The sequence below is a fragment of the Salvelinus alpinus genome, chromosome 7, assembly GCF_045679555.1.
Source record: "Salvelinus alpinus chromosome 7, SLU_Salpinus.1, whole genome shotgun sequence".
Taxonomy (NCBI): domain Eukaryota; kingdom Metazoa; phylum Chordata; class Actinopteri; order Salmoniformes; family Salmonidae; genus Salvelinus; species Salvelinus alpinus.
Window position 1 is genome coordinate 33909619 of NC_092092.1, and position 67904 is coordinate 33977522.

Sequence of the window (67904 nt, forward strand, 5' to 3'; positions counted from 1 at the left end):
TGTCATTGTATGCTGTAGCGTTAAGAATTCCCTTCATTGGAACTAAGGGGCCTAGCCTGAACCATGAAAAACAGCCCCAGACCATTATTACTCTTCCACCAAACTTTACAGTTGGCACTACGCATTGGGGCAGGTAGCATTCTCCTGGCATCCGCCAAACCCATATTCGTCCGTTGGACTGCCAGATGGTGAAATGTGATTCATCACTCCAGAGAACGGGTTTCTACTGTTCCAGAGTCCAATGGCAGCGAGCTTTACACCACTCCAGTATGGAATTGTGTATGGTGATCTTAGGCTTGTGTGCGGCTGCTCGGCCATGGAAACCCATTTCATGAAGCTCCCCACGATCAGTTCTTGTGCTGACATTGCTTCCAGAGGCAGTTTGGAACTCAGTAGTGAGTGTTGCAACCGAGGACATATGATTTTTACACGCTACATGCTTTTTTAGGTAGGCTGAACTAATTTCATACTTCCATAAAAATGTTTAACCAGTACCGGTTACATTCAGATGAGTCCCATGACACTTGTGGGGTCGCAGAGAACAATGGAGAACACCATCATGTTCATGAGAATCTCCCCTTTCCACAGTGAGGTCACATTAGTTTGTAGCCCAAACAGTTAGAACGCTACAAACAGCAGTTGGCACATCAACGGAACCGATTTCAGACAAGTTCCCTGACACTTGTGGGGATCGTAGAGCAAAATGGAGACGACCATCATGTTTGTGAGAGTCTCCCCTTTCCATAGAGTGGTCAATAGTTTTTAGGTAAAACCGTTTGGACGCTACAGACCTTTTCGTGAGAAGATGTCTCATGGACTGACAAACACATCTCTAGCTCTGCCACCTTTCACTGACGCGGAAGTGTGACATAGGCGGATGAGGTGGATTGAGACCACTCCAATGCAAAAAATGAGATATCTCTAGCTTAAATTGACTAATTTTTATGGTAATTTTTTTATTATGTTACTTAGATTCACTCACCAGCATCAATCAACACTAAGGGGGTTAAGGAGACAAAATCTTATTTTCTTGTTGCCGCGACTACAAACACACACACCAGGGTCCTGTAGAGGCTCCTTTCTGTACTGGTTTAGTTCAGCTTTAGTTCAACTTAGAGAAAAGAGAGAGGAAGTGGAGATAGCAAAGTTAGAAAGAGAGGGAGGGGGATCTAGCAACAAGTTTGCATGTGGGAGAGGGAGAGAGAGAGAGAGAAGAAGATAAAGATGAAGCTATTATTCTCACATACAGCATTTTTGTTGTTGTGCACCCTCCTCCCTCCTGGTGATTGGCTGAGGGATAAACAAGACTCTTGGCCGGACCATGTCTGTGTGTGTATGCTCATATGTGTGTGGGTGTGTGCATGTGTGCGTGAGACTGAATAGTGTATTGTAGGAGGCCAGCGGGTCCACCCGGCTCCCATACAGAGACAACAGTTACTCACAGACTGTGCCAGGCAGCTTGAATACACACACACACACACACACACACACACACACACACACACACACACACACACACACACACACACACACACACACACACACACACACACACACACACACACACACACACACACACACACACACACACACACACACACACACAATGACAATCTTCATCGTTCCACTTGTCCACTTGGACTCAGATGAATACACAATAACACAGGGCTGCTACAGTGACTGCATCTAAATAAGTTTTGTTATTAGTTTTTTTTCTCACCACAATAAATTCATTCAGAATTCCTCTGACCTACGACAGATGGCTGTACTGTCTAGGCCTACATACACATTTGTGTGTGTGCAGGTGGATGTGTTTAACTATACTTAGACCAGAAGTCCCCACAAGAATAGTAAACAAACAAAAATTTGACCAACTGGGGACATTTTGTTAGTCCCCACAAATTCTAATGCTATTTCTAGGGGGGTTAGGATTAAGGTTAGAATTGTGTTAGGGTTAAAATTAGGTTTAGGGTTGGGGTTAGGAGCTAGGGTTAGTTTTAGGGTTAAGAGCTAGGGTTAGGTTTAGGCTTAAATTTAGGGTTAGGTTTTCGGGTTAAGTTTAGGGTTAAGGTTAGGGTAAGGGTTAGGGTTAGGAAAAATAGGATTTTGAATGGGACTGAATTGTTTGTCCCCACAAGGTTAATTATACAAATCAAATAACATTTTATTGGTAACATACACCTATTTAACAGATGTTATTGCGGGTGTAGCGAAATGCTTGTGTTCCTAGCTCCAACAGTGCAGTAGTATCTAACAATTAACAACAATGCACAAATCTAAAAGTAAAATAATGAAATTAAGAAATATATAAATACTAGGATGAGCAATGTTGCATTGGCATTGACTAAATACAGTAGAATAGAATACAGTATATACATATCAGATGAGTAAAGCAGTATGTAAACATTATCAAAGTGACTAGTGTTCCATTATTAAAGTGGCCAATGATTCCATGTCTATGTATATAGGGCAGCAAGATAGAAGACTGTATGTGTGTGTTGTCTCGTCAAAGCAAAACAGAGAAAGAGTAAACCAAGACCTGACAACTCACAGACACTAAAGTCTAATCAAAGAGAGTACTGGTGGTCTCAACAGTCTGGTCACAGATGAAAGGGGAATGAAAGGGAAGATGAAAGGGGTTACCCAGCTAACAATTCCACGGAGAGAGAATGTTTTTGCGATGTTACCCGTAATGTTCTGCTGATGTTTGAGTGTCCAGTTTCCGTTAGTTAGGGGAACATTTTATCAACTGTATGTTAGCAAAAATCTCCTGAGAGAACCTATTTAGCATGTTTTGGTGTTGGAGTTCTAACTAGCAAGCTAGCACACAGTGTCGCTAACTAGCTAGTTAGCAAGCACACGGTGTCGCTCCCGCCTCCCACCTGATGTACTAGCAACCGGTAAACAGTGTCCTTCGCCCCCGCAGGTCGGGCACTGTTTTGCCAGAGTTTTGTAAACGAATGTGAGGGCACGTGTTCGGCGCGGAGCAAAGGGCACTGCCTAACTCAGATAATACTTTTATTTCCCTTTTAACCTCACACAAACATGAGGATGACATGCTCGAGGGGGGGGGGTGTTCATGAAGGAACCAATGTGATGCTCGACGGGGCTGCAGGAACGCCCACTTGTAGAATTGCCCCAAATGATGTGCTGCAGTTGCACACTATCACGCAGATACAGTAAGAGGGACAGTCATTCCAAGATGGCGTAGCAGTCGGACGTGTGTTTTGTCTTGTCCCGTGTAAATAATCGTTTTCCTCGTTTTTTCCGTTTATATTTTAATCTCACTTTCCATCTACGGACTGAATATACTCTCCTGCAACCCCCAACACCCAATGTGGTACGGATCTGCTATTTTTATACTTTAGAACCGGAACCCCCATCAGAAGCTAGCCAGCTAACTAACTACTAGCTAGTTATCAGTTAGTCACTGCTAGTGGTCTTTACCGTTAACTCGGACACCAGCCAGCCTCAGCTTGGTCAATACATGCCAGTCTGCACAGCGCGATATCAACCCAGAGAATATCGGACTGCTTTTTCTCTACCAAATCTCCAGATTACTACCGCAAGCTCTGGACCTTTACACCGGATCAGATAGCTAGCTGCAATCTGAGTGGCTACTCCTGGCTAACGTCTCTGTCCCGAAGCAAGCAACAGTTAGCCTTGAGCTAGCCTCGAGCTAGGCCAATCTCCCGGCTAGCCGAAGAGGTCCTCCGGCTAATTCTTGTGCTACAATACATATTTTGCCAATTGGCCTGGACCTTTTTTGCCGACACAGAGCCCTGCCAATCCATCACAACTGGTCTAAATCAGCTACAAGCTAATTTAGCCATTTTTTGCCGCTACTAGCAGCTTTTACCTTCTGCACAGACACCAGCCCTGTTATTAGCCTGGATATTACTCACCAATTTACCAGCATCGGACTGTCTCTCGACAACAACGCCGGATTCCTGCCGTAATCCCTGAGCCACTACTTCTGATCCTCACAGCTAGCTTGCAGCTAGCGCAGCTAGCGCCACTGCCACGAAGCTAGCACCAGTTAGCAAACACAATTCTACAATTCACAACCTCTCTTTCGCCATCGCCATCCGGCTTGGATTCTCTGTCGACACGACCACGTCTGGTCTGCAGACGAATACCCCACCCGCTGTGCCCTCAACCGGCCTCCATCTGAGCAGACCCCCTCCGTCTGAGCAGACCACCCCCCGGGCTACTAACTTTAAACGCCGCGTGCTAGCTTAGTGGAGGCCTCCCTGCTCCATCTACGGCTGCCCCCTGGACACTATGATCACTTGGCTACATAGCTGATGCCTGCTTGACTGTCCATTAATTCACGGTACTCCATTCTGTTTATTTGTGTTTTATCTGTCGGCTCTGTGCTTTAACTCAGGATCTGTGTGTAGTTAATCCGACCCTCTCTGCCTAGTCGTCGCCATTTTTACCTGTTGTTGCTGTGTTAGACTAGCACCCTGTTATTGCTGCTGTTATCTTACCTGTTGTTTTAGCTAGCTCTCCCAATCAAGACCTGCAATCACTTTATGCCTTATTGTATGTCTCTCTCAAATATCAATATGCCTTGCATACTGTTGTTCAGGCTAGTTATCATTATCATTGTTTTGGTTTGCAATGGACCCCGTAGTTCCACTCTCCGTACCTCTGATACCTCCTTTGTCCCACCCCCCACACATGCGGTGACCTCACCCATTGAGACCAGCATATCCAGAGATACAACCTCTCTTATCATCACCCAGTGCCTGGGCTTGCCTCCGCTGTACCCGTGCCCCACCATACCCCTGTCTGCACATTATGCCCAGAATCTATTCTACCACGCCCATAAATCTGCTCCTTTTATTCTTTGTCCCCAACGCTCTAGGCGACCAGTTTTGATAGCCTTTAGCCGCACCCTCATCCTACTACTCCTCTGTTCCTCGGGTGATGTGGAGGTAAACCCAGGCCCTGCATGTCCCCAGTCACCCTCATTTGTTGACTTCTGTGATCGAAAAAGCCTTGGCCTCATGCATGTCAACATCAGAAGCCTCCTCCCTAAGTTTGCCTTACTCACCGCTTTAGCACACTCTGCCAACCCTGATGTCCTTGCCGTGTCCGAATCCTGGCTTAGGAAGGCCACCAAAAATTCTGGGATTTCCATACCCAACTATAACACTTTCCGTCAAGATAGAACTGCCAAAGGGGGAGGAGTTACAATCTACTGCAGAGATAGCCTGCAAAGTTCTGTCATACTTTCCAGGTCTATGCCCAAACAGTTCGAACTTCTAATTTTAAAAATTAATCTCTCCAGAAATAAGTCTCTCACTGTTGCCGCCTGCTACCGACCCCCCTCAGCTCCCAGCTGTGCCCTGGACACCATCTGTGAATTGATCGCTCCCCATCTAGCTTCAGAGTTTGTTCTGTTAGGTGACCTAAACTGGGATATGCTTAACACCCCGGCAGTCCTACAATCCAAGCTTGATGCCCTCAATCTCACACAAATCATCAAGGAACCCACCAGGTACAACCCTAAATCCGTAAACATGGGCACCCTAATAGACATTATCCTGACCAACCTGCCCTCCAAATACACCTCTGCTGTCTTCAATCAAGATCTCAGCGATCACTGCCTCATTGCCTGTATCCGCCACGGGTCCGCGGTCAAACGACCACCCCTCATCACTGTCAAACGCTCCCTAAAACACTTCTGCGAGCAGGCCTTTCTAATCGACCTGGCCCGGGTACCCTGGAAGGATATTGACCTCATCCCGTCAGTTGAGGATGCCTGGTCATTCTTTAAAAGTTACTTCCTCACCATATTAGACAAGCATGCTCCGTTCAAAAAATGCAGAACCAAGAACAGATATAGCCCTTGGTTCACTCCAGACCTGACTGCCCTCGACCAGCACAAAAACATCCTGTGGCGAACTGCAATAGCATCGAAGAGCCCCCGCGATATGCAACTGTTCAGGGAAGTCAGGAACCAATACACGCAGTCAGTCAGGAAAGCAAAGGCCAGCTTTTTCAAGCAGAAATTTGCATCCTGTAGCTCTAACTCCAAAAAGTTCTGGGATACTGTAAAGTCCATGGAAAACAAGAGCACCTCCTCCCAGCTGCCCACTGCACTGAGGCTAGGTAACACGGTCACCACTGATAAGTCCGTGATAATCGAAAACTTCAACAAACATTTCTCAATGGCTGGCCATGCCTTCCTCCTGGCGACTCCAACCTTGGCCAACAGCCCCGCCCCCCCCGCTGCTACTCGCCCAAGCCTCCCCAGCTTCTCCTTTACCCATATCCAGATAGCAGATGTTCTGAAAGAGCTGGAAAACCTGGACCCATACAAATCAGCTGGGCTTGACAATCTGGACCCCCTATTTCTGAAACTGTCCGCCGCCATTGTCGCACCCCCTATTACCAGCCTGTTCAACCTCTCCTTCGTATCATCTGAGATCCCCAAGGATTGGAAAGCTGCCGCGGTCATCCCCCTCTTCAAAGGGGGAGACACCCTGGACCCAAACTGTTACAGACCTATATCCATCCTGCCCTGCCTATCTAAGGTCTTCGAAAGCCAAGTCAACAAACAGATCACTGACCATCTCGAATCCCACCGTACCTTCTCCGCTGTGCAATCCGGTTTCCGAGCCGGTCACGGGTGCACCTCAGCCACGCTCAAGGTACTAAACGATATCATAACCGCCATCGATAAAAGACATTACTGTGCAGCCGTCTTCATCGACCTGGCCAAGGCTTTCGACTCTGTCAATCACCATATTCTTATCGGCAGACTCAGTAGCCTCGGTTTTTCTAATGACTGCCTTGCCTGGTTCACCAACTACTTTGCAGACAGAGTTCAGTGTGTCAAATCGGAGGGCATGTTGTCCGGTCCTCTGGCAGTCTCTATGGGGGTACCACAGGGTTCAATTCTCGGGCCGACTCTTTTCTCTGTATACATCAATGATGTTGCTCTTGCTGCGGGCGATTCCCTGATCCACCTCTACGCAGACGACACCATTCTATATACTTCCGGCCCTTCCTTGGACACTGTGCTATCTAACCTCCAAACGAGCTTCAATGCCATACAACACTCCTTCCGTGGCCTCCAACTGCTCTTAAACGCTAGTAAAACCAAATGCATGCTTTTCAACCGTTCGCTGCCTGCACCCGCACGCCCGACTAGCATCACCACCCTGGACGGTTCCGACCTAGAATATGTGGACATCTATAAGTACCTAGGTGTCTGGCTAGACTGCAAACTCTCCTTCCAGACTCATATCAAACATCTACAATCCAAAATCAAATCAAGAATCGGCTTTCTATTCCGCAACAAAGCCTCCTTCACTCACGCCGCCAAACTTACCCTAGTAAAACTGACTATCCTACCGATCCTCGACTTCGGCGATGTCATCTACAAAATAGCTTCCAATACTCTACTCAGCAAACTGGATGCAGTTTATCACAGTGCCATTCGTTTTGTTACTAAAGCACCTTATACGACCCACCACTGCGACCTGTATGCCCTAGTCGGCTGGCCCTCGCTACATGTTCGTCGTCAGACCCACTGGCTCCAGGTCATCTACAAGGCTATGCTAGGTAAAGTGCCGCCTTATCTCAGTTCACTGGTCACGATGGCTACACCCACCCGCAGCACGCGCTCCAGCAGGTGTATCTCACTGATCATCCCTAAAGCCAAAACCTCATTTGGACGCCTTTCCTTCCAGTTCTCTGCTGCCTGCGACTGGAACGAATTGCAAAAATCTCTGAAGTTGGAGACTTTTATCTCCCTCAACAACTTTAAAAATCTGCTATCCGAGCAGCTAACCGATCGCTGCAGCTGTACATAGTCCATCTGTAAACTACCCACCCAATTTACCTACCTCACCCCCCATACTGCTTTTATTTATTTACTTTTCTGCTCTTTTGCACACCAGTATCTCTTCTTGCACATGATCATCTGATGATTTATCACTCCAGTGTTAATCTGCTAAATTGTAATTATTCGATTTATTGCCTACCTCATGCCTTTTGCACACATTGTATATAGATTCTCTTTTTTTTCTACCATGTTATTGACTTGTTTATTGTTTACTCCATGTGTAACTCTGTGTTGTCTGTTCACACTGCTATGCTTTATCTTGGCCAGGTCGCAGTTGCAAATGAGAACTTGTTCTCAACTAGCCTACCTGGTTAAATAAAGGTGAAATAAAAAAAATAAAAAATAAAAATATGCCTACCATTTATTAAGATATCATTGTTTAGTTTCTTTGCCATTCATGGGCTGAATTTGCTTGGAAAGTAATCTAATTCTGTCACCATCAATTGACTAAGCTATTCACTTTCTGTCCAAAAGAAGATGTTTAAACCCAGACAGCTTTTAGGGAAACACTTGTGACCTTCTCTCACTGGGTTAAGCCACGGAAGAAGAGTTCTCAGCCGTTAAAGCTTACATTTTTCTGCATCGGTAGGCCTACTCTGACTGGGGTGGAAATGTAGGCCTAACTAAAGCTCTGGTCTGTCCAAGAAGTGAGTGTAAACGCTAGATATGTTCTCTGCTATCCACTTTGTTTCAATTATTATTTTTGTATAGCGAAGGGTCACTTGTTTTTTTTTCAATTGTTCAGGGAGGGTTTAGGTCAAATATATTTTGTTCAAACAGGTCTGATTTTCACCATGTAACCCTTATTATAAATAACGTTCACTTCCTAATGAGACTCTCAGGGGAACGTTCTCTAAAGTTGTAAGAACTGTTGTTGTTAGCTGGGTTGTTATACTCTTTGGTCTGGTCTTTTGGTAACAGATGAGCGCTTTAATGTTACTTTGCTGCCATCTAGTGCAATGTATCGTTATTTTAAGTGACCCTTTGATGTCGTGAATTGTCACACTCGCAAATGTATTTTAATATTTTGCTTATAGCCCCGTATCAAATGCAACCATAGCTCAATTTCACCCGTTTTACGTTGAGTAATTCCCCTAAATGCAGTGCCAAAGATGTGTATAACGTTGCTTAACTTTCAGGTCTGCTTACGTAATCGCCTGTCAGTGGTCGCTTTACGGTAGATCGTGGCGGTCAGAGAAGCATGATGAAAAGACTAACCCAACTATAATTTACAAAAAGCTGATCATTTCAATATCTAACTACCTACAGTAAGACAGTGTACAACACTATTGAAAGGTAAACATATAACTGCGTTTTAGATACTAGGAAATATCGCCAACGTTATTGCTTTTGGCTTGCATCATCACGTTTGGTCAGCTAGGCTAATGTTAGCTATTTAGCTAGCTAACCCAACCAGCATCTCCAGTCCGAAGTGTTCGCCGGGTGAGTCTCCAGATCGTCACCATACATGGACAATAACGCCCCTGGGTCGGGAGGGAAAGGCGGCCTCGGGAGTCTCTTTGGAGGCAGCGAATACTCCAACACAGAGCTCGCCGGAGTCCCATGTAAGTGCCCCTGCCAATTGATGTTGCTACGTTGGTGGTAGCTAGCATACTAACTAACGTTAGCTAGACATGGCCAACACTGGCCGTCGTTGACATCAACTGAGTTGCTGTATTTTCTACATAGTGACTGGAATGAGCCCCCTGTCGCCTTATCTTAATGTTGACCCCCGCTACCTCGTACAGGTAAGAGATGCTAGCTAGCTAGCTACCTAGCTAGTTAGTAGAAGTTGACCTCACTCAATGAATGGATATGTAGAATTGATTTGTGACATTCCCACTATCAAGTCGACTAAGATAATAGATGTTAACCTGTGTGTGTGTGTGTGTGTGTGTGTGTTTTCCAGGACACAGATGAGTTCATCCTGCCAACAGGGGCCAGTAAAACTAGAGGGAGGTTTGAACTGGCCTTCTTCACCATCGGTGGCAGCTGTATCACAGGTGAGACATTCCCTCCCTCTTTCCCTCAGTTTCTCTGTTTCACCTGCGCATCTCTTCTCTCTATGAACATAACTCCCCTTCTCCCATATTAAGTGTCTGCTGGTTCTGTATCTGAGTCTCTCCCTCTCTTTCCCCCTCCAATTCTAGGAGCTGCGTTTGGGACAGTGAATGGTCTGAGGATGGGGTTGAAGGAGACCAGAGAAATGGGCTGGACTAAACCTCGTAACGTCCAGTAAGCACCACTGTGTTCCTCTAGTAGTCTGTGGCTTTAGTGTTATCACGTTGGAAACCGGTTTTATTCATGCTAATATAAATGTTCTATGGCAGGGGTATTCAACTCTAACCCAATGAGGTCCGGAGCCTGCTGGTTTTCTTTTTTACTTGATAATTAATTGCACCCACCTGGTGTCCCAGGTCCCTGATTAGAGAGGACCAATGAAAAAACACAGTGGAACTGGCTTCAAGGGCCAGAGTTACGTTTGAGGGTTCTGTGGTAGGGTGCTCTATATACTGCTCTCACTTATCTGACCTCTGACCTTGCCCTCAGGATTCTCAACATGGTGACCAGACAAGGTGCATCCTGGGCCAACACTCTGGGCTCTGTTGGTGAGCACTTCTTCTCCTCTCTTCCTCCTAATCTCTTCTTCACCCTGGCTAACCCATGGACCTGGTGTTTGGGTGTTTTGTCCCTAGTATGTCTATATTAACCATGGGGTGTGCATGTGTGTTTACAGCGTTATTGTACAGTATATTTGGCGTGGCCATAGAGAAGGCTAGAGGAGCAGAGGATGACATCAACACTATGGCTGCTGGGACTCTCACAGGCATGCTGTTCAAATCCACAGGTGTGTGGCCTGTCTGTGGTTAGTCTATGGTTGTGTCGCGTGTGGGGCAAGAGTGCAACATGTAGTGCCCTAGAAACCCCATCTGTCTCATTCAAAACTTGTGTGTGTTTCAGGAGGGCTGAAGGGAGTGGCTCGTGGTGGTCTGGTGGGGTTGGCCATGTCTGGTGCCTACGCTCTCTACAGTAACTGGGACCATATCAGAGGCGGCTCCTCTTCTTCAAATCTCTACTGAACACATCCCTAGCTATTGCGTTTCATCCAAAATTCCACCCTATTCCTTACTTGGTGTACTACTTTTGGCCAGAGTCTCAGGGAATAGGTTACCAATATTCAAACACTCCCACAAATATCACCAGCCCCTCCCCTTGTTCACTTCCTGACTTGAGAGGGTTCTGGGGTATTGGAGGCATGACTGAGACATCATTAAACCATGGACTAAATGACCTCCAAGAAACAGCCCTCTCTACACACAACTGCCCTTGCTGCCCCCCCCAGCCCTGTCCTTCTGGGTTACCTCCCTTCTCACCCACACAGATCTGAAAAGGCCTCACGCTATTTCCAAGGGGTTTATGTGTTATTGTATTGGGAACTGTTTTTAGAAATGTATCTTTTGTTATATTATTGAATGCTACGTCTAGTAGCCTGGAAGAGGGAAAAGAGTCATGTAAAAGTATGTCCATGTTAAGAGTATATGCTAAGTAAATGGATACTGGGGCCCTGTTGTAATCATTTTTACATGCCTCCTCCCTCCCTGTGAAGTAATCACTGATCTGACATGACTGGAGTGAAGAAAACAATTCAGTGGAAATCGGTTTACAGCTATCCACTCATGTCTGGTCAGTGATAACTTCAAGGAGGGGAAGGGTGGATGTATCTGAACATGTCGGCTGGTGTTACTGACTGGTTATTTTACGAGGTTGCCCACTTGTTAGCCCCCTGAGGTAAAGCCAAATGGTTAGTACAGGGAGTGAATGCAAGGTTACTCATCTAAGCATGGTTCATTGAACCACCTCTGCAACACTGGTCTAAGACCCAACCAGAGAGCTGCTGGAAGCCATGATTGTAGTCCTCTGCTTTCATGTGACTGTGGGTTGTAGTCCTTCAGATACAGAACAAGACTTCTCATGAAGCTGAAGAGCAAAGAGACATTCATCCCAGCACACACCCTACCAAGGCCTTACAATCAATACTGTTGTAATGTATTTATTCATAGTGGGTACTATTTTCCTGTTAAGAGTTGGAGTCGATGCTGGCCTTTCTAAAAGTTACTTCCAAACAATACTGGAAGTGTCTGTATCTCTTTGTGTCCTTGCCTGTTAAGCCCACTGTAAGAACAATACAACAAACATTCAAAATGAGAATATGTTGCCTTGGGTCTTTGTCAGTTGTGCTCATGCTGTTTGTGTGGTGAAAGCCTGTAGGTGGGGTTAGGGGTGGGATATGCTATTGTGACTGACTGGGTTTGAACCCAGATTGTGTGCCCGCTACACTATTGGTATCAGTCAGTAAGCTAAACTAACAACAGTAGTGTTCTACAGTATATTCGAAAGAAGAGGTTCACAATGTTCTGCTTTTTCTGCCAACTTCATTGGCTGACAGACTGCATGATGGGAGTTATAGTCAGGAAAGAGTACAACCAGGAAGTGGAACATTGGTTGGGGATGCGGTGGAGGTCAAGGTGTCATACGTGCCATACAAATTGCAGATACTGTATGTTCCTTTGCATAGAGTAGAGTACTTTCAGAGACACAAATCCTGAATAACACAGAATTTAACACAGATTACAGCATCGTGACAGGTGGCTTGATTTAATGAAATGCTGATGATCAGTACAATGTTGATTGTAAAATGTCTATATTCAAATTTTGTCTGATGTCACTAGTGACTCACAGGTTATGGACACAGAGGAGAGGGGGTGTGGCCTGAGGCAATATGGTATCTCGCACAAAAAATAAATGCTATAGTTTTGGGGGCGTGGAGGGGTTGTGTGTGGTCTAGTGCATGAAGATGTCTCTGATGCGCGTAGCCTCGATCCAAGGGATGTAATTGGCGGTGCGGGTGAACACGCTGGGCTTGTTCTCCACGGTGCAGCCAATGGGGCCAAAGCTCACCACACCGTGCACCTCCCACCTGTCGCGCCCCAACTGGCACAGCAGAGGACCGCCCGAGTCACCCTAAGAGGAGAGGGGGGTATAAAACATTGTTAGATCACATTCCTATGTTAATACTAATGCTGTGTTTATAACATCTCGTAAATGTGTAAATACCAGCATGCAACTAGGAAAAATCTATTTAAACGCCCCTCCAATTGGTAATATCTAGTGGGGAAATCATCTATGATCTCTGAGCTCTGGCTTCTCCCACATGCTGAACTCTGCAGTTAAATGCAACAAACCATTATTATTATTATTTTTTAAAGATCTATTCATGTATTTTTAACACTATAATTTATTTTACGAGCATGATAGCTGTACTTTTAGTTTATGGTTGACGCAGCTTGTTTGACATTAGCCAATCGGCGTACTCAGTACAAGTATGTAATTCTTCCTCCACCCTTTCTCATTCGGTCTTTCCCACTCCTCCCTCTATCCCACCCTTCCTCAGTCCCCTCCTTCCCTACCCTCCCTTTCTCTACCTGGCAGGCAGCAGGTGGTCCTTCTGTGTCTCTGAAGCCGGCACAGATCATGGAGTCCCTGACGCGGTCTCCCCAGAACTTCTTCTGACGGCAGGTCTTGATGTCGATGATGGGCAGACGGGCCTGGTTCAGAGCCTCAGCCAGAGACACGTTCTCCTTCCCACCTGATACACAGACAGGGACACACCACAGGATTACCTTTAGGCAACATACTTGTTTCATGCCTATTGAACGCACCCCTTGTCAATGCTCTTTTGTCTACAATCTTAGTTCTAACATAAGTGGTCATAGGGAGAATCTCAATTGCATACTCCTCGCGTCCTCACTCCACACCTTTTTTTCAAAACCCATTGGATGAGAAAGCCAGAGGTCCCTCCCCTCTGATCGTCTCCTCCAATGGGTTTTAAAAAGGAGGCGAGAGGATACGAGGAGTATGCAATGAGATTCTCCCAGTGTCTCCATTCAGCCTCCCCCTCCTTACCCTGTGTGCCTCCCCAGCCTCCTCTCCTCCCCCTTTCATCCCCCCTTAACCTGAGTGTCTACCCAGCCAACCGCACCTTTCTCCCCCTCTCCTCTCAGTCCTCATCTCTAGTTTCATCCAACCTCCTCCCCCTTAATCATCCCTCCTTACCCCGAGTGTCTCCCCAGCCGGTCACCCAGCAGTATTGTCCTGGCTTCAGGCTGATCTGTTTGCGCGGCAGGCATGCATAGCGTATGTGGTTGGTGGGCACGATGTCGGTGGCAGCCTTGACCAGGGCGATATCGTAATCCAACTCGCTGTGCATGGGGTAACGGAAGTGCTCGTGACGATATATCCTCTTCACCGGGATAGCCTTCTCGGGTGTTTCGGAACGTTTCAGCTGGTGCTTCCCCAGGACAATCCTCCAACTCCCAGCATCCTCGGCTTTACCCCTGAGACACACAGCATGGTGGGTAACTGAGTTCACGCAGGGTTCAGAATGTAACTATCTGTCACATTACACACAGGTAGTCTACTAGTCCTTTTTGGTGGTTTCTCAAGATGTATTGTCTCTTTCTAGTCTAAACATAGTTATGGTGAATGGGTTAGACCGTGGTCCTTTTGAGACAAGTGTTTCATTTTTAGCTCAATCCAATAATGTTGTGTGCTACCACTCACGGAATGGCAAGTCTTACTTCTGGAAGCAGTGAGCAGCAGTGAGGACCCAGTTCTTGTGGATGAGAGTTCCTCCACAGACATGGATGTAGTGCTTACTGCCTCTGGGACGAACCTGAGACACACAGAACACACACATTTGCCATCAACCCACAGGCAAGACCTTCCACTTAAAGTAACTGTCCAGTCTTTTCAGATTTATATGAAATATGCACTACATTTAATTGCAATATGAGTGAAATAGTTTTCCTTCCAATTAAAAAAAAATTAAGTATATAAAATGCAGCTCTTCTGTGTTGGTATGGTGTATGCGTACCTCAACAATAGAATGGTGTGAGCATATGAATACCAGTGGCGGTCGGTGCGTAAATTTCGGTGTTCCTCAAGGTTCCGTTTTAGGACCACTATTGTTTTCACTATATACACTGCTCAAAAAAATAAAGGGAACACTAAAATAACACATCCTAGATCTGAATGAATGAAATATTCTTATTAAATACTTTTTTCTTTACATAGTTGAATGTGCTGACAACAAAATCACACAAAAATTATCAATGGAAATCAAATTTATCAACCCATGGAGGTCTGGATTTGGAGTCACACTCAAAATTAAAGTGGAAAACCACACTACAGGCTGATCCAACTTTGATGTAATGTCCTTAAAACAAGTCAAAATGAGGCTCAGTAGTGTGTGTGGCCTCCACGTGCCTGTATGACCTCCCTACAACGCCTGGGCATGCTCCTGATGAGGTGGCGGATGGAAACGGGCGGGCCAGTCCATAGCATCAATGCCTTCCTCTTGCAGGAACTGCTGACACACTCCAGCCACATGAGGTCTATCATTGTCTTGCATTAGGAGGAACCCAGGGCCAACCGCACCAGCATATGGTCTCACAAGGGGTCTGAGGATCTCATCTCGGTACCTAATGGCAGTCAGGCTACCTCTGGCGAGCACATGGAGGGCTGTGCGGCCCCCAAAGAAATGCCACCCCACACCATGACTGACCCACCGCCAAACCGGTCATGCTGGAGGATGTTGCAGGCAGCAGAACGTTCTCTACGGCGTCTCCAGACTCTGTCACGTCTGATGTACTGGCCTGTCTCCTGGTAGCGCCTCCATGCTCTGGACACTACGCTGACAGACACAGCAAACCTTCTTGCCACAGCTCGCATTGATGTGCCATCCTGGATGAGCTGCACTACCTGAGCCACTTGTGTGGGTTGTAGACTCCGTCTCATGCTACCACTAGAGTGAAAGCACCGCCAGCATTCAAAAGTGACCAAAACATCAGCCAGGAAGCATAGGAACTGAGAAGTGGTCTGTGGTCACCACCTGCAGAACCACTCCTTTATTGGGGGTGTCTTGCTAATTGCCTATAATTTCCACCTGTTGTCTATTCCATTTGCACAACAGCATGTGAAATTTATTGTCAATCAGTGTTGCTTCCTAAGTGGACAGTTTGATTTCACAGAAGTGTGATTGACTTGGAGTTACATTGTGTTGTTTAAGTGTTCCCTTTATTTTTTTGAGCAGTGTATAATACCTCTTGGGGATGTCATTCGAAAACATAATGTTAACTTTTACTGCTATGCGGATGACACACAGCTGTACATTTCAATGAAACATGGTGAAGCCCCAAAATTGCCCTCGCTAGAAGCCTGTGTTTCAGACATAAGGAAGTGGATGGCTGCAAACTTTCTACTTTTAAACTTGGACAAAACAGAGACGCTTGTTCTAGGTCCCAAGAAACAAAGAGATCTTCTGTTGAATCTGACAATTAATCTTGATGGTTGTACAGTCATCTCAAATAAAACTGTGAAGGACCTCAGCGTCATTCTGGACCCTGATCTCTCTTTTGACGAACATATCAAGACTGTTTCAAGGACAGCTTTTTCCATCTACGTAACATTGCAAAAATCTGAAACTTTCTGTCCAAAAATGATGCAGAAAAATTTATCCATGCTTTTGTTACTTCTAGGTTAGACTACTGCAATGCTCTACTTTCCAGCTACCCGGATAAAGCACTAAATAAACTTCAGTTAGTGCTAAATACGGCTGCTAGAATCCTGAATCCTGACTAGAACCAAAAAATTGGATCATATTACTCCAGTGCTAGCCTCCCAACACTGGCTTCCTGTTAAGGCAAGGGCTGATTCCAAGGTTTTACTGCTAACCTACAAAGCATTACATGGGCTTGCTCCTACCTATCTTTCCGATTTGGTCCTGCCGTACATACCTACACGTACGCTACGGTCACAAGACGCAGGCCTCCTAATTGTCCCTAAAATTTCTAAGCAAACAGCTGGGCTTTCTCCTATAGAGCTCCATTTTTATAGAATGGTCTGCCTACCCATGTGAGAGACGCAGACTCGGTCTCAACCTTTAAGTCTTTACTGAAGACTCATCTCTCCAGTAGGTCATATGATTGAGTGTAGTCTGGCCCAGGAGTGTGAAGGTGAACGGAAAGGCTCTGGAGCAACGAACCGCCCTTGCTGTCTCTGCCTGGCCGGTTCCCCTCTCTCCACTGGGAGTCTCTGCCTCTAACCCTATTACAGGGGCTGAGTCACTGGCTTACTGGTGCTCTTCCATGCCGTCCCTAGGAGGGGTGCGTCACTTGAGTGGGTTGAGTCGCTGCCGTGATGTTCCTGTTTGGGTTGGCGCCCCCCCTTGGGTTGTGCCGTGGTGGAGATCTTTGTGGGCTATACTCAGCCTTGTCTCAGGATGGTAAGTTGGTGGATGAAGGTATCCCTCTAGTGGTGTGGGGGCTGTGCTTTGGCAAAGTGGGTGGGGTTATATCCGGCCTGTTTGGCCCTGTCCGGGGGTATCATCGGATGGGGCCACAGTGTCTCCTGACCCCTTCTGTCTCAGCCTCCAGTATTTGTGCTGCAGTAGTTTGTGTCGGGGGGCTAGGGTCAGTCTGTTATATCTGGAGTACTTCTCCTGTCTTATCCGGTGTCCTGTGTGAATTTAAGTATGCTCTCTCTAATTCTCTCTCGGAGGACCATGCCTCAGGACTACCTGGCATGATGACTCCTTGCTGTCCCCAGTCCACCTGGCCGTGCTGCTGCTCCAGTTTAAACTGTTCTGCCTGCGGCTATGGAACACTGACCTGTTCACCGGACGTGCTACCTGTCCCAGACCTGCTGTTTTCAACTCTCTAGAGACAGCAGGAGCGGTAGAGATACTCTCAATGATCGGCTATGAAAAGCCAACTGACATTTACTCCTGAGGTGCTGACTTGTTGCACCCTCGACAACTACTGTGATTATTATTATTTGACCATGCTGGTCATTTATGAACATTTTAACATCTTGGCCATGTTCTGTTATAATCTCCACCCGGCACAGCCAGAAGAGGACTGGCCACCCCTCATAGCCTGGTTCCTCTCTAGGTTTCTTCCTAGGTTTTGGCCTTTCTAGGGAGTTTTTCCTAGCCACCGTGCTTCTACACCTGCATTGCTTGCTGTTTGGGGTTTTAGGCTGGGTTTCTGTACAGCACTTTGAGATAACAGCTGATGTAAGAAGGGCTATATAAATACATTTGATTTGATTTGATGGGTGCTTGTTTATGACACCTCGAGCACTCTACTGAGCCCTTCTCCTGAATCCAAGTGTTTGACACTGGGGAGGGGGCCAGTACCTTTATTATCAAACAGTATTAATGAACAAGCAACATACATTTTTCATCCTATGGTCATCCTACTTTGATCTGGTTTCATCTAAATATAATAACATTTGATGAAAAACATGATTTTGACTGTGCGGGACCTTTAAGTCAAATTTTCACTGAGTCCCCCATTGGCATCAATGCATAACTAAGTGAAAATTCAACATCCTGACGTTAGCAAGTAGATAAGTATGTTCATGGATTGATTGGTTTATTGATTACCTGTAGGGAGACCTGCCATGGCCAGGAGTGAGGTCTGGCCTCGTTTCCAGAGACGATCCGTTCAGCCATGTTAGGTTTATAGTGGGCCGTGCCACAGTCCTTAGGCCAGTCTATAGGAAATAAAATACACAGGAACTGTCAGTACAGTCAGACAAATACTGATCCTAGATCAGCCACGCCACAGTCTGCGAGTCAGTTTAAGAATCATCAGTCAGTTACAAAGATCAGATCTGAACAATTAGAATGATAAACATATATTTTTTTACTTCATTTTAGTTATTGGCCCAAGTAGGATTGGTTGAGGTCAGATGAAATGTGATGGAAAGGCAAAGGGGTGGCGAAACAAGTAGATTGAGAAAGCAGTGTAGTCGCTGTTAAAGGGATAATCCACACGCAGAAATATAAATCATGAAACTCCTGTCAATTTGGTGAAAGCCTATGTTCTATCAGGGAGTAAAATAACAATATCCCCATGATTTAATTTCTAAGTGGTCAATCTGTGGTATCAGGAAATAGCTATATACACTGCTCAAAAAAATAAAGGGAACACTTAAACAACACAATGTAACTCCAAGTCAATCACACTTCTGTGAAATCAAACTGTCCACTTAGGAAGCAACACTGATTGACAATAAATTTCACATGCTGTTGTGCAAATGGAATAGACAAAAGGTGGAAATTATAGGCAATTAGCAAGACACCCCCAATAAAGGAGGGATTCTGCAGGTGGTGACCACAGACCACTTCTCAGTTCCTATGCTTCCTGGCTGATGTTTTGGTCACTTTTGAATGCTGGCGGTGCTCTCACTCTAGTGGTAGCATGAGACGGAGTCTACAACCCACACAAGTGGCTCAGGTAGTGCAGCTCATCCAGGATGGCACATCAATGCGAGCTGTGGCAAGAAGGTTTGCTGTGTCTGTCAGCGTAGTGTCCAGAGCATGGAGGCGCTACCAGGAGACAGGCCAGTACATCAGGAGATGTGGAGGAGGCCGTAGGAGGGCAACAACCCAGCAGCATGACCGCTACCTCCGCCTTTGTGCAAGGAGGAGCACTGCCAGAGCCCTGCAAATGACCTCCAGCAGGCCACAAATGTGCATGTGTCTGCTCAAATGGTCAGAAACAGACTCCATGAGGGTGGTATGAGGGCCCGACGTCCACAGGTGGGGGTTGTGCTTACAGCCCAACACCGTGCAGGACGTTTGGCATTTGCCAGAGAACACCAAGATTGGCAAATTCGCCACTGGCGCCCTGTGCTCTTCACAGATGAAAGCAGGTTCACACTGAGCACATGAGCACATGTGACAGACGTGACACAGTCTGGAGACGCCGTGGAGAACGTTCTGCTGCCTGCAACATCCTCCAGCATGACCGGTTTGGCGGTGGGTCAGTCATGGTGTGCGGTGGCATTTCTTTGTGGGGCCGCACAGCCCTCCATGTGCTCGCCAGAGGTAGCCTGACTGCCATTAGGTACCGAGATGAGATCCTCAGAGCCCTTGTGAGACCATATGCTGACACATGCACATTTGTGGCCTGCTGGAGGTCATTTGCAGGGCTCTGGCAGTGCTCCTCCTTGCACAAAGGCGGAGGTAGCGGTCCTGCTGCTGGGTTGGTGCCCTCCTACGGCCTCCTCCACATCTCCTGATGTACTGGCCTGTCTCCTGGTAGCGCCTCCATGCTCTGGACACTACGCTGACAGACACAGCAAACCTTCTTGCCACAGCTCGCATTGATGTGCCATCCTGGATGAGCTGCACTACCTGAGCCACTTGTGTGGGTTGTAGACTCCGTCTCATGCTACCACTAGAGTGAGAGCACCGCCAGCATTCAAAAGTGACCAAAACATCAGCCAGGAAGCATAGGAACTGAGAAGTGGTCTGTGGTCACCACCTGCAGAATCCCTCCTTTATTGGGGGTGTCTTTGTAACGGATGTGAAATGGCTAGCTAGTTAGCGGGTACGCGCTAATAGCATTTCAATCGGTTACGTCACTTGCTCTGAGACCTGAAGTAGGGTTTCCCCTTGCTCTGCAAGGGCCGCGGCCTTTGTGGCGCGATGGGTAACGATGCTTCGTGGGCGACCGTTGTTGATGTGTGCAGAGGGTCCCTGGTTCGCGCCCGTGTCGGGGCGAGGGGACCCCGTAAAGTTATACTGTTACATTGATGCTGTTGACCCGGATCACTGGTTGCTGCGGAAAAGGAGGAGGTTGAAAGGGGGGTGAGTGTAACGGATGTGAAATGGCTAGCTAGTTAGCGGGTACGCGCTAATAGCATTTCAATCGGTTACGTCACTTGCTCTGAGACCTGAAGTAGGGTTTCCCCTTGCTCTGCAAGGGCCGCGGCCTTTGTGGAGCGATGGGTAACGATGCTTCGTGGGCGACCGTTGTTGATGTGTGCAGAGGGTCCCTGGTTCGCGCCCGTGTCGGGGCGAGGGGACGGTTTAAAGTTATACTGTTACATCTTGCTAATTGCCTATAATTTCCACCTTTTGTCTATTCCATTTGCACAACAGCATGTGAAATTTATTGTCAATCAGTGTTGCTTCCTAAGTGGACAGTTTGATTTCACAGAAGTGTGATTGACTTGGAGTTACATTGTGTTGTTTAAGTGTTCCCTTTATTTTTTTGAGCAGTGTAGTTCTGTCACTGGAGATAGGGGATAAGACACTATCACATATCATAACCCTTTCAAAACAAATACCCGCATTCCAGATCGCCAAATCAGACAATAGATGGTATGGGCATACTTGTCTAGAACACATCCATCCGTCTATATCATCATAACAACGTGTATATTTTATACCAGTGCACCGTCAGATTAATGGCCTTTCTTCATTGAACTATCGTGCCACAATGCGGTTTAGTCCTCTCTTCTCCCTGCTAAAGGACTCGCAGGCTCCTTGCACGTTGCCTTAGCAACCACATTGACTCAAAGTCGTTAGCTAGAAACGCGATCAACATGGTGAGATTCTAACTACAACTAGCTAACTACTTAACATGCTGATATTGACTTTGGCATTAGTGTGTGTAGGCAGGTACGTTTTCTAACTAACTAACTAACTAGCTATCTAGCTAGCCAGCGAGCCTGTCCGTAGAGCATTGCATTGTGGGTTTTGAAGTCGACTTTTCACATGTTGCTTCCTACCTAAAATTCACAATATATATCGTTATAACATAGTTTCCTTATTTGACAATGTAAATCATAAGAATTTGTGGTTTTGAGTGGATTATTCCTTTAAGATGAGTGTGTGTATTCGTGTGCTGGTGCCCATGTGTATCAGTGGAGGCTGGTGGAAGGAGCTATAGGAGGACGGGCTCGTTGTAATGGCTGGAATGGAATAAATGGAATGGTATCAAACACATCAAACATATGAAAACCCCGATTGACTCTATTCCATTCATTCCATTCCACCCATTACAATGAGCCCATCCTCCTAAAGCTCCTCCCACCAACCCCCACTGATGTGTACGTGTGTATCTGGCTCACCCAGGTGCAGGACTTTGTGCTGGGCCTGTCTGCCAGGGGTCAGGGTGTATGTGGCGGCAGGCAGAGGCGACACACACAGCAGCAGCAGCAGAGATAGGAGCAGAGATCCTGGAACATCAACCATCTTCAGCAGAATCACTGCCTCGCGCACACAGCACACTATTTATATAGCACTGGACAAACACATAAACACACGCTCACATACAGGCATCCAATCACCTGCACATACTCAGGCATATACATACACGCACACTCATTCGCAAACTAATATGCGCGCATGTACCTACGTATGAACACACACACATTTCCCCCAGGCACAAAGATGACTACAAAGCCCCAGTGCTGGATTGTTCTCTTGCAGCCAGGGGCTTCTACAGCAATGGATAGTGGCTTCTGGGGGGCCCATCAGCACTTTCAACACACCCACATTCCCACACACACACACACATTCATACATGCGCATGCATGAACACATACACACGGGCACAACACACTCCCTTGGCCGCAAACATAGGACAAACATGTAGGAAAAAAACAACCTCTCTACTTTACTCGCTACTCACCCCATCAGCCCATCTCCTGATTCTGTGTCACGTGACCCGGTGACCTGTACCCTCCAAACCCAACCCCCATACACACACACAATTCGCCACTCTACCCATTCATGTCTACAAACTATTACACCCCATTACCTGTAAATAATTTCCATCACCAGGCTTACTTCTACTTATCTAAACATCTACCTAACTCTAAATATTCTCCAGTTAACCTCTATAACTTATCCAAACCTCCCTAGGGCTGTGGATGGATGAAGTGATCCTATAAAGTATAAGTATGGCTTGCACCTAGGCCCAGGACTGTACCACTTTCACCATACAGGGGGCGTGAAAGAGAGAGAGCTTTGTTACTCTACATAACAAATACAACTACCGTGTTTGTTCGTTAACAGTGAGATATGACAACAGTAGAAGCAACTAGTGAGGTGTGGTTTCAGGCTTTTACTACGATGAATGACAGGGAATGTGCCTGCTCATCTGAACGGTAGCAGTATACAGGGCCTGAATGAACTGAACATACAGACTTACTCACACCACCATGGTTCACCAAGTTTACAAACACTCTGTGTGTGTATGTGAGTGTTTGTGTGTTTTTTTTGAGAGAGTGAGTGAGTGAGTGAGTGCCTATGTACATGTATGTGTGTATAGTGCAAAGTACAAAGAATAGATATGAAAGTAACATCAGTGAATGTTTTGACAGGATATTTTAATACATTACATTTTTTTTCCTATTGGAGATTATTGACACATCCATGGCATCCACACATTCACATATCCATGCTTACTGTAATGCAGTGCAGGCAGGCAGTGACACATATTGACATTAAGGGCTGTTTTTTTCTGGGATCCTGGACCTACAGTTGAAGTCGGAAGTTTACATACACTCAGGTTGGAGTCATTAAAACTCGTTTTTCAACCGCTCCACAAATGTCTTGTTAACAAACTATAGTTTTGGTAAGTCGGTTAGGATATCTACTTTGTGCATGACACAAGTCATTTCACTTATAATTCACTGTATCACTATTCCAGTGGGTCAGAAGTTTACATACACTAAGTTGACTGTGCCTTTAAACAGTTGTTATTTTAAAAATTATGTCACGGCTTTAGAAGCTTCTGATAGGCTAATTGACATAATTTGAGTCAATTGGAGGTGTACCTGTGGATGGATGTATTTCAAGGCCTACCTTCAAACTCAGTGCCTCTTTGCTTGACATCATGGGAAAATCAAAAGAAATCAGCCAAGACCTCAGAAAAAAATTGTAGACCTCCACAAGTCTGGTTCATCCTTGGGAGCAATTTCCAAACGCCTGAAGGTACCACGTTCATCTGTACAAACAATAGTACGCAAGTATAAACACCATGGGACCATGCAGTCGTCATACCGCTCAGGAAGGAAACGCGTTCTGTCTCTTAGAGACAAAAATACTTTGGTGCAAAATGTGAAAATCAATCCCAGAACAACAGCAAAGGCCCTTGTGAAGATGCTGGAGGAAACAGGTACAAAAGTACCTATATCCACAGTAAAGTGAGTCCTATATCGACATAACCTGAAAGGCCGCTCCGCAAGGAAGAAGCCACTGCTCCAAAACTGCCATAAAAAAGCCCGACTACGGTTTGCAACTGCACATGGGGACAAAGATTGTTATTTTTGGAGAAATGTCCTCTGGTCTGATGAAACAAAAAAAACTGTTTGGCCATAATCTCAAGACATCAGTCAGGAAGTTAAAGCTTGGTTGCAAATAGGTCTTCCAAATGGACAATGACCCCAAGCAGACTTCCAAAGTTGGGCAAAATGGCTTAAGGATAACAAAGTCAAGGTATTGGAGTGGCCATCACAAAGCCCTGACCTCAATCCTATAGAACATTTGTGGGCAGAACTGAAAAAGTGTGTGAGCAAGGAGGCCTACAAGCTTGACTCAGTTACACCAGCTCTGTTAGGAGGAATGGGCCAAAATTCACCCAACCTATTTTGGAAGCTTGTGGAAGGCTACCCAAAACGTTTGACCTAAGTTAAACAATTTAAAGGCAATGCAACCAAATACTAATTGAGTGTATGTAAATTTCTGACCCACTGGGAATGTGATGAAAGAAATAAAATCTGAAATAAATCGTTCTCTCTACTATGATTCTGACATTTCACATTCTTAAAATAACGTGGTGATCCTAACTGACCTAAGACAGGGAACTTTTACTAGGATTAAATGTCAGGAATTGTGAAAAAATGAGTTTAAATGTATTTGGCTAAGGTGTATGTAAACTTCCGACTTCAACTGTAGATGTTATTGCAAACCTGAACTGGAGTAGTATCCTTTCCAACCCAACATATTTTTCACCTACTGGCAGATATATTTCAATACTAACATATATCAATTTTATATAAAGTAGTCAAAAACTACAACACAGCAGTAGGGAGTCCAGTGTTAGGGTTATTCAGATGCCTCTTTTGCCCTTTAGACTGCACCCCGCCAACCTCCAGTGTTAGTCCCATACAGTCATTGGTTAGTCTTATAATGTGATCATGTTCTTCCAGTGTCATTCATTGGGGTTTGAGGAGCGAACACATCGCTTCAATGTCTTCATCACTCCTCCACTCTTCTTCCTGCTCTGCCCACTCTCACGGTATGACGACTTACGAGACAGCGCTGGTGTCCCCTTTTCCTCTGTCTCTTCCCTCTTCAGTCCTCCCTCCCTCTGTCCTCCTCCCTTTCCCTTTCCATCTACTCCTCCCTCGCTATCTCCCTCTAACTTTCCTTCTTCCTCTCTCTCTACCTTTACCTCTCCCTCTGGTTCTCTCTGTCTCTGTCCTTCTCTCTCTACCTCTCCTCCCTTTCTATCTTCATATCCTTCTCCCTCTTTTTCTCCCTCTCTCTCTCCCTCTCTCTCTCCCTCTCCTTTGGTGTCAGCCTCAGTCTCAATGGCAGCAGTCGCCACCGTATTAATCGATAATGCCATTGGGGAAGTTGCTATGGCAGTGGTCTTTCTTTTGGTAGTGACAGGGGTTGACAGGGTAGCGGTTTCCATGGAAGCGGTCTTGCCCTTGGTTGTCAAAACAGGGGTTGACGGGGTAGCGGTTTCCATGAGAGGGGTTTTGTTCTTGGTTTTAGAAATGATCTTAACCCTTGATTTGCTTTTAGTCTTCGGTTTGGTTTTGGGAGTATTTTCTGTGTTTGTGTTGTCTGTCCTGGTCTTGAGCTGCAGGTGTTTCTGTATGATAGAATAAGATAAGGTCAGAGAAACAACAGTTAACATATTAAAAACGATGAATATATAGATAAATATAGAACAATACACTACATTACCAAAAGTATGTGGACACCTGGTCGTCGAATATCTCATTCCAAAATCATGGGCATTAATATGGAGTTGGTCCCGCCTTTGCTGCTATAACAGACTCCACTCTTCTGGGAAGGCTTTCCACTAGATGTAGGAACATTGCTGCAGGGACTTGCTTCCATTCAGCCACAAGAGCAGCAGTGAGGATGTGCAATTCATCCCAAAGGTGTTCGATGGGGTTGAGGTCAGGGCTCTGTGCAGGCCAGTTAAGTTCTTCCACACCAATTAAGACAAACCGATTCTGTACGGACCTTGCTTTGTGCACGGGGGCATTGTCATGCTGAACAGGAAAGGCCCTTCCCCAAACTGTTGTCACAAAGTTAGAAGCATAGAATCGTCTAGAATGCTGAAGTGTTTAAGATTACCCTTCACTGGAACTAAGGGGCCTAGCCCGAACCATGAAAAACAGCCCCAGACCATTATTCCGCCTCCACCAAACTTTACAGTTGGCACTATGCATTGGGGCAGATAGCATTCTCCTGGAATCTGCCAAACTCAAACTCGTCCTTCTGACTACCAGATGGTGAAGCGTGATTCATCACTTCAGAGAATGTGTTTTCACTGCTCCAGAGTCCAACGACGGCGAGCTTTTCACCACTCCAGCCGACGCATGGCATTGTGCATGGTGAACTTAAGCTTGGCCATGGAAACCCATTTCATGAAGCTACTGATGGACAGTTCTTGTGCTGACGTTGCTTCCAGAGGCAGTTTGGAACTTGGTGGTGAGTGTTGCAACCGAGGACAGATGATTTTTACGGGCTACGCACTTCAGCACTCGGCTGTCCCGTTGTGTGAGCTTGTGTGGCCTACCACTTCGCGTTGTTGCTCCTAGAAGTTTCCACTTCACAATAACAGCACTTACAGTTGACCGGTGCAGCTCTAGCAGTGCAGACATTTGACAAACTAACTTGTAGGAAAGGTGACACCCTATGGAGGTGCCACGTAGAAAGTCACTGAGCTCTTCAGTAAGGCCATTCTGCTGCCAATGTTTGTCCATGGAGATTGCATGGCTGTGTGCTCAATTTTATACACACATCAGTAACGGTGTGGCTGAAATAGCCAAATCCATTAATTTGAAGTGGTGTCCACATACTTTTGTATATATAGTGTAGATTGACATGTAGAAACCATCACTTGAATAGTCGAGCTAGACACACTACAGACTTAACACAAACACACACCTGTATGGCCGCTGAGCTACGCAGGGTTAACACGCACACCTCCACAGACCACACACACCGACAGACATACCTGTATGGCCGAGCTGAGTTCCTCGGGGTCCAGAGAGGCTCCGTAAACATCCCAGGTCATCCCGTCTTCATCCCACTGCACCTGCTTCATACTACCCCTCCTCTTGCTGTGATCCCACTCTCCACTTCTCCTCCTCTCCTCCTGTACCCCCACCTTCAGACAGGACCGCCTCCTCCCCATCTCCCCCAGCGGGGCAGAGCTGCTGTCCTCCCACTCTACCTCTTCTTCCCACCTCTCTCTGGGGCTGTCCAGAGGGAACATACTGGAAGAGGGCGACACCAGGTTGGAGTGGGAGCCTAGCGATGACCTCAGGTTCAACCTTGACCCCGGAGGGGACCCCAAGATGGACTGTGAACCTAGATAAGTGTTGTAACCCATGATGGAGTTGGACCGAGGGGGAGACCCCAGATTAGTGTCCGACCCATGATCCTTTAGGGAGCTCTGGAGGGACCTAAAGTTTAAACTTGAACCTTGAGGTGACCCCGCCTGCACCCCGACCTCCACCAGCTCCCTCTGTGATGTCATTGTCCCCTCCTCCCTGAACCCTGACCCCTGGGGTAATGATGTCATGAAGTTCATGACCCCTGAATAGGCAGAGTTACAGGAGCAGTGGGGGCAGCCGTCCAATCGTGAGTCGCTCAGGGAGGAAACTAAACCTGCCGATCTCTGACCTCGGCCAGACGGACAGGTGAGCCTCGGTGACCATGACAATGCCAGGTGGGCAGGTGGGCTGGGGAAAAACACCCGAGGGTCCATCTCCACTTCTTGCTGCTGTACAGGGATGCCCAAGCAAACACCCAAGGGAGGTGTGTTGTTGTTAGGGCTGGGTCTGGGGCTCAGGATAGGGGGCTTCTCTACATAGTACATCCCCACAAGGGTGCACCCTGGTTGGGGTGGGACCTGCTCAATGCTGCCCCTCTCCTCCAGGCCTTCCACACCCTGAGCTCTACAGGAAGGAGAGGGGAAGGGGGAGGGAAAGGGGGAAGAGGGATGCTTGTGGAGTGAACAGGCCTCGTCTTTGTAAGGATTTGGTCGGCATCCTTTAGGGGTCAGGGGTGAGGGTAGGCATGATATTACAGCTGGAGGTGAGGGTAGAGGTGAGGTTACAGATAGGGGTGAGGGTAGGCATGATATTACTGCTGGAGGTGAGGGTAGAGGTGAGGTTACAGATAGGGGTGAAGGTAGGCATGATATTACAGCTAGAGGTGAGGGTAGAGGTGAGGTTACAGATAGGGGTGAGGGTAGGGGTGACATTACGGGTAGGGGTGAGGACATAGGTGAGGGTGTGTGCGTCTGACAGGGTGTGTCTGCGGTAAGGGGTGACGGTCTGTATTGGAGTTGGGGTAGGTTGTGGCGTGTGTGTAGGGTTGGGCTCTGAGTGGGTGTGTTTAGGGGTGAGGTGAAAGGGGAGGGTGTAGCAGGTGTTTGTATGGAAGACTGAGACTCTGAAGCCAGTCTGGAGGAGCGAGCGGAGTACAGGATGCACGGGGTCTCCTCAGTCATACTCCCTCCCTTCCATATGACCGTCTCTGGTGTGCTACCACTACTACACACACTGGCGCTACACATACTCCAACGCGCCACACGTTCGTTACTAAGGGGAGATCCGTGCCCGTGTATATTTTGAGACGTCTGTGAGTGTGAGGGTGTGGGTTGTTGTATGTATTGCTGCAGGGGTGTGAGTTTTGGTGTGTGTGTGTTTGGGGAGGACTGTGTATTTTGGCTGGCGCTCCGTCTCAGCTCCAGTTTTGCCCACGCCGGGTCTCGCAGATGCGGGTGTTTGGTTGCCATGACTACGTCCATGGAGCTCTTGGAGAGAGAGTAGATGGGTGAGCGTTCCTCTTCTTCCTCTTCCTCTTCTTTTCTCTCTGCCCTGAGTCCGCCTGTTGATCCAAAATGGCCGCTGACAGGGGGGAAGTGCTCCGATGACAGACGCCAGTGCCTCGCCATGACAACAACACTGACAAATAGGAATAAGGGATCAATCGATCTTCCAGCAGTGGCCTGGTTGTTTGTTCTACTCAGGTTGTCTTGTCTTGAAGAAACTGCAGAAAGACTGAAATTACAAAATTATTTCATCTTTCTTTCTTTCCCTCCTCTCCCTCTCTCTTCCTCCATAAAACCTTCCTATCAGATGCGCCCTCACTCTTCTCTTCCTCTCTGGTAACACACACACACACTGTCCAGATTAGCCCTCGGTAATAAGATTACAGGGTCCAGATTATTAGATTATTTTTTTAAACGTGGGATTGAGCTAAAGTTAAGAGAGCCTTCAGCCCTCACAGGTGACCAATTCCTCAATCTTCCTCCCTTCTGTCTCTCGACTCCCTTCTTTCCGTTCTCTTACTCTCTCTCCCTTCAATGGAGGGAGAGACAAAGAAAGAGAGAATAAAGAGGAGAACAATAATAGACTCCTGGGAAACAATTAGAGTAAATTTAGCTCTTTGAATCCTATTATTGAGTTAGCAATGAGAATTAAAAGAAAACACAAAGCCACACACCCACGCTATCTGAGTGTGCGTCCTATGTGTGTGTGTGTGTGTGTGTGTGTGTGTGTGTGTGTGTGTGTGTGTGTGTGTGTGTGTGTGTGTGTGTGTGTGTGTGTGTGTGTGTGTGTGTGTGTGTGTGTGTGCGTGCGTGCGTGCGTGCGTGCGTGCGTGCGTGCGTGCGTGCGTGCGTGTGTGTGCGTGCGTCTGTGTGTGAGTCTGTTAAACCCTGCAGATGGCTGAGAAGCTTTGGGAAACTCAATCAGACTCCTTGCTGAACGCCACGTCCCTTCTCTCCCATGTCTCTCTTGCCCAAGCTGAACTCAATTTAGAAATGCTATGAGCCGGTTTCCCACACCCAGAATAAACCTATTCCTAGGAGTAGGTTTAATCTGGGTCCCGGAAACTGACACTGTACTCATGAACACTTACTCTTTCCCAACACTAGGATGCACCCACGCACCCACACAGGTCCAGTATTGTTTCTTACCTTTATAATAAGTGCACATGTTGTACTCAACTCCTTTTCTCCTCCACAACTGACAGCAGACTCTACATTCCAACACCAACTCCTTTTCACCCCCCGATCAGTACTAAGTCCACGATGAGCCCTCACTTAAAGTCTCCTCTCTCAATGTTGCTCTCTTGCTCTATTCTTCTATTACACTCTTTCAGAAACTCTGTTCACATTCCCTTCCTCTCTCTCTCACACTCATTCTATCCTTTCCTCTCTTTCTCTGTCTCGCTCTGTAACTCTCTCGTGCTCTCTCTCTCTCTGACCCCAAGATGTAGGCCAGGTGGCTAAGTGTGTGTGTGTGTGTGTGCGCATGTGTGTTAGCTGTAGCGTTAGTCTTAGCCCTAAGGATAAGCATCTTGTCATCTCATTAGCTGTAGCTCTGCTCTCTCAGACTGACCAATCCCTGTGCAGAGATTCAGTGTGTTGGTGCATGAGTGCAGGTTTGTGTGCAATGACTATTGCTCAGGTGAAAAGTTAAACATTTTCCCCATGGCCCAAATAAAAATTACATGAATTTACTGAATGGGTTAAAATGGTGTTGCCTGTGTGTATATAGGCTGTGTGTGTGTTTGTGTGTGTGTGTGTGTGTGTGTGTGTGTGTGTGTGTGTGTGTGTGTGTGTGTGTGTGTGTGTGTGTGTGTGTGTGTGTGTGTGTGTGTGTGTGTGTGTGTGTGTGCGTGTGCGCGTGTGTGGCCTTGAGTCTGTGAGGCCCAGAGTCCTGAAGCTAGGGGTGGGAAGGCAACAGCTGTATATTACATTCAATACCATCTGGTTTCCAGACTGGAACTGTGTATTGGAATACACTGGAATACTACCTCGATTTATATTCAACTTATTCCTACCTGAACCTATATCATCTGTAGGAGGGACAAAGAGCGAAGGAGAAAGAGAGGAATAATGTGGAGTGTAATGACAGTGTAATGACTGAAGGGTCAAGAAACGAAGGGAGAGAGACATGGCTGGTGAGTAAAAATACTGGAGAGAACCCAATTCATCCTCTGTTTCCTTCCCTTCAACTTCATCTGAAGTTAACTTTTTTACTCAGAAATAATTGTTTATAGATGTGAAGAGTACAACTTATATTATTGTGCAGAATTCTGCCAAGCAGAGGAGATTGACAGGCAAACAGACATAAAACTCAGAAAGTGTTCATACCCCTTGACTTATTTTTGTATCATTTTTTAAAAATTTAACCTTTATCTATCTAACCAGGTAGGCAAGTTGAGAACAAGTTCTCATTTACAACTGCGACCTGGCCAAGATAAAGCAAAGCAGTTTGACACATACAACAACACAGAGTTACACAAGTAATGAACAAACGTACAGTCAATAACACAATAGAAAAAAAGTCTATATACAGTGTGTGCAAATGGCGTGAGGAGGTAAGGCAATAAATAGGCCATAGTGGCGAAGTAATTACAATATAGCAAATCAACACTGGAGTGATAGATGTGCAGATGATGATGTGCAAGTAGGAATACTGGTGTGCAAAAGAGCAAAAAAGTAAATTAAAACAATATGGGGATGGGTAGGTAGATTGGATGGGCTATTAACAGATGGGCTGTGTACAGCTGCAGTGATCGGCTGCTCAGATAGCTGATGTTTAAAGTTAGTGAGGGAGATATAAGTCTCCAACTTCAGCGAAGTTTTTGCAATTTGTTCCAGTCATTGGCAGCAGATTATTCTGTGTTACAGTCTGAATTCAACATGGATAAAAAATATAAAAAATGAATTCTCAACCATCTACATACAATATCCCATAATGACTTAGTGAAAACATATTTTTAGATATTTTTTACCAAATTTGTTGAAAATGAAATACAGAAATATCTAATTTACATAAGTATTCACAGCTCTTTGCTATGACACTCCAAATTGAGCTCAGGTGCATTCAATTTCCTTTGATCATTCTTGCGACGTCGCTACAACTTGATTGGAGTCCACCTGTGGCCAATTTAGTTGTTTGAACATGATTTAGAAAGAAACACCTGTCTATAGAAGGTCCCACAGTTGACAGTGCATGTCAGAGCAGAAACTAGACCATGAAGTCCAAGAAACTGTCTGTAGATCTCTGAGATAGAATTGTGATGAGGCATATGTCTGGGGAAGGGTATAAAACAATTGTGTTGAATGTTTCTAAGAGCACAGTGGTCTTCATCATTGGGAAATAAAAACGTGGGACTACCCAGACTGCTTAGAGCTGGCCGTCTGGCCGACCAAAGTAAGCAACCAGGCAAGAAGGACCTTGGTCGGGGAGGTGACAAAGAACCCAATGATCACTCTGACAGAACTACAGAGTTCTTTGGCTGACATGGAAGAACCTGCCAGAAGGACAACAGTCTCTACAGCATTTCACCAATCTGGGCTTTATGGGAGAGTGGTCGGACGGAATCCACTCCTGAGAAAAAGGCACGACAGCAAGCCTGGAGTTTGCAAAAATCCACGTGAAAGACTATGTGAGCATATGGCAAATTATTCTGTGTGCTGATGAAACAAATGTAACTCTTTGGCATCAATGCAAAGCGCGATGTCTGGAGAAAACCAGGCACAGCTCATCAGCCGTCTAACACCTGCCCTACCGTGAAGCAGGTGGAGGCAGCATCATGCTATGGGGATGCTTTTCAGCGGCAGGGACTGGGAGACTGATAGGGATAGTTGGAACAATGAATGGAGCCAAATGCAGGCGAATCCTTGATGAAAACCTGCTTCAGAGTGCAAACTACCTTAGACTAGGGCGAAGATTTATGTTCCAACAGGACAATGACTCCAAGCATACACCCAAGGCAATGCTGGAATGGCTTTAGAACAAGAAGGTGTAAATCATTGAGTGGCCCAGCCAAAGCCCAGATGAATCCCATTGTAAATCTGTGGAAAGACTTGAAGAAAATCTGCAAGGAAGAATGGGAGAAAATCCCCAAATCCAAAGGTGCTTCTACAAAGCATTGACTCAGGGGTGTGAATACTTATGTAAATGAGATATTTTTGTATTTTATTTAAATAAATTGGCAAAAATGTCTGAACTTGTTTTCACTTTGTCATTGTGGGGTATTGTGTGTAGATGGGTGAGAAAGAAAATTAATTGAATCCATTTTAAATTCAGGGGTATGAATGCTTTCTGAAGGCACTGTATTTCAGATCCAACAATGTTATTGGCTGTTGGTCTGTCTTTGGGACTCTTCCTCTTGCTTCTGATTGGTGTATCTGTCTACTTCCTGTGGAGGAGGTGCGGCCAAAGACGATACCAGGAAATGGTCACCATGATAGCCCCCTTCCCAGCGTGCACCACTCCAATTCTCCTGACCAATCAGAGACCCAGGTACAGGTGAGTGTCAGGTCACAGCCTCTAAATGTGTGCGTGTGTGTGTGTAGGAGTGTGTTCCTCTGCCCAGGCGTTGCTGACGCATGCCAGATCTTACAACACCTGATAAGTATTTTTAGTATCCGCTAACCACATCATATGTTATAGCAATCTGTCAGTCGACAACACAGTCGATGACGTGGCACGCAACCATTAGTTGATGCATGCAGCATCTGAGCAGGGGAACACAACCTATATGTGTGTAAAGAAAGAGAGCAATATGTTAGATAATGGTCGTGTTCCCCTGCTCAGACGTTGCATGCATTAACCAATGGTTGTGTGTCACGTCATCGACTGTGCCGTCAGGCACCAGATTGCTATAACATAGTGGTTAGCTGATACCTAAAATAGGTCTGGGATGCGTCGGCAACGTCTGAGCATAGGAACATGACCAAAGCCACTGTGTAATTTGTAGATGTTATGATAATTTCCTGTGCCTCTCTCTGTGATAGGCCAGATGAGATCCCATTCTTCCTGCCACCCCGATTTAAACCAACTCTCAGGAGCGAGGAGGGGGAGAAAGAGGGACGGAAGGACCTCAGCAGCACCCATCGTGGATCTCTCACAGTAGGGAGTAGGTTAGGAGGGGGGAGGGGGCGGCAACACTGTCTGTATGTCTCGCATCTCACCCACTCCCACTAATTGTGCTACTTTGTGCTACTTCTTCCTCTCTAGGCTGGTATCCAGTAGGTAGTGTAAGGGCAAGTCTGTACTGGGTCCCTGATGTCAGTGAGGTGTCACCCCCCCCTGGTCGCGCCGTGCGACTGTGCTTCTCAGTGGCCTATCGCCATGACAACGAACAGCTTTATGTCTCGCTGCTCCGCCTGAGCAACTTGCCAACATGTTTCTATAGTAACGACACACTGGCAGATCTGCGACTTCTCCCTGACGACCGTCGCCGACACAAAGCCAGGGCCCGATGCAGGGGCCGCGACCCCGAGTTCAACGACAGCTTTGTGTTCCAGGTACACACAGAAACACACTAAATTGGTTGCTTTTACTCCCACTAGAAAAACTCACCCCCCACACTCTCTCGCTCTCTCTCTCTCTCTCCAGGTATCGGGTGTGTGTGTATCTGAGAGTGTGCTCAGTGTGTACGTGTTGAGTGTGGATCGGGGGGGCAGACACCATGCGGTGGGCAGGGTTCTGTTCCCTATTGAAGGGGAGCTGGGGGAGGGGGGCAGGCTGCTCTGGAGAGACCTAGAGACTAAGGACGAAATGCAGGTACACACACACACATGCAAACGTGCGTGCACACAATCTCACACACACAACCTGCAGTTTGTATCTCTATTTTTTTTCTCTCTGTCAGTGTTCAGGTCTTGGTGATATTCAGGTGTCTCTGAACTACAGTCCGTCTCTACAACGCCTCACTGTGGTCATACTGAGAGCACGCAGCCTGCAGATACACACTGACACAGGTGAGTGTGTGTGTCTGCATAAATGTGTGTGTGTTCTGTTATCGGGTGTGTTCTCAAGTGTGATTGTGTATATTCTGTTTTCAGGCGTGTGTTTCCAGGTGAGCCTACAGATCCACACTCGGGTAGTGAAATCCAGACGGACGCCTGTGGTTAGTAGTGGCGCTGAACATGGCTTCAACCACAAGATGACCTTTAAGCTCCGCCCCGCTCAGCTCGACCAGACCTGTCTGATCTTGGAGCTGATTGTATCAGGCCTTACCCCAGTAGGTGTGGTGGTGCTGGGGCCATTCATGTATGCCAGGGGGCCTCAGCTTCAGCACTGGACTGACATGGTCAATACACCCAATGAACTGGTCAAACAGTGGCATGGACTAGGCAAGCCCACATAACACACACACACACACACACACACACACACAGTAAGATCATTTATTTAATTGTCAACATTTTTCACGGAAGTCTTTCACAATAAATAAAACTACAACTTCCTTGTAGTTTCTGTGGTAACTGACCACTGTAATGAGTGCGCTGGGAGTCAGGAAGCAAGTTCAGGGAGTAAATAATTTAATAAATGAACAAAACACAATACAAAACAAGGAACACCACACAGACAAGAAACAGAAACAATGACACCTGGGGAAGGAACCAAAGGGAGTGACATATATATATATATATATATATATATATGGAAGGTAATCAGGGATGTGATGGAGTCCAGGTGAGCGTAACGATGGTGACAGGTGTGCGCCATAACGACCAGCCTGGTGACCTAGAGGCCGGAGAGGGAGCACACATGACAAGCACTTACAGGAACACGCTTGTATAAATGATTTGACAAACCCTACAAAAAGAAAGTTGTATATTTTGTATTTACAAAACAGATTTTCTCACATAGTTGTGGTTTAAAGGTCCAATGCAGCCACTTTTATCTCAATATCAAATCATTTCTGGATAACAATTAAGTATCTTACTGTGTCTTTCAATTAAAATGGTCAAAAATAAAGAAAAATAGCTACTTAGCAAAGAGCAATTTCTCAATCAAGAATTTTGCTAGGACTGTCTGGGAGTGGTTTGAGTGGGAAGAGGAAAAGTGAAAATGAGCTGTTATTGGCAAAGATTTGGAAATATCTCTGTTATTGATCTATTAACTAATTTACCACATAGTGATGTCATCATGGAAGGCCAAAACTCCCCCCAGCGCTTACATTAAAAGGGCATTATAATTTGATTGACGATTACTGTTATAAAAAAATGTTATCAAGGGAGGCGAAATGCTTGCTGGCTTCCTGTGCATTCAATGCTAGGGGCGGCAACAATGTCATACTCTTTATGACCAGACAGCACCAGATAGATGGCCTACACACACAGAGACATAAAAAGCATATCAAATAATTGATCTTTCGTCTCTCTGTGTTTTCATCATTTGTATCTCACTTGAAAGCATCTGAGTCGAGCGAAACAGCGCCCCTCTGTCGCTTTATGTGTTGGCCATCTATGTGATAATGTCTGGTCATAAAGAGTATGACATTGTTGCCGCCCAACAGATAAGGAAAGAAAAGTAGTGTTTTATGTCACAGGATCTGTGAAGACAAAGCATTAACTCATGAATTATGGACAACTTATGAACTAGGGTGTAAAACATGTTTTGATTCAACTCATGTATTTGGCCTTTGACTGCATGCTACCTATTCTGCGTGTCTTCATGTGTTTAAAATTGCTTTGGCTGAGAGGGTAGGATACCAGCAGTGGTGTAAGCCTACTGGAGGGTAACGCAAATAAACGCCCTTCACTCAACTTTAATTTTATTTTGAAAGCATAGGGAGAGTTTACCCACCAATTATTTTAACACCAGGCTACATCACCGGTAGGCCTATTTGAAGTTCATGGAAATACACATTGTAGCCTAGTCTAGTAAACCGTGTGTGTTAGGGTTACCATCTCCTTTTCCCTAGGACAGTTTCAGCCCCATTTCAGGTGTTGCGACTTTTCAGGTTACAAAAAAATGAAAAATGTTCAGCAAGACGCATCAATTAATGTAGGCCTAATCAATGGCAATCGCTGAATGTCATTAGGCACACTGTAACAGATGTATATTTCCATTCATCAAATGGCGTTGAGTATACATGCAGTTTGGATGATGGAATTATTTTGGAGCGGACGAACATGCCTACTTTTTGAAGTGATTTGTTTGACAATCAGATGAAAATATCATGACTGGTTGTGTTACTTTAAAAAGCAAAAAACGATTACCTTTTAATGTGGCATGTAAAAGGTAATCATGTTTTGCATTTAAATTATGTCATTATTAGGCCCACAAAAAAAATGTGTGCATGCGCAGAGACCCCCGAATGTCATAGTGTATTTCGCACTCTGTATCCATATTGCCTGTAAGCTACACTACTGCTGTCCCCATTACCTCCAAGCGTTTATTCAGTCACACCACCGGAAGACATATCTTGGACTGTAGCCTACAAGCCTATTCCTCCTCTTTTCCCGCGATCCATCAAACACATTTGGTGTGTCATCATAGAGCCAGGCTCTTTTACGCCCTCTTCCGAATGGTAGCTATAAATGCAGAGGTTGCGTACAGTTCAACAATATGATGAAGTGTGAATATTTCTGCCACCCACATACAGAAAAACGGTTCCAAATAAATGACATTATTACGTGTTCCACCACCCATGTTATTTACATTATTAAATGTCCATGTGGGCTCTGTTATGTCGGTAAAACCACCCGCTCTCTCAAACAGAGAATTAGTGAACATAAAAGTTCAATCAGGAGAAACGACAGCGATTATCCAGTCACACTACATTTTAAAAACATTACATTTATTCCTTTAGATACTGTGGCATAGAGAAAGTCAAATATCAGACAGGGGAGGTGAAATAAATAATTATCTGAGCAAAAGAGAATGTTTTTGGATTTTCACCCTCCAGACATTATTCCCAAAAAGTCTTAATGATGAAATGCCCATGCATGTTATGTTGTAAATGTGAACATGAATTAATGCTACCACTTGATTTCAGATTACTCTGGCGTTTCTTCTTGCGCTGTGCCCAATGATTTATGAAAGCTTACTTGGTAGGTAGATGTCCTCATTGTGTTTTTACAGACTTGTTTAATGCGTTTTATGTACACACTTTTTTAGAATACTGAAATGCACATTATTATTATTATATTTGCTTACTTTCTCTCGACTCCAAACCCATTCGATTCATTGAACGGATGTGGGTGGAGAAATGTCTACATAAGGGTGCAAATTATAAACACCCACAAAAGCTCTGACGAAGGCCTTGTTGCCGATACCTAAAGCTTAATAAAGAGCAGTGATACTATCAAGAGCAGTGTGCAGGTTTCGTCTTTTTTCTCATCTTATTCAACTGTTACCATGCACCTGCAACAAAGATAGCTCAGATGTGCAAGTGCCTTTTGGATTTTGAATCATAGAGATCTTTGACTTGTGGTCAGATTCGCTCAGGCGGAACAAATTTGCGCGTTTATTTCAATGCTGATTTGAATGTCATTGAGAAAACAGTAAGGCGTCAAAACATTTCTTTTCGCAAACATCCTTTCTGAATTCAAAAGTAATCATCTAGTTTTTCAGAAGTATCTGTAATCCGATTACAATTTTTGCTGGTAACCTAATGTATTAGGCCTACAGTAAGATTTTTTTGTTTTGTTACTTGTAACAGATTACATGTAATTCGTTACTTTAAAATGTACTTACTCCGTTACTCAAAAACCCTGCATGCATTTTCAATCGCTAGCTAGTACATTTATGCAAATTAGCTAATGTTACCTGAGGGCTCCATGTTGACGATGTGTGGCATAATAGATCTGCACAGTGATTGGCTTGAATCTGAACCAACGACTGAACCAACCATATCTCTGCCAAGTGAATATAAATAGATCCTTACAGTCTTTGCCTTAACATTACATCATGTTTCATGAGCTGAAATAAAATATCCCAGAAATGTTCCATCCACAAAAAAAGCAGATTTATCTCAAATTTTGTGCACACATTTGTTTACATCCCTGTTAGTGAGCATTTTATCCTTTGTCAAGATCATCCATCCACCTGACAGGTGTGGCATATCAAGAAGCTGATTAAACAGCATGATCATTACACAGGTGCACCTTGTGCTGGAGACAATAAAAGGCCACTTTAAAATGTGCAGTTTTGTCACACAACATACAATACCACAGATGTCTCAAGTTTTGAGGAAGTGTGTAATTGGCATGCTGACTGCAGGAATGTCCACTTGAGCTGTTGCCAGAGAATGTAATGTTCATTTCTCTACCATAAGCCGCCTCCAACGTCATTGTAGAGAATTTGGCAGTACGTCCAACCGGCCTCATAACCTCAGACCACGTGTATGGCGTTGTGTGGGGGAGCGGTTTGTGATGTCAACATCGTGAACAGAGTGCCCCATGGTGGCGGTGGGGTTATGGTATGTGCAGGCATAAACTACGGACAACAAACACAATTGCATTTTATCGATGGCAATTTGAATGCACAGAGATACCGTGACGAGATCCTGAGGCCCATTGTCGTGCCATTCATCTGCCTCCATCACCTCTTGTTTCAGCATGATAATGCACGGCCCGATGTCGCACGGACCGATAGTGAAATGAATGTATTGTTTAGTGTTGTGTATTGTGTTGTGTATTGGCTTTGCTGGTATGCATCCAACTTTTATTTATTTTTGCCCCACCAAGATTTACATGCTAAAATCGCCACTGGAGATGTGTTGCGCTGCATAAGGCAAATGGTGGTCACACCAGATACCATTTTTTTAAGTATCTGTAACCAACAGATGCATATCTTTATTCCCAGTCATGTGAAATCCATAGATTAGGGCCTAATAAATATATTTCAATTGACTGATTTCCTTATATGAACTGTAACTCAGTAAAATCTATGAAATTGTTGCATGTTGTGTTTATATTTATTCAGTATACTTTGAATTGTTATTTCTTGTTTATTTTTTGTTTGCTTGTGTATTTGTATTTGTGAGACATTCTACTGCACTGTTGGAGCTAGTAACATAAGCATTTCGCTGTACCTGCTGTAACACCTGCAAATCTGTGTACACAACCAATAAACTTTCATTTGTTTAAGCTGGCCCAGGTGAAAACTGGATTGGTTTTAAAAACCAACCTGCCTGCCTCCCAGGCGTGAACCCCGTTTAAAGCCCTTTGGAGAAGTTGTCTCAAAACAAACGCATGTCAAGCACGTGGACTAATGACTTAAGATTCTATGTTTTCTAATGCAAAAGTGTTTGCCAGTGATAAAAATGCATATATGCTTAAATTCAAACATATACTGTTTGGAAAAGACGAGTGTTTTTGAACGAAGCACCATGCTGCCTTGTTGACAATATAACCGGACAGCACAGATTACTATTCGATTTCAGAAGGGTGCTCCTCCCTCACTGCTTTTGCCCGGTCACGTCACAGGCCATATCCCAGTGCACCCCGGTTCAGCTTTATCAAACTCCCTCAGTGATATAGATCACATACTGCAACATTGATTCTGTTAGAAAGAAATACATGTACCTTGGTTAAGAAAATTAAAGCTTTTAATACAAGTATTTCAGCACTCCAGGTTTCAATATAAACATACAATCATTGACTAAGTACTGGCATAATGTGTTCCCCATGTTACAGTAATGGAGAGGTGGAGAGAGCTATGAGGTCTACTCATGATCGAAATCAACTGGGCTATCCAATGCCAGATGAGTAGGTCAAACAAAGGAACGGCCTTATCCAAAGACCCGAATTGAGACTAATTTCTACATTGTAGATTTTTCAACATCAACGCTTCTCTGTCATTTGAATTGATTTCCACTTTAATAAAGCTGTAATCATCACCTCTGTGCTTAACAAATAAACATATACATTGATTGAGTGTATCAGTAGGCAACAGCTGCGGCACAAAAACTAAACTAAAATACTAAACCAAAATGATGTGACGTCCCTGAACGTCCCCCGGTGTCCTCTACAGGTCTTCCTCTGAATGTTTGGGGTTCCATAGCCCAGACCTGAGTGACGTCTACACATCACAACGTTACTAAGACTGTTCTGCTCCCAGCCACCCCATTGGGGAAATGTTCAGCGAAGTCTGACTCCTGTCAAGCATTGTTTGTTCAACAATTAAACATCTTCAGAGCTGTACCGTGGCGTTGAGGCCACTGGATATGGTCTCGTAACCGACGGAGACAAGTGTAAGAACACTGCTCTCCACATCCTCTGGCTGACGATGCTCTTGATCCTGCTGCTGGGTTGTATCCATGGCAACACCAACCGGGGTTCCGGACTCCTGCAGCTGCGCCTTCTTCCTGCCTCGGCCCCTCCCTTTGCCCTTCCCCGATCCTTTCCCTTGACCTTTAACCCCGCCCACTGCCCTGTGCGGTTTGTCGTTGCCGTCGTCTCGGGGCTTGCGGTGGCGGCGGCGGATGCGTCTCATTGGAGGACCCGTGTCGACGGGATCGGTTGCAGCGGCGCCGGACAGGATGCGAATCTGTTTGTCAATCACCATGGTGATCATGTCTAGGGCGGTGTCGAGCATCCCGAGGCCCAGGCCGTGAGTCACGTTGTCAAACAACGCACTGTTGACCGGGTCATGGAAACACGTCCTCATCGCCTCCAGGTGGCTCCTATCCCAGGTGGAGTGGGCAAAGGTGTGTTAGTGTTTGTCTCACTGTACAGAAAACATAGCTCATAGTCAACTCATGACTACACTGTGCTGTAACCACACTAACCAGGTGTGTTGTGGGTGAGGGTTTGGTATTACCTGGTTTCTATGACCTTTGACCAGTGTTGAACTGTGTTAGTCTCTGGTATAAGCTGCTTGGCCATGTTTCCAAAGTCCACGTAGTCATGGGCAAAGTCCTTCATGTCGTTACACAGGGCTTTGGTGTCACCTGGAAAACACAACATTTTAACAATCTAGAAACCGCGAGAGATGCCCGCACACAAACACGCACACACTTACCCTCTGTGAGCTTGGAGAAGGAGGAGGATACAGCAGTAGTAGTACTAGGAGTGAGGCCCAGTATATTTAGAGACTCCTGAAGCGTTTTCTTGCTGGCCGGGCCGCGGCTGACCCTGGTGTATGCTGCTAGCGAACGCAGAGACATCTTCTCTGGAGCCTCCAGACGACGCTTGATCTCGTCATAGGGTATCAGGTACTTACCTAGTACCAGAGGAACAATAGATGAATGATACAATTGTGTTGAATCTTCCGCTTATTCCATACTACAGCAGGTAAGGCCAACCTTCCTCCTGGAGAACTACTGGGGGTGAAGCTAATCATGGTCCCGAGGAGTAGCTGATAGTAGAATCAGGTGTGTTAGAGTAGTAGGACAGGAATATCCTGCAAGATGAGAGGTCTCCAGTAGGAGGGGCAGCCCTGGCCTAATCCCCTCCTTCTCTGGCTGTGATACTTACGGGCCTTGGAGCTCTTCATGTTGGGGTCCAGGAGAGACGACACCTCAGCAAACGGAACATGGGGTACGTGGTTGTGGTCTGGAGCACCAGTCTGAGTCTGGGTGGTGTCGCCTGCCGGGATCTGAATCTGGGTTTGCATCTGGTTCACGTCCCCCATTCCCTGCTGCCTCTGTCCATCCCCCAGCACCATGGAGGGGTGGTTGGATAACCCTGGTAACCCTGTCAGCCCCTCGACCATAGTCTGCTGAAACACCCCCTGTCCCACAGAGTTGGTCTGTTCTGAGGAGACTTGGAAGATGCCCATGACAGGTTTCCCCACTCTAAACACCATGTTGCCTTGGGAGTCCACCCCCGCCAGGCTGGGATTTGGTTCCATCGGCTCGGATGTAATTTCCTCTTTACTTCCCGGGTGACTGTTTTGGAGTGCGAAGAGTTTCTCCTGAACTTTTCTGTATTTGTCTCAGCTTCAGGATTAGGATGAGTTTGTGCTTACACACTGCTAAGGTCAGTTTAGGGTAAAGTCTATAAGACAGAGAAAAAAAACCTGACATCAAACAATGTGGTCTACAGAGTAACTATCATCATCATGATGGCACATACACTGTGTACAAAACATTAGGAACAGCTTCCTAATATTGAGTTGCACCGCCTTTTCCGCCCAGAACAGCCTCAACTCGTCGGTGCATGGACTACAAGGTGTCGAAAACGTTCCACAGGGATGCTGGCCCATATTGACTCCAATGCTTCTCACAGTTGTGTCAAGTTGGCTGGATGTCCTTTGGGTGGTGGACCATTCTTGATACACACGGAGAACTGTTGAGTGTAAAAAAAAACAGCAGCGTTGCAGTTCTTGATACACTCAAACCAATGTGCCTGCCACCTACTACCATACCCCGTTCAAAGGCACTTCAATCTTTTGTCTTGCCCATTCACCCTCTGAATGGCACACATACACAATTTCCCAATTGTCTCAAGGCTTAAAAATCATTCTTTAACCTGTCTCCTCCCTTCAGTGCCCCTTGACTTTTTCCACATTTTGTTGTGTTATAGCCTGAATTTAACATTTATTAAATGTATTTTTGAGGGGGGGGGGGGGCTACACACAATACCCCATAACGTTAAAGTGGAATTATGTTCGTCATTTTTACAAATTAATAAAAAATGAAAAGCTGAAAGTTCTTCAAATCAATTTTATTGGTCACATACACATATTTAGCAGATGTTACTGTGGGTGTAGCGAAATGCATATGTTCCTAGCTTCAACAGCGCAGTAGTATCTAACAATTCACATCTAAAAAGTTAAATAATGGAATACTTAAGAAATATTAGGATGAGCAATGTCAGAGTCCGGAGAATAAAGAAAGAAATGTGATGGGATGTATAGACTATATGGACAGTATATGGATAGAATATGTAGTATATCTGAATAATAGTATATGTACAGCAATAGTTAAATAGGATAAGTATTGAGTCAATAAGTATTAAACTCCTTCGTTATGGCAAGCCTAATTAAGTTCAGGAGTAAAAATGTGCTTAACAAGTCACATAATACGTTTGCAATAATAGTGTTTAACAGGGTTTCGAATGACTACCTCATCTCTGTACCCAACACATACAATTATGTAAGGTCGCTCAGTCGACCAGTGAATTTCAAACACAGATTCAACCACAAAGACCAGGTAGGTTTTCCAATGACTCGCAAAGAAGGGCACCTATTGGTAGATGGGTACAAATACATTTTAAAAAGCAGACATTGAATATCCTTTTGAGCATGATGAAGTTATTAGTTACAAATTGAATGGTGTATCAATACACCCAGTCACTACAAAGAAACAGGTATCCTTCATAACTCAATGTCTGGAGAGAAAGGAAACTGGTCAGGGATTTCACCATGAGGCCAATGGTGACTTTAAAACAGAGTGTAATGGCTGTGCTAGGAGAAAACTGAGGATAGATCAACAACATTGTAACGTCACAATACTAACCTAATTGACAGAGTGAAAACAAGGAAGCCTGTACAGAATAAAAGTATTCAAAATAATGCATCCTGTTTAAAACAAGGTACTAAAGACATTGTAACGTCACAATACTAACCTAATTGACAGAGTGAAAACAAGGAAGCCTGTACAGAATAAAAGTATTCAAAATAATGCATCCTGTTTAAAACAAGGTACTAAAGACATTGTAACGTCACAATACTAACCTAATTGACAGAGTGAAAACAAGGAAGCCTGTACAGAATAAAAGTATTCAAAATAATGCATCCTGTTTAAAACAAGGTACTAAAGTAATACAGCAAAAGAAAATTGGGGGCAAATCCAATACATTACCGAGTACCACTCTCCATATTTTCAAGCATAGTGGTGGCTGCATCGTGTTATGATTATGCTTGTAATCGTTAAGGACTGGGGAGTTTATCAGGATAAAAAATAAATGGAGCTAAGCACAGGCAAAATCATGGCGGTAAACCTGGTTCAGTCTGCTTTCCACCAGATACTGGGAGATTAATTCACCTTTCAGCAGGACAATAACCTAAAACACAAGGCCAAATCTACACCGGAGTTGCTCACCAAAAAGACAGTGAATGTTCCGGAATTGCCGAGTTACAGTTTTGACTTAAATCTGCTTGAAAATCTATGGCAAGCCCTGAAAACGGTTGTATAGCAATGATCAACAACCAATTTGACAGAGCTAGAAGAACTTTGAAAAGAATAATGGGCTAAATGTTTCACAATCCAGGTAAGCTCTTAAGAGACTTACCCAGAAAGACTCAGGAGCTGTAATCGCTGCTAAAAGTGAATCTAACATGTATTGACTCATTTTTACAAAATGTTATAATTTTTCTTCCACTTTGACAGAGTATTATGTGTAGATTGTTGACGTAAAATTACAATTAAATCCCACTTTAACACAAGAACATTTGGAAAAAGTCAAGGAGTATGAATACTTTCTGAAGGCACTTTATGGCATGGTCTTATGATAAGAGCATTTTTTTGTCATTTTTGACGTCACATTTGTTTTCTCTAGCTTTTGGTCACCCTCGCCTTTGATTTGGCGCTAACCTAGCCAGACTTTGCTATTAAGCTAGCTAGTTTAGTGTCTTGTAAATGGCAAGGACAGCCACTTCCTTTGTAAATCAGACACGGTACTGTACCTTGCTAACTACTCAGATTGTACATTGGGCCCGAAGTGTTACAAGTCCATACTATAACTGCAACCATTGCAATTATACACGAAGCCCACTCGCAATTCTGTTTTGTGAAAAGTAAACCATTAATATTGTGTGTCTGTCTAAAACCTAAACATGGCTGGCTAGGCCGCAATGGGGTCACTGTGGAAAGGCTTAATCGACCTGATCTAAAATAGAATACAACACATTCCGATCAGGTTGAATAAAATGTTGCCGCTAACCTTCATTGTAGTGCAAGTAGTGAGGATTTTCCGACTCACCACTTTGCTCGTTGCTTTTTCCTAACAGCAAGCTGATCCTAGAACGGTGCGTGGTGAGACAGGAGACATTTTCCTTCTTCTCCAGATCTCCTTCGGCGGGTTGCAAATCAGCTCTACATCTACTGCCGCTAAAGCGGCTTTATCCCTGCGCCTATTGGCCACATCACGCATCATTCAAGTATCTATGACACTTCTCATTGGATGTTGCTGAGTGTCAGTCCAATTGAAGGTGTGGGATTTCCGGTTGAAAGAGGGCTTGAACAATGGGATATTTTGCATCGGTATAATCAGCATAATATTACCCCAGACAATACATTGTTTCTTCATTCTGATTTGTTGTGAAAAGATAGTGGAGTGTAGATGTAATGTTTTTGCACACACTTTGTTCTATGTTCTATGACAAACAACTCAGAAATGTGTTATGTGAATAATGTTTATTATTTTAAAAACATGTACAGGATATATACAGTATGTAAAACACACACACAAAAAAAATATATATATATACAAAGTTCCAGAGTCATGGTTTCTCTGTCATTATAGCTAATTGGAAAATAACAAGCCAGATACGTGACAAAATACTTTAAGGAAAACAAAGACAAGGGGATTGAATGGACAATTGTCAAAGTGAAACATTCTCCATCCTCCTGTCCTTTTTTAAAGCAGCTACACTATGTGTCATTTCAGAACATTTACAAGAGAATAAGGCACAGGTATGTCTGAGATAACGCTAAAAAAAGAGTCTGAGGTGTCTGTAACCCAAAGTATTTCTCTTCAGGATCAGGGTAGGTGTCTCTGATTCTCCTGACACAACAGCTGGGCATGATGCCCCCATCGCCACCGTCCAGGGCGCCGGACCTCCACATGAGGTACTGCTTGTAGGCTTTGTGGCAAAACAACCTGATGTTTTCATCTTCGTCATCCAGAGGGTAAGGCAGCTTTAGCAGCTCCCTCCTGTAATTAATCAATGGATTGGATTTATTACGGTTCTCCGGACACTTAAAGCGCTCAAATGTCGCCCACCAACAATGTGTAGCAGACCTGGGTTCAAATAGTATTTTTTTCCCCCTTTCAAATACTTGGAGTGTTGAATTAGCCTGTCTGACTCTGGAGTGACAGATGGTTGGTGTTTGCACTTTTGGGACTACTTTATTCTATTGGTTCCATTGTGCCAGACTTAAAATCAGGCCCAGCGTAAGTATTTGAAAGAAAAATATTATTTAACCCAGGTGTTATGTGAATACCCACCTCATCAGTAGGCCATGTGTTGTACGGTCTTGTAGAGAACCAACAAATTTAAGTGAGCCATCTGGCTGACACATTGGTGTGGTTCCTGGCTGCAACACTTCCTCTCTGCATTGCTGGTGGTGGTCATCTCCCTGCAGTGTGAACACACACCAGTCCGGCACCCCAGGAGCAGCTGGTTGTGGCTGTGTGATGCAAGGCTTTGCTCGTCGGAGGTCGAACATCAGTCCTGGACATCTTTTAACTAAATTCAACAAAAAAAGAAACGTCCTCTCACTGTCAACTGCGTTTATTTTCAGCAAACTTAACATGTGTAAATATTTGTATAAATATAAAAAGATTCAACAACTGAGACAAACTGAACAAGTTCCACAGACATGTGACTAACAGAAATGGAATAATGTGTCCCTGAACAAAGGGGAGGGGGGAGGGGGGGTCAAAATCAAAAGTAACAGTCAGTATCTGGTGTGGCCACCAGCTGCATTAGGTACTGCAGTGCATCTCCTCCTCATGGACTGCACCAGATTTGCCAGTTCTTGCTGTGAGATGTTACCCCACTCTTCCACCAAGGCACTTGCAACTTCCAGGACATTTCTGGGCGGAATGGCCCTAGCCCGCACCCTCCGATCCAACAGGTCCCAGACGTGCTCAATGGTATTGAGATCCGGGCTGTTCGCTGGCCATGGCAGAACACTGACATTCCCGTCTTGCAGGAAATCACGCACAGAACGAGCAGTATGGCTGATGGCATTGTCATGCTGGAGGGTCAGGTCAGGATGAGCCTGCAGGAAGGGTACCACATGAGGGAGGAGGATGTCTTCCCTGTAACGCACAGCGTTGAGATTGCCTGCAATGACAACAAGCTCAGTCCAATGATGCTGTGACACATCGCCCCAGACCATGACGGACCCTTCACCTCCAAATCGATCCCGCTCCAGAGTACAGGCCTCGGTGTAACACTCATTCCTTTGACGATAAACGCAAATCCGACCATCACCCCTGGTGAGACAAAACCGCGACTCGTCAGTGAAGAGCACTTTTCAGTCCTGTCTGGTCCAGCGACGGTGGGTTTGTGCCCATAGGCGACGTTGTTAACGGTGATATCTGGTGAAGATCTGCTTTACAACAGGCCTACAAGCCCTCAGTCCAGCCTTTCTCAGCCTATTGCGGACAGTCTGAGCACTGATGGAGGGATTGTGCGTTCTTGGTGTAACTCGGTCAGTTGTTGTTGCCATCCTGTACCTGTCCCGCAGCTGTGATGTTCGGATGTACCGATCCTGTGCAGGTGTTGTTACACGTGGTCTGCCACTGCGAGGGCGATCAGCTGTCCATCCTGTCTCCCTGTAGCTCTGTCTTAGGCGTCTCACAGTACGGACATTGCAATTTATTGCCCGGGCCACATCTGCAGTCCTCCTGCCTCCTTGCAGCATGCCTAAGGCACGTTCACACAGATGAGCAGGGACCCTGGGCATCTTTCTTTTGGTGTTTTCAGAGTCAGTAGAAAGGCCTCTTTAGTTTCCTAAGTTTTCATGACTGTGCCCTTAATTGCCCACCGTCTGTAAGCTGATGGTGTCTTAACGACCGTTCCACAGGTGCATGTTCATTAATTGTTTATGGTTCATTGAACAAGCATGGGAAACAGTGTTTCAACCCTTCACAATGAAGATCTGGGAAGTTATTTCTATTTTTACGAATTATCTTTGAAAGACAGGGTCCTGAAAAAGGGTTGTTTCTTTTTTTGCTGAGTTTACATCCACCAACCGATCCTTTAACTCCTCCTCTGACATGGCCTGGACTTTGGCCTGAAGAGATAGAAAAGTAGGGAATTATGGTAAATGAGTGTGGTTTGCACTTTTAGGACTATTCAATTGTGCCAGGCAAGCACAATCAAGCCCAGCTTTATGTTTCTGTAATACACACATCGACCTGTAATTTTTTCTCTTCAAATTCTCTCTCCTCTTCTGCTGTCCTCTCTCTAGGTGGCACTATCGTCAAGAAAACAAAAATAAAATGTTAAACAGCAAATCGTACCAGTAACATGAGATAACTACCTCGTTCATTGAACAAGGAGACTAAGGGCCAGTGAGAGAGTGACGCACTAAACCTGTACAAAATGTTATTCAGCGTGGCTCTCAGATTACTCACATTGTTTTGGGAGAGGATTATCTTTACAATGTGAGACACGCCATATTGAAGAGGTACTGTCTGTTCATACATCCATGATGCATCCTGTCCTGATCAGACGTTTCCAGATACGGAAAAGGAACAGAAATGACCAGGAAACAAATTGAGTTATAAACACCTATTGTAGGCCTACCTTTTGTAGGGATCCTAATATAAGATTGCCGCACCCACAGACATTTTCCCCAAATTCCTCCATTGATGTCATTGTAAGATGTGCATGGAAACTTCTACATACCGATCTAAAATTAGGAGGATTAGATTTGGGCCTTTGGAAAACCTTCAGAAACACCCCAGGGCCTGACATAAGACTTGCTCTTACCACAAACCATCATGGTCCATGGATACTGCAGTACAACCTGGACTTCAGTGACTTCCACCTAACCAGGCCCCGGAGTTGAGGAGAGCTGCAGGCTGTCCTAAAATAAAGACCTGACAAACAAACATCCATCAAAATAATAATTCTTACGAGTTTAAGAATATGTCCCAAGTGAAAAGATAATTTGCCCTTATTAAACTTGACAGATCATTTTCCATCAATGGATGTCGATTTAACTTGTTTTGACTGCTATGATTAAGCAATAAGACCCGAGGAGGTGTGATATATGGCCATATACCACGGCTAAGGGCTGTTCTTAGGACACAACCCTTAGCCGTGGTATATGCTATTTGCTCCATACCACCACCAAAGGTATCTTATTGCAGCGAACATAAACTGGTTACCAAAGTAATTAGAAGAGTAAAAATTAATATTTTGTCGTACACTGCATTCAGCCAATCAGCATTCAGGGCTTGAATGACCCAGTTTATAATTGAAAATAAATACCATTTGCGCATGTGCATAACTATAGAACAATCCTAGGGGAGAGTTTGAGTGATGAAAATTGGATAGAGTATCTCAATCTCTTTGCAAGAAACACTTGGATGAACTTCAAAAAATGAAAGTTCTGCTATTTCCAAGAAATTGTGCCTTTGTTATGTTTATTTAACTAGGCAAGTCAGTTAAGAACAAGTTCTTATTTACACTGACAACCTACCCCGGCCAAACCCAAACCCAGACGAAGCTGGGCCAATTGTGCTCCGCCCGATGGGACTCCCAATCACAGCCGGGAATAGAACCATGGTCTGTAGTGACACCTCTAATACTGAGATGCAGTGCCTTAGACCACTGTGCCACTCGGGAGCCCAATATGTGCCAGATGTTAAGACTAAAAAACTTTATAAATGGCCTATTTGCACGCTTTACTTATTTCAATAGGCATACGGCTATTGACTCAAATCGGAGTTTATAATTGCAATTCAACAGGTAGCTGCAGGTAGCCTATAGCCCCTGATAGGCCAACATCTAATTAGGGACAAATCCACAATGAAACTGACATTAAATATGGAGAATGATACATTTGCAATAGAACTGTGACCATGATCACAATTGATAACTTACAATTGAATTAACTAAACATGACCGTTGCATAACAACACAAGGCTACAACAAACTGAAGCTATAGGCTATTTATTAAATCCGTTTTCCAGCTCCAGGTAGGCTACAAAAGTGGCACAAATTGATTTGCAATGACTCCAGTGATATCGTCATTTCAACATATTTATTGTATCAAATGGTAGGCTACAATGGCATAGAAATGAAGTCTACTTGACAGATGCAAATGTATCATTCTCCACATTTAATGTCCGTTTCATTGTGGAGTTTTTCAGAACAGAAGCAAGCATGTGAGGGAGATCCATAAGTTCCATTTAAAAATTCCACTCGTGCAGCGCTCAAGACCCATGACCTCAGCATGCTTAAAAACCCTTCGCTTGATACGGTTTTCCATCACAAAAGTCGACATTAGAATGCAGTTTACTTCAAACCATCTCTGAGAGAATTTATCTAAAGGCTCTAATGCGCCAAAAGTCGTTTTCCAGTGCTTTGTCGCCTTTATGTCAGTTCTAGTGAGTTAATAGGTTTTATGGGAAAGGGGTTGGAAATACACTACATGACCAAAAGTATGTGAACACCTGCTCGTCAAACATCTCATTCCAAAATCATAGGCATTAATATGGAGTTGGTCCCCCCTTTGCTGCTATATCTGCCTCCACTCTTCTGGGAAGGCTTTCAGCTAGATGTTGCTGTGGGGACTTGCTTCCATTCAGCCACAAAAGCATTAGTGAGGTCGGGCGATTAGGCCTGGCTCATAGTCGGCGTTCGAATTCATCCCAAACGATGTGGTTCTTCCACACCGATCTCGACAAACCATTTCTGTATGGACCTCGCTTTGTACACAGGGGCATTGTCATGCTGACACAGAAAAGGGCCTTCCCCAAACTGTTGCCACAAAGTTGGAAGCACAGAATTCTAGAATGCCATTGTATGCTGTAGCGTTAAGATTTCCCTTCACTAGAACTAAGTGGCCTAGCCTGAACCAGGAAAAACTGCCCAGACCATTATTCCTCCTCCAAACTTTACAGTTGGCAGAATGCATTCGGGCAGGTAGCGTTCTCCTGGCATCCGCAAAACCCAGATTCATTCGTTGGACTGCCAGATGGTGAAGCTTGATTCATCACTCCAGAGAATGCGTTTCCACTGCTCCAGAGTCCAATGGCAGTGAGCTTTACACCACTCACGCTTGGCATTGCACATGGGCTTGTGTGCGGCTGCTCGGCCATGGAAACACATTTCATGAAGCTCCCGACAAACAGTTATTGTGCTGACGTTGCTTCCAGAGGCAGTTTGGAACTCTGTAGTGAGTGTTGCAACCGAGGACAGATAATCTTTACACGCTTTGCGCTTCAGCAGTCTCGTTCTGTGAGCTTGTGGCCTACCACTTCACGGCTGAGCCGTTGTTGCTCCTAGACGTTTCCACTCCACAATAACAGCACTTCAGTTGACTGGGGCAGCTCTATATGGGCTGACATTTTATGAACTGACTTGTTGGAAAGGTGGCATCCTATGACGGTGCCACATTGAAAGTCAGTGAGCTCTTCAGTAACGTCATTCTATGGCCAGTGTTTGTCTATGGAGATTGCATGGCTGTATGCCCGATTTTATACACCTGTCAGCAAAGGGTGTGGCTGAAATAGCCGAATCCACTAATTTGTAAGGGTGTCCACATACTTTTTTATATATAGTGTAGGTGTTTCCATAATCTAAATAGGATCCCCAATCAGAGACAACGATAAACAGCTGCCTCTGATTGGGAACCAATCTTGGCCACCATAGACCTACATAATGCCTAGACTACACACACACACCTAGACATACCCAAAACCCTAGACAAGACAAAAACACACATAACACCCTCGTCACACCCTGACCTAACCAAAATAATAAAGAAAACAACGATAACTAAGGTCAGGGCGTGACACATAGTAACTCATATACCCAATCCTAACTTTTTTCTGGCAGTACCAGATCCTCAATGTTTAGTAGCACTGTCAGGCTATCCACCATCTTCCCATCTCGTGTCATCTGGAGGCGCTTTGCCTCAATAAGAGAGCCTCCTTTCAGGTGGTTCTTTATTTCTTTCATGTTAATAATTTCTCCTGTAATAACTCCCTTCACCAACTGCCGTCCAGTTTGATCCGGCATGCTACTATCAACCACACGTTTACATACCTGCTTGAGTTTGAGTACCTTTAGCAGACACGACCACTCCTACTTTACCCACCAAATCCCTAGTCAACGCGATCGTACTCACAGCCATGACTCCACCCTCGTCCTTAAATTTCACCAACACCTCTCTCAGTACAACACTGCGAATCCGAACCTCCCTCGTCACTCCTCTCCTCCGACAAGACCTGCAAAGGCTCCTCAGGCTTCCTCTTCTTCTTAACTTTTACTCTCACTACTCTACCTCCACCTTTTTCCACTCCACCACTACACTCCATCCCGTCCTTCTCAACTCCTAACCCCCCTACCTTTTCATCCATCTCTGCTCCAGTCACAGCCCAGTGTTGCTCAACCACCTCCACTGGATTTCACGGTCCAAAACAAAAACCAGGCAGCCTTGTGCATGATTACTCATTCGTCTTGCCTGCGCAGTGGGTTCACCTGAACCAATTCTTGATCAGGTCGCCCGCCACACAATAATGCTTGTGAATGAGAGACAGAAAGCACATTAGCTAGCTGGCAAAATTTTTACAAATATGCTGTTGTTGTTGTTCTTCTTCTTCTTGTTTTTCTTCTTGTTCTTCTTCTTGATTGGGTTGGTGGATCCTATCCAATTTAAAGGTGCATACACTGTCACCAACTGTACTAAAGTGTGAGGCCAGTCACAGCCTACCTGAACTATATTGTCTTCATTATTCATGTTCCTGAAAGAAGACAAAATGTGCACCACCAACTAACCCTACACCTATATACCACTAGTTCATGTTAATATAAATCACCACTCCATTAACTCTTCTGTAGTAAAATCTCATACACCCAGGTACTTCTCTGCAGTTGCCACCTACACTCAATAAAAACCAACTACCCCATTCCACTACTTTGACCCAATCTGCTCCTGCCCATGCCACCAGCCTGGGAGGATGGGACACCACCCCTCAACATACCCTGTAACTCTTCTAAAGTAAAACCTAGTATACCCAAATACTTCTCTGCAGTTGCCACCACAACATCTATTTTCTGTGATTTACTTTCCATTTCTGCGGTTCAGTTGATAACCATTGCTATGAACACTAAGAAGCCCACCTTACTGAAACATAACTCACTCGTTACCCTATCCCTCTGTCCTGGCACAAATCTGCTACTTACTGGGATCCTCTCAACATAAGCACCCCAACAATTGACACACACAACTTTATCCACCAAAACTACACAATCCTCTGTGCCATGCCCTCCTGCACATTTCCCACATCTGGGAATCTCCCTCCTACACACTGCTGCGTCATTACCATAAACATTGTACCTGACACACCGTAATGGGTTCGGGACAAAAGCTCTCAAGGTATAACTGACACATCCTAACTTAATCTGGTAAAAACTCTGTATCAAAACTTAGTAGTACAGACTGTGTCTTCTCTGTTTTACCACACTCTCCACCGGGTCTGTGTGTGTGTGTGTGTCTGTGTGGGTTGTTAAAAATAAGAGATTTGGAGCTTTACTGATCAGTTACCATACCAACTGTCTTAGCCGTGGCGATTGGCTCATTTCGATGGGACGGTTTGGGGATGGGGAGCGGGAGCGGGGGGTAATGGGTAGAACTGTGATACACACCCTAACCTCATAAAAGCTTCAGATGTGTGTGTGTGTGTGTAAATGTGTTCTGTGCTCACTCAGCTTGTGTTATAAGTGAAGTTAATCTTCAAAGCTCTTCCTATTATTACCCAGTGACTATATCCATCAGAATATGAGAGAAGCCGACTCGTGGCCTGATTCCACCCGCCTATCTCTAATTCTTCAGTCTAATTCTAATGTATTCTACACATGTGATTAACCCTGGTCACATGCTTCCCTGTCTAACACTATGAGTGTTATTGTTCTGTTGTAGGTTCTCAAATCAATAATAGGAACTGGAGATAGCTCTCTCAACCAGTCAGATATGTAGTAAAGCCCTTGTGTTGCCATGACAACCGGGTGTTGGTAAAATCAGTACTGCACCATGTGGCTCTTGTAAATCAGGCAAAGGTGAATTACAAGACAGGTATGTAACAACAGGAACAAAAAGACATGGACAGGTTCTCTCTATGTGTATGTGTGTGTGTGTGTGTGTGTGTGGGGGGGGGGTTGGGGAATAATGTATTAGCTTACATGTACAGTACCAGTCAAAAGTTTGGACACACCTACTCATTCAAGGATGTTTCTTTATTTTTACTATTTTCTACATTGAAGAATAATAGTGAAGACATCAAAACTATTAAATAACACATATGGAATCATGCAGTAACCAAAGAAGTTTTAAACAAATTTAAATATATTTTATATTTGAGATTCTTCAAAGTAGCCACCCTTTGCCTTGATGACAGATTTGCACACTCTTAGCATTCTCTCAACCAGCTTCACCTGGAATGCTTTTCCAACAGTGTTGAAGGAGTTCCCACATATGCAGAGCACTTGTTGGCTGTTTTTCCTTCGCTCTGCGGTCCAACTCCTCTCGAACCATCTCAATTGGGTTGAGGTCAGGTGATTGTGGAGGACAGGTCATCTGATGCAGCACTCCACCACTCTCCTTCTTGGTCAAATAACCCTTACACAGCCTGGAGGTGTGTTTTGGGTCATTGTCCTGTTGGAAAAACAAATGATAGTCCAACTTTGCAAACCAGATGGGATGGCGTATCGCTGCAGAATGCTGTGGTAGCCATGCTGGTCAAGTGTTCCTTAAATTATAAATCAATCACAGACAGTGTCACCAGCAAAACACCCCCACACCACCTCCTCCATACTTCACGGTGGGAACCACACATGCAGAGATCATCCTTTCACCTACTCTGCGTCTCACAAAGACACAGCGGTTGGAACCAAAAATCTAATATTTGGACTCATCAGAACAAAGGACAGATTTCCACCAGTCTAATGTCCATTGCTCGTGTGTCTTGGCCCAAACAAGTCTCTTCTTATTATTGGTGTCCTTTAGTAGTGGTTTCTTTGCAGCAATTCGACCATGAAGGCCTGATTCACACAGTCTCCTCTGAACAGTTGATGTTGAGATGTGTCTGTTACTTGAACTCTGTGAAGCATGTATTTGCGCTGCAATCTGAGGTGCAGTTAACTCTAAATAACATATCCTCTGCAGGTAACTCTGGGTCTTCCTTTCCTGTGGCGTTCTTCATGAGAGCCAGTTTCATGATAGCGCTTGATGGTTTTTGCAACTGCACTTGAAGAAACTTTCAAAGTTCTTAACATTTTCCGGATTGACTGAAACATTTCAGAACAAATACTAGTCCAATAAGACATGGGAGAGATGACGCATTTTGGCAAATAGATTTATTTATAGACTAATACACTTGAAAGAAATAGCAAAACCCGAAAACTGCAGACATTACTAGTGCCTCCCGCGCGATCAAACCGCCATAAAAAATCTAATGAAATGCAGCCTAACGTGATCATTGACAGCTGCCTTGAAGGAAACAAATATAAAATGCTTTCTGCTACTAAGATCAGTGAAATTTATGCTAAACTGACAACAGAGTGAAGAGCAGAAATCTCAACTAGTAAGCAAGTCGCAGCAATGAAGAATTGAGTATGTGCCGTTCACGCAAAGGGGGTGGGGGGGGGGGGGGATTCTGGCAAGGGGCAGATTTTCGGCACAACACCGTAAAGAGGGGGTGACCTGCAGAGCTCTGAGGTACCATGAAAAAATGTCACTTTATAATGAAGCATTGCATGCATATCATCGCATTTGCGTAGTGGCATAGAGCAGTAGCCTAGAGTGGAGGCACTTACAGATGTTGCCTAGTTGCCTTTAGTAGTCCAGGATCCCGGGAAAAAATGTGGCCCTTTATAAAAGCATTTTATGAAATTCTAAGTAATTTGACATAACTGGTGATTTTGGCAGAATCTTTTTTAACCTGTCTAGGACCCCCACATTCCACTGAAAAGGCAGCGCGGGAAATTCAAAAATATTTTTTTGAAATATTTCACTTTCACACATTAACAAGTCCAATACAGCAAATTAAAGATAAACATCTTGTGAATCCAGCCAACATGTCCGATTTTTTAAATGTTTTACAGCGAAAACACAACATATATTTATGTTAGCTCACCACCAAATCCAAAAAAGCACAGACATTTTTCACAGCCAACATAGCTTTCACAAAACCCACAAATAGAGATAAAATTAATCACTAACCTTTGAACATCTTCATCAGATGAGTCATATAACATCATGTTACACAATACATTTATGTTTTGTTCAATAATGTGCCTATATATATATATATATAAAAAATCTCAGTTTACATTGGCGCGTTACGTGCAATAATGTTTTGATTCCAAAACATCCGGTGATTTTGCAGAAATACTCATAATAAACATTGATAAAAGATGCAAGTGTTATTCACATAATTAAAGATAAACTTATCCTCTATGCAACCGCTGTGTCAGATTTCAAAATAAACTTTACGGAAAAAGAATAATCTGAGAACGGCACTCAGAGCACAATCCAGCCAAAGAAATAGTCGCCATTTTGGCGTCAACAAAAGCTACAAAAACACTAAATATGCACTTACCTTCGAATAACTTCATCAGAAGGCACTCCCAGGATTCCCAGATCGACAATAAATGACTGAAAAGTTCCATAAAGCCCATCATCTAGCCACTTGTTGTTAGCATGTTCAGCCCAGCAATCCATCTTCATGACGCACGAGCAATCCCTCCAGACAAAAACTCAAAAAGTTCCGTTACAGGTCGTAGAAACAAGTCAAATGATGTATGCAATCCATATTTAGTATGTGTTTTACATTAATCATCAATAAGGATCCAACCGGAGAATTTCATTGTCTGAAGAAAGAGCATTGGAACGAGAGCACTCTCTCTCGTGAGCGCGCCAAAAGAGACTGAGAGTTTCTGAAGACCACTCAGTAAAATAGCTCCTATGAGCCCCTCCTTTATAGTAGAATCATATAACCAAAATCTAAAGACGGTGACATCTAGTGGAAGCCCTAGGAAGTGTTTGCTCATCCATAACTATAAGGGGTATCATTTGGCACTGTTTTGAAAATCAAGTTCTCACTTTCTATTTGGACTTCTTCTCAGGTTTTTGTCTGCCAAATTAGTTCTGTTATACTTACAGACATAATTCAAACAGTTTTAGAAACTTCAGAGTGTTTTCTATACAATAGTAATAATAATATGCATGTATTACCTTCTGGGGCAGAGTAGGAGGAAATTCCGTTTGGGCATGCAATTTGTTCAAAGTGGAAACGCTGCCCCCTGTCCCGATGAAGTTTTAATACAGCACAAATGAGTGACACTGACAAACAGAATCTGAGATCAATAAAAACGATCATCAATAGCCTAGGCCTAGGTGTGTAGAGACACACATATTGTAGGCTACAATATGAGGAGGAAATTACAGTTCTAAAAATGCCTGCCAGTTTCACTGACTCACCACCCAATGATGCACAGCTAACTCATGCATTCATGCCAAAGGCCCATCTCCCTCTTGTTTAACTTATTTTAGTAGCCTACAGCATAATGATGAGTCTTCTCTTTTCAGCAGGAGCCATTTGCTTTCCAACCTGTGTTTTCCCGTGATTATAGGCTATTTGAAATATTGCAAATGGCCTTTTTTGTCTGCATGCAGTTCACTGACAGATTTGTCGCAATTTCCCGCCTGTAGGCTATGTCTTGTTATTGGGCTACACTCAATCCACAGCTAGGCAATTCTTTAAAAGAAGCTATCGATCCTTTGTGGCTAAATTATAGGCCTTCATACGGTGTAGTAGGCTATTCTGAATTATTTAATTTCTTTCAGAAGAGACAGCAGTAGCCTAATTCTATAACTTTGGCAAATTTATCAGGGGTGCTGCAGCTCCTCCAGAATACTTCGCCCGGCTATGATTCTATACGCCTAAGAAAATAAATGATGAAGTACAACACTGGAGAGATGAGAGTTGCAGGCTCGTGTCTATCAGAGCAGAGAGATCATATAAAGTGAATCTCATTCTAGTTCTGTGAGAGATACAGTTGAACTTCTCACACAGCCACGACCACGTGTTGGTATCAAACATAGGGTTTGTTGTGCAAACCATAAGACCGGGCAAATATTAAGAGGAAAATTAACTTATGGCTGCAGGGGGCGCATTGAAAAACTGGAAAAAGGTGCCCATTTTCAAACGGCCTCTTACTCAATTCTTGCTCGTACATTATGCATATTATTATTACTATTGGATAGAAAACAGTCTCTAGTTTCTAAAACCGTTTGAATTATTTCTCTAAGTGGAACAGAACTCTTTTTACAGCCCATTTCCTATCCGGAAGTGAGATTTCCAAAATCGATGTCTCTCTTCAAGAGCTTGTCTATAAAAAGGGCATGTCACTTAGGACTGTAGAAACACGTCATACGCCTTCCCCTGGGTGTCATGCGGAAGTGAGAGCAGAAATGACTTGATTATCTCGTCCTGGGATTGAACACAACCTCTTGGAGTGAGATGTGCGCACTTAATTTTTTTTCCTGGGCACGAAGTTGGACCTGGACTCGGCTCCTGGAAAACCCTCGTTAAAGGTGAATATGATCTCTGGCTTCGATTTTATTTGATACATGTCACAATATCATCCTAAAGTATGTTTTTTCAATATAGTTTAATTATATTATTGACATTTATTCTGGACTTTAGACGTGATGCGACGCAAGAATTTTGTCAAGAAGGAGAGGTTAGCGCCGCACGGCCAGTGTGCTTGCTAACTCAAGAGGGAAATCGTTCGTTCTGGATCCAAATAAAGACGGTTCTGAACAAAGGACCCCTTGGAGAACATTCTGATGGAAGATCAACAAAGGACCCAATTTGGGATGCTTTTTCATATATCTGTCGAACTGTGCTATCGCTACCGTTTGACTAGAATCAATGCTGCTGTGTGCTAGCTATTGTAGTAAGCTAATATAACGATATATTGTGTTTTCGCTGTAAAACACTTCAAAAATCGGAAATATTGGCTCTATTCACAAGATCTTTGTCTTTCATTAGCTATCCACCATATATTTTTCTGAAATGTTTTATGATGTGTAATTAGTAGTTGACGTTGGTGTCTGTATTTTCTCTGGCTACTCCCGTGCGATTTCTGACTGTAGCTATGATGGTAGCAGTAATGTAAAACTGATTTATAGCTAAAATATGCACATTTTTGGAACAAAACATAGATTTATTGTGTAACATGTTATAGGACTGTCATCTGAGGTAGTTTTTTCTAGGTTATTTAGGTTGGTTCTAGGTTAGTTAGGTTGGCTTGTGCATGCTACTTGCATCCTACTTGTGCTGTGAAAAATGTCTGTCCTCTTTTTTATTTGGTGGTGAACTAACGTAAATATATGTGGTGTTTTCTCTGTAAAACATTTAAAAAATCGGACATGTTGGCTGGATTCACAAGATGTTTATCTTTCAAATGCTGTATTGGACTTGTTAATGTGTGAAAGTTAAATATTAAAAAAAAAATAGATTTTGAATTTCGCGCCCTGCACTTGAGCTGGATGTTGTCATAGGTGTACCGGTGTCGGGCTGCAGCCATAACAGGTTTTAACAAAGACTCAACTCAAATGAACTTTGATCGCTTTTATTAGAATTTTGACAATACAAAAAGTGAAAATTATACCGGATCCGGCCAAACAAGTTCCAGAAATAAAACAGTCATAAACGGAGAGGAACAGGATCTGGCTCAAATTAAACACTGTTGATAGGCCCTATCTACATTGATATGAATCCCACTGTTGCTCTCTCATTTAGCTATTTGCACCTTAGGCATTGTGGCTGTTGTGGATGGCTGTTCACAAGCGTATAGCCTATTTGTATTTTAACACAATCATGGTTGAATTGAAGAAGTTTAAGCTGCCTATCAATCATTGCTTTTGCGACCAGTGGACAGCCAGTGACAAACGCGCTCTTGCAACAGCTGCATAGTGCACTTACAAGTTTGAGGGAGTTCCTACCTTCTAAACTCCTCTGTGGTATTGTGCTCCATACTGTCAAAATCAAGTTTATTGCTCAATCTAATTCGTACTGAAAAAAAAAATCCTTAGGTCTAAAGGACCTGCACATTTTTGATAGACTTATTAAAACCTCACTAGGGTAGGGGGCAGCATTCGGAATTTTGGATGAAAAGCGTGCCCAAAGTAAACTGCCTGCTACTCAGGTCCAGAAGCTAGGATATGCATATAATTGGTAGATTTGGATAGGAAACACTCTAAAGTTTCTTAAACTGTTAAAATAATGTCTGTGAGTATAACAGAACTGATATGGCAGGCAAAAACCTGATGAAAATCCATCCAGGAAGTGCTATTATTTTGAAATGTCTCTTTTCCATTGAAAGCCTATCCACCATACAAAGACTTATGACGCAGTTCACGATCTCTATGGCTTCCACAACATGTGGCCAGTTTCAGGCATTGTTTCAGGCTTTTACTCTGAAAAATGAGGGAGAAACAGCACTTTCAATGAGAGGACAGTGGAAATTTCCAGACATGAGTCCAGCGCGTGACCGGACATGAGCCCAGACATGAGTCCAGCGCGCCTTTCTTGTTTCTCCTTTTCTATTGACGAAGCTTTTGTCCGGTTGAAATATGATCAATTATTTATGACAAAAACAACCTGACGATTGATTATAAATATCATTTGACATGTTTCTACGAACTTTTATGGTACTTTTTTGATTTTTCGTCTGTCTGTTGTGACCACGCTTTGTTCCAATGTATTACTGAACAAAATGCACCAACAAAACTGAGGTTTTTGAATATAAAGAGGGACTTTATCGAACAAAACGAACATTTATTGTGTAACATGGAGTCTTCGGAGTGCAACCATATGAAGATCATCAAAGGTAAGTGATACATTTTAACGCTATTTCTGACTTTTGTTACTCCTCTTCTTGGCTGCTAACTGTTTGCAATGATTTGTCTGCTGGGCGCTGTTCTCAGATAAATCGCATGGTTTGCTTTCACCATAAAGCCTTTTTGAACTCTGACATAGCGGTTGGATTAACAAGAAGTTTATCTTTAAGCTGGTGTATACAATTTGTATCTTTTATGTATGTTTATTATGAGAATTTCTGTTTTGTTGAGTTTCACGCTCTGCAATTTCACCGGATGTTGTTTGAGACAGTGTTTTACTGAACAAAACGCACCAGCAAAACTGAGGTTTTTGGATATAAATAGGGACATGATCGAACAAAACAAACATTTATTGGGTAACTGGGAGTTTTGTGAGTGTAACCATATGAAGATCATCAAAGGTAAGTGATTAATTTTATCACTATATCTGACTTTTGTTACTCGTCTACTTGGCTGGTTACTGTTTGTAATGATTTGTCTGCTGGACGCTATTCTCAGATAATCGCATGGTTTGCTTTCGCTGTAACGTCTTTTTGAAATCTGACACTGTGGTTGGATTAAAAAGAAGTTAATCTTTAAAAAGATGTGTAACACTTGTATGTTTCATGAATTTTTATAATGAGTATTTCTGTTTTTGAATTTGGCGCTCTGCAATTTCACTGGATGTTGGCCAGGTGGGACGGTAGAGTCCCACACCCCCTAGAGAGGTTTTAAAGGGGCAATCTGTAGTTGCTACATCCATTTTTGGACTGATAAATGAATATATACCCATTGATTCTTGAAGAATATAACTTATAAATGCCTCATGAGCTTAGTTCAACTGCTCAACTTCGTTCACCCCATGATAACTGAAAATGTAAGCTTGTTTTCCCTCCAATGTTTGTAAACATTGTACATTTAAACAAACACTGTATAGCCTCAAAACATGGTTAAAACAATCATTTTGACATCATCTGATATCCTTGCATCCATGGCTCTGTCTATTAATCTGAGAGTGGTTCCAGTTCTCCAGGCCCATGCCTGGAGGTGTCTTCTGAAGACAAAAACAATAAAACACATTTTGCTTCAAAATTCATGAGGAGTCTTATGCCCTGAAGTCTGTGGATGAAACAAAATCGGTAAAATACATGAGTAGTTCTACTAATCTCTCTCTCTAAAAAAAAGTTTACATCCTTCATTTAAAAGGGAGATCAAGCTGATCCTAACTGTTATAGGCCTATTTATATTTTGCCTTGTTTATCAAAAGTGTTGGATCAACTGACTGGCTTTCTTTATGTCTATAGTATTCTCTCTGATATGGAATCTGGTTTCCGCTCAGGTTATGGATGTGTCACTGCAACCTGAAAAGTCCTAAATGATGTCACCATTGCCCTTGATTCTAAGCAATGTTGTGCTGCTATTTTTATTGACTTGGCCAAAGCTTTTGATACGGTAGACCATTCCATTCTTGTGGGCAGGCTAAGGAGTATTGGTGTCTCTGAGGTGTCTTTGGCCTGGTTTGCTAACTACCTCTCTCAAAGAGTACAATGTATAAAGTCAGAACATTTGCTGTCTCAACCACTGCCTGTCACCAAGGGAGCACCCCAAGGCTCAATCCTAGGCCAAATGCTCTTCTCAATTTACATCAACAACATGTATTTGACATAGCTCAGGCAGTAGGAAGTTCTCTCATCAATTGATATGCAGATTATACAGTCTTGTACTCAGCTGGTCACTCCCCAGATTTTGTGTTAAACGCTCTACCACAAAGCTTTCTTAGTGTCCAACAAGCGTTCTCTGCCCTTAACCTTGTTTTCAACACCTCAAAAACAAAGGTCATGTTGTTTGGTGAGAAGAATGCCCCTCTCCCCACCGGTGTGAATAATACCTCTGAGGGTTTAGAGCTTGAGGCAGTCACCTTATACAAGTACTTGGGAGTATGGCTAGACGGTACACTGTCCTTCTCTCAGCACATATCAAAGCTGCAGACTAATGTTGAATCTAGACTTGGTTCCACTCCTCTTTCACCCCAGCTGCCAAACTAACCCTGATTCAAATGACCGTCCTACTCATGCTAGATTACGGAGATATAATTTATAGATCGGCAGGTAAGGGTGCTCTCGAGCGGCTAGATTTTCTTTACCATTCGACCATCAGATTTACCACCAATGCTCCTTATAGGACACATCACTGCATTCTATACTCCTCTGTAAACTGGGCATCTCTGTATACCCATCACAAGACCCACTGGTTGAAGCTTATTTATAAAACCCTCTTCGGCCTCACTCTCCACTATCTGAGATACCTGCTGCAGCCCTCATCCTCCACATACAGTTGTGGCCAAAAGTTTTGAGAATGACACAAATATTAATTTCCACAAAGTTTGCTGCTTCAGTGTCTTAAGATTTGTTTGTCAGATGTTACTATGGAATACTGAAGTATAATTACAAGCATTTCATAAGTGTCAATGGCTTTTATTGATGCAAAGAGTCAATATTTGCAGTGTTGACTCTTCTTTTTCAAGACCTCTGCAATCCGCCCTGGCATGCTGTCAATTAACTTCTGGGCCACATCCTGACTGATGGCAGCCCATTCTTGCATAATCAATGCTTGGAATTTGTCAGAATTTGTGGGTTTTTGTTTGTCCACCCGCCTCTTGAGGATTGACCACAAGTTCTCAATGGGATTAAGGTCTGGGGAGTTTCCTGGTCATGGACCCAAAATATCGATGTTTTGTTCCCCGAGCCACTTAGTTATCACTTTTGCCTTATGGTAAGGTGCACCATCATGCTGGAAAAGGCATTGTTCGTCACCAAACTGTTCCTGGATGGTTGGGAAGAGTTGCTCTCGGAGGATGTGTTGGTACCATTCTTTTTTCATGGCTGTGTTCTTAGGAAAAATTGTGAGTGAGCCCACTCCCTTGGCTGAGAAGCAACCCCACACATGAATGGTCTCAGGATGCTTTACTGTTGGCATGACACAGGACTGATGGTAGCGCTCACCTTGTCTTCTCCGGACAAGCTTTTTAACGGATGCCCCAAACAATCGGAAATGGGATACATCAGAGAAAATGACTTTACCCCAGTCCTCAGCAGTCCAATCCCTGTACCTTTTGCAGAATATCAGTCTGTCCCTGATGTTTTCCTGGAGAGAAGTGGCTTCTTTGCTGCCCTTCTTGACACCAGGCCATCCTCCAAAAGTCTTTGCCTCACTGTGCGTGCAGATGCACTCACACCTGCCTGCTGCCATTCCTGAGCAAGCTCTGTACTGATGGTGCCCCGATCCCACAGCTGAATTAACTTTAGGAGACGGTCCTGGCGCTTGCTGGACTTTCTTGGGCGCCCTGAAGCCTTCTTCACAACAATTGAACCGCTCTCCTTGAAGTTCTTGATGATCCGATAAAAGGTTGATTTAGGTGCAATCTTACTGGCAGCAATATCCTTGCCTGTGAAGCTCTTTTTGTGCAAAGCAATGATGACGGCACGTGTTTCCTTGCAGGGTAACCATTGATGACAGAGGAAGAACAATGATTCCAAGCACCACCCTCCTTTTGAAGCTTCCAGTCTGTTATTCAAACTCAATCAGCATGACAGAGTGATCTCCAGCCTTGTCCTCGTCAACACTCACACCTGTGTTAACGAGAGAATCACTGACATGATGTCAGCTGGTCCTTTTGTGGCAGGGCTGAAATGCAGTGGAAATGTTTTTGGGGGATTCAGTTCATTTGCATGGCAAATAGGGACTTTGCAATTATTTGCAATTCATCTGATTACTCTTCATAACATTCTGGAGTATATATAAATTGCCATCATACAAACTGAGGCAGCAGAATGTGAAAATTAATATTTGTGTCATTCTCAAAACTTTTGGCCACGACTGTATATAAAGTCCCACAGTTGACAGTGCACGTCAGAGCAAAAATCAAGCCATGAGGTCGAAGGAATTGTCCATAGACCGTCAAGACAGGATTGTGTCGAGGCAGAGATCTGGGGAAGGGTACCAAAACATTTCTGCAGCATTGAAGGTCCCCAAGAACACATTGGCCTCCATCATTCCTAAATGGAAGTAGTTTGGAACGGGCAGACCTGGCCGCCCGGCCAAACTGAGCAATCAGGGGAGAAGGACCTTGGTCAGGGAGATGACCATGAACCCGATGGCCACTCTGACAGAGCGCTAGAGTTCCTCTGTGGAGATGGGGGAACCTTCCAGAAGGACAACCATCTCTGCAGAACTCCACCAATCAGGCCTTTACGGTAGAGTGGCCAGACGGAAGCCACTCCTCAGTACAAGGCACATGACAGAGTTTTCCAAAAGGCACCTAAAGACTCTCAGACCATGAGAAACAAGATTCTCTGGTCTGATGAAACCAAGATTGAACTCTTTGGCCTGAAGTGTCACATCTGGAGGAAACCTGGCACCATCCCTGCAGTGAAGCATGGTGGTGGCAGCATCATGCTGTGGGGATGTTTTTCAGCAGCAGGGACTGGGAGACTAGCAAGGATCAAGGGAAAGATGAACGGAACAAAGTACAGAGAGATCCTTGCTGAAAATCTGCACGAGAGTGCTCAGGACCTCAGATTGGGCTGAAGGTTCTCCTTCAAACGGGACAACGCAGCCAAGACAGCGCAGGAGTGGCTTCGGGACAAGTCTCAGAATGTCCCTGAGTGGCCCAGCCAGAGCCCGGAATTGAACCCAATTGAAATCTCTGAAGAGACCTGAAAATAGCTGTGCAGCGATGCTCCCAATCCAGCCTGATAGAGATGGAGAGGATCTGCAGAAAATAATGGGAGAAACTCCCCAAATACAGGTGTCCCAAGCTTGTAGCATCATACCCAAGAATACTCGAGGCTGTAATCGCAGCCAAAGGAGCTTCATTCAACGAAGTGCTGAGTAAAAGTTCCGAATACTTATTTTAATGTGATTTTTCAGAATTTTCTTTAATCTTAAAACCTGTTTTTGTGGTATTGTGTATAGATTGATGAGGATTTTTTTAATCCATTTGAAAATGTGGCTGTAATTTAACAAAATGTGGATAAAGTCAAGGGATCTGAATACTTTCAAATATACTGTAATATACTCTATAGCCATATCAAAGTTCCAGATTGGCATCTTTGCTAGTTTTAGAGTTCTGTCTGTGTCAGGAAAGTGGGGATATTATAGGATGGCAGGCAGCAGCCAGTAATGGGCTGTGTGTGCGTGCGTGCGTGCCAGTAATGGGTTGTTAAAAATAAGAGATTTGGAGCTTTACCGATCCGTTACCATACCAACTGCTTTATCCGTGGGGATTGTTTCATTTCGATGGTTTGGGGAAGGGGAGTGTGAGCAAGGGAAGGAGGGAGGGGGGATTGGAGCCAGAGCCTCTGGGTAGAACTGTGACACACACCCTACAACAACACCATCAAACCTCATAAAAGCTTCAGATGTGTGTGTGTGTGTGTGTTAAGTGAAGCTAATCTTCAAAGCTCTTCCTTTTATTAACCGGTGACTATGTCCATCAGAATATAAAATAAGCCTACTCGTGGCCTGATTTTACCCACCTAACTTTAGGTTCTACAGTCTAATTCTAAAATATAAATACAATGACATATTCTACACAGGTGATTAACCCTGGTCACATCCTTCCCTGTCTAACACTATGAGTGATATCGTTCGGTTTTAGGATCTCAAATTAACAATAGGAACTGGCGATAGATCCGTCAACCACTCAGATATGAAGTAAAGCCTGTGTTGCCGTGACAACCGGGCATTTGTTAAATCAGCACTGCAACTTGTGGCTCTTGTGCAGCAGGTAAAGTTGAAGTCGGAAGTTTACCTGCACCTTAGCCAAATACATTTAAACTCCGTTTTTCACAATTCCTGACATTTAATCCAGAATAATAGTAGAGAGAATTATTTATTTCAGCTTTTATTTCTTTCATCACATTCCCAGTGGGTCAGAAGTTTACATACACTCAATTAGTATTTGGTAGCATTGCCTTTAAATTGTTTAACTTGGGTCAAACGTTTTGGGTAGCCTTCCACAACAAGTTGGTTGAATTGTGGCCCATTCCTCCTGACAGAGCTGGTGTAACTGAGTCAGGTTTGTAGGCCTCCTTGCTCGCAAACACTTTTTCAGTTCTGCCCACAAATCTTCTATAGGATTGAGGTCAGGGCTTTGTGATGACCACTCCAATACCTTGACTTTGTTGTCTTAAGCCATTTTGCCCCAACTTTGGAAGTATGCTTGGGGTCATTGTCCATTTGGAAGACCCATTTGTGACCAAGCTTTTACTTCCTGACTGATGTCTTGAGATGTTGCTTCAATATATCCACATAATGATGCCATCTATTTTGTGAAGTGCACCA

The 67904-nt window shown here is 44.3% G+C and overlaps 4 protein-coding genes and 1 long non-coding RNA gene across 7 annotated transcripts; 2 read left to right on the forward strand and 3 right to left on the reverse strand.

The window, feature by feature from the left end:
• The first annotated feature begins 9001 nt into the window (after positions 1-9001).
• Positions 9002-12073, forward strand: LOC139580849 (mitochondrial import inner membrane translocase subunit Tim23-like). Of its 2 annotated transcripts, XM_071409915.1 has the most exons (7): positions 9002-9429; positions 9554-9612; positions 9774-9867; positions 10015-10099; positions 10415-10473; positions 10602-10712; positions 10826-12073. In XM_071409915.1, exons 1-7 carry the CDS (start codon positions 9333-9335, stop codon positions 10942-10944), a joined length of 624 nt encoding a protein of 207 aa, XP_071266016.1. In that variant the 5' UTR covers positions 9002-9332; the 3' UTR covers positions 10945-12073. The 2 variants fall into 2 exon arrangements, with proteins under 2 accessions (XP_071266016.1, XP_071266017.1); XM_071409916.1 differs by lacking the exon at positions 10602-10712 and having other exon boundaries at positions 9012-9429.
• Positions 12074-12501: 428 nt separating this feature from the next.
• LOC139580848 (chymotrypsin-like elastase family member 2A) lies at positions 12502-22025 on the reverse strand. Its single transcript, XM_071409914.1, has 6 exons — positions 21854-22025; positions 18372-18481; positions 14503-14597; positions 13979-14259; positions 13348-13511; positions 12502-12886 (listed from the first exon to the last, which is right to left on the reverse strand). The coding sequence occupies exons 1-6, from the start codon at positions 21975-21977 to the stop codon at positions 12707-12709; spliced, it is 954 nt and encodes a 317-aa protein (XP_071266015.1). The 5' UTR covers positions 21978-22025; the 3' UTR covers positions 12502-12706.
• An 11690-nt stretch (positions 22026-33715) lies between these two features.
• On the forward strand, positions 33716-36124 carry syt15 (synaptotagmin XV). The gene is made up of 5 exons (XM_071409917.1): positions 33716-33929; positions 34031-34320; positions 34412-34579; positions 34668-34776; positions 34861-36124. Exons 1-5 carry the CDS (start codon positions 33776-33778, stop codon positions 35163-35165), a joined length of 1026 nt encoding a protein of 341 aa, XP_071266018.1. The 5' UTR covers positions 33716-33775; the 3' UTR covers positions 35166-36124.
• A 4219-nt stretch (positions 36125-40343) lies between these two features.
• LOC139580852 (uncharacterized) lies at positions 40344-45812 on the reverse strand. 2 transcript variants are annotated; one of them, XM_071409918.1, is made up of 5 exons: positions 45682-45812; positions 42232-42753; positions 41777-41977; positions 41576-41705; positions 40344-41438 (listed from the first exon to the last, which is right to left on the reverse strand). In XM_071409918.1, the coding sequence occupies exons 2-5, from the start codon at positions 42605-42607 to the stop codon at positions 40946-40948; spliced, it is 1200 nt and encodes a 399-aa protein (XP_071266019.1). In that variant the 5' UTR covers positions 42608-42753; positions 45682-45812; the 3' UTR covers positions 40344-40945. The 2 variants fall into 2 exon arrangements, with proteins under 2 accessions (XP_071266019.1, XP_071266020.1); XM_071409919.1 differs by having other exon boundaries at positions 45643-45796.
• Positions 45813-46096: 284 nt separating this feature from the next.
• LOC139580853 (uncharacterized) lies at positions 46097-47204 on the reverse strand. The gene is made up of 2 exons (XR_011676108.1): positions 46930-47204; positions 46097-46635 (listed from the first exon to the last, which is right to left on the reverse strand). It is a non-coding gene; the product is annotated as an uncharacterized lncRNA (long non-coding RNA).
• Positions 47205-67904: the final 20700 nt, after the last annotated feature.

What these genes read in the sequence shown, in the direction of transcription:
- LOC139580849 (XM_071409915.1), top strand. Translation starts at nt 9,333, where the DNA reads ATGGACAATAACGCCCCTGGGTCGGGAGGGAAAGGCGGCCTCGGGAGT. An exon ending in AGAGCTCGCCGGAGTCCCAT is followed by an intron (nt 9,430 to 9,553) that starts GTAAGTGCCCCT and finishes TTTTCTACATAG; the next exon opens with TGACTGGAATGAGCCCCCTG. An exon ending in ACCCCCGCTACCTCGTACAG is followed by an intron (nt 9,613 to 9,773) that starts GTAAGAGATGCT and finishes TGTGTTTTCCAG; the next exon opens with GACACAGATGAGTTCATCCT.
- LOC139580848 (XM_071409914.1), bottom strand. Translation starts at nt 21,977, where the DNA reads ATGGTTGATGTTCCAGGATCTCTGCTCCTATCTCTGCTGCTGCTGCTG. An exon ending in CGGCTGGGGAGACACTCGGG is followed by an intron (nt 13,512 to 13,978) that starts GTAAGGAGGGAT and finishes TCTGTGTATCAG; the next exon opens with GTGGGAAGGAGAACGTGTCT. An exon ending in GACCACCTGCTGCCTGCCAG is followed by an intron (nt 12,887 to 13,347) that starts GTAGAGAAAGGG and finishes CTCTCCTCTTAG; the next exon opens with GGTGACTCGGGCGGTCCTCT.
- syt15 (XM_071409917.1), top strand. Translation starts at nt 33,776, where the DNA reads ATGATAATTTCCTGTGCCTCTCTCTGTGATAGGCCAGATGAGATCCCA. An exon ending in TGGATCTCTCACAGTAGGGA is followed by an intron (nt 33,930 to 34,030) that starts GTAGGTTAGGAG and finishes CTTCCTCTCTAG; the next exon opens with GCTGGTATCCAGTAGGTAGT. An exon ending in AGACTAAGGACGAAATGCAG is followed by an intron (nt 34,580 to 34,667) that starts GTACACACACAC and finishes TCTCTCTGTCAG; the next exon opens with TGTTCAGGTCTTGGTGATAT.
- LOC139580852 (XM_071409918.1), bottom strand. Translation starts at nt 42,607, where the DNA reads ATGGAACCAAATCCCAGCCTGGCGGGGGTGGACTCCCAAGGCAACATG. An exon ending in CTTCTCCAAGCTCACAGAGG is followed by an intron (nt 41,706 to 41,776) that starts GTAAGTGTGTGC and finishes TGTGTTTTCCAG; the next exon opens with GTGACACCAAAGCCCTGTGT. An exon ending in TCAAAGGTCATAGAAACCAG is followed by an intron (nt 41,439 to 41,575) that starts GTAATACCAAAC and finishes CACCTGGGATAG; the next exon opens with GAGCCACCTGGAGGCGATGA.